The sequence below is a fragment of the Candoia aspera genome, chromosome 4, assembly GCF_035149785.1.
Source record: "Candoia aspera isolate rCanAsp1 chromosome 4, rCanAsp1.hap2, whole genome shotgun sequence".
Classification (NCBI taxonomy): Eukaryota; Metazoa; Chordata; class Lepidosauria; order Squamata; family Boidae; genus Candoia; species Candoia aspera.
This window is the reverse complement of record NC_086156.1, coordinates 26,235,031-26,306,299: the sequence shown is the minus strand read 5'-3', so window position 1 is coordinate 26,306,299 and position 71,269 is coordinate 26,235,031. Positions and strand designations below refer to the sequence as shown.

The 71,269-nt window shown below is 45.6% G+C and overlaps 2 protein-coding genes across 2 annotated transcripts; one reads left to right on the top strand and one right to left on the bottom strand.

Moving 5' to 3' along the window:
• The first annotated feature begins 13,930 nt into the window (after positions 1 to 13,930).
• On the top strand, positions 13,931 to 18,678 carry DLX5 (distal-less homeobox 5). The gene is made up of 3 exons (XM_063301929.1): positions 13,931 to 14,321; positions 16,223 to 16,407; positions 17,934 to 18,678. Exons 1-3 carry the CDS (start codon positions 13,958 to 13,960, stop codon positions 18,258 to 18,260), a joined length of 876 nt encoding a protein of 291 aa, XP_063157999.1. The 5' UTR covers positions 13,931 to 13,957; the 3' UTR covers positions 18,261 to 18,678.
• An 11,876-nt stretch (positions 18,679 to 30,554) lies between these two features.
• On the bottom strand, positions 30,555 to 35,821 carry DLX6 (distal-less homeobox 6). The gene is made up of 4 exons (XM_063301928.1): positions 35,666 to 35,821; positions 35,257 to 35,614; positions 32,992 to 33,185; positions 30,555 to 30,834 (listed from the first exon to the last, which is right to left on the bottom strand). Exons 1-4 carry the CDS (start codon positions 35,819 to 35,821, stop codon positions 30,583 to 30,585), a joined length of 960 nt encoding a protein of 319 aa, XP_063157998.1. The 3' UTR covers positions 30,555 to 30,582.
• Between the last annotated feature and the right edge of the window lie 35,448 nt (positions 35,822 to 71,269).

Genomic DNA, 71,269 nt, shown 5'->3' with positions numbered 1-71,269 from the left:
TCTGTATAACGACCAAGTAGCAACGGTAAGAACAGACCATGGAACAATGGACTGGTTTAAGATTGGGAAAGGAGTACGGCAGGGCTGTATACTCTCACCCTACCTATTCAACTTGTATGCAGAACACATCATGTGTCATGTTGGGCTTGAGGAATCCAAGGCTGTAAAATCGCTGGAAGAAACATTAACGATCTCAGATATGCAGATGATACCACTTTGATGGCTGAAAGCGAAGAGGAACTGAGGAGCCTTATGATCAAGGTGAAAGAAGAAAGTGCAAAAGCTGGCTTGCAGCTAAACCTCAAAAAAACCAAGATTATGGCAACCAGCTTGATTGATAACTGGCAAATAGAGGGAGAAAACATAGAGGCAGTGAAAGACTTTTTATTTCTAGGTGTGAAGGTTACCACAGATGCTGACTGCAGTCAGGAAATCAGAAGACATTTAATCCTTGGGAGAAGAGCAATGACAAATCTCGATAAAATAGTTAAGAGCAGAGACATCACACTGACAACGAAGGTCCGCATAGTTAAAGCAATGGTGTTCCCTGTAGTAACATATGGCTGTGAGAGCTGGACCATAAGGAAGGCTGAGCGAAGGAAGATCGATGCTTTTGAACTGTGGTGTTGGAGGAAAATTCTGAGAGTGTCTTGGACTGCAAGAAGATCAAACCAGTCCATCCTCCAGGAAACAAAGCCAGACTGCTCACTTGAGGGAATGATATTAAAGGCAAAACTGAAATACTTTGGCCACATAATGAGAAGACAGGACACCCTGGAGAAGATGCTGATGCTAGGGAGAGTGGAAGGCAAAAGGAAGAGGGGCCGACCAAGGGCAAGATGGATGGATGATATTCTAGAGGTGACGGACTCGTCCCTGGGGGAGCTGGGGGTGTTGACGACCGACAGGAAGCTCTGGCGTGGGCTGGTCCATGAAGTCACGAAGAGTCGGAAGCGACTAAACGAATAAACAACAAATTGTGGCAATCCACTTTCAGACTTTCCTCATTATTACTCAAGTTACCCACCACCAGAGAGTGAAGAGTAAAAATGTCTTCCAGCTATTCCAAAGAATTCCAAATTCCAAATAAGAAATCTTTCATAACAGCAATATTGAAATAACTTGTAGGTTCATTTGTTCTGGCTTTGACAAATTTCAAGCTGTTTTATTTAGACATCTTACAAATTATGTTGTGCAGATGTAATTTTGCAACTGTTTCTCTTGTTATAAATTGAATGGTGTGTACCCACACATTTGAATATTATTTTGACTAATAATTAAAGATTTCAAAATGGTCAGGGATATATCAACACAGATCAAAGTCTTTGTTTCTTTAACTGGTCCAGATGGCATTTCGATTGAACAGATTCATACGTATAATGACAGCCTTCCCCAACCAGGAGCCCTCCAAATGAGCCATGAGGGGGGAGGTCAGGACAATAAATTGGGTGGGAAAAAGACAAAAGGGGAATTTTATCTCGTTTAATTTAAATATAATTAGTTATGGCACAGCAGGTGACAGCACCTAAGAAAAGCGAAGGGAAGTGAAGGGAAGTGAAGTGAAGTGAAGACTTCCCAGATTTTAAGTTGGCCTCTGGGAGAGTAGAATGACTGCTGTACAGGGGCATCCATGGTTGTGTGGGTATGTGTCAAAAAAATCAAGATGGCAGCTGAAACTGCATAATTGAAGCCTCGCTCCTTTTTTATGTGTGTGGTATGTATGATGCATATAAAAAAGGAGCAGGGCTTTGATATCACAATTGTGGTGACCACCTTGACTTTTTTGACCTACCGCCTCATAAACATATCTGCTGCTGCGCTAGGCAGGCCTTCAGTCTGATCCAGCCCAATTCTTCCACTGTTCTTCCATCTGTGCTGGAATGCTATCTTCCCATTCATAAATCTGATCAATTTCCATTAGCAAAACAACTGCATCAACTGTAATCTTTGATCCAAACATAAGATGTGAGTCTATGTTTGCCTCTGTATGGTCTGTGTGAATCATGTATTTTGATCTAAATGTCAGCTTGATTTGGAAAATTGCTCCAATTCAGTTTGAATGTTAGAACTGAATTGGCTCTGTTTCATTTGGATTTCCAAACTGATTGGGAGAAAGTAATATCTGTGCAGGCACAATATTGTCTAAATTGATTTGGAGGCATCCTGTTGGATTCAACAATTCAAATGTTCCAATCATCTCACAGAATTTGATTCTGAGATCTGATTGAACTGCCTTTGACTCTAAATCGACTATTCATACAACCCTAATATACATTTCTACATGCATATCTATATCCACCATCACATACAAATACACTGGTTTGTAAATGGTGGAATGTTTAAAAGGAACACAGCGCTTACTCAGGTATGATTCCTTTAGAACAGGGGTATCCAATCTTTTGGCTTCCCTGGGCCACACTGAGTGAAAAGGAATTGTCTTGGGCTACACATAAAATATATAATATACATAGTTAATGTATGTAAGGAATAAAACTTCATTTATTTTTTATATTTTTATTATAAAATTTAAAAAAAGATGGCAACATAAAACTAGTGGGATATTTGACCTTGTTTTTGTGAAACGAATGCATCAATGGTTCGATGAAAGTGGTTGCAATTCTCAGTGAATTCTCAAGGTGCTTGTCAGACATTTTAATTCTAATTTTACTCTTCATGTGCTTCATCCTTGAAAATAGTTGCTCACAAATCACCAGAAAGAGATTTCATGAATAAGGCGTGATTGTGAAGCGAGGGATATTTTTCTCTGGGAAGATAGGTCTTACAAAAGTCCAGTAGAAAGACATGATCAAATTTTTCTTTGAGTTGAATGTCTGATTGCAACTCTATGCATTCCATTTGAAAATTCAGAGGTAATGTAGTTATGTCGACTGAAAATGGAATCGAAAATATACCAGAATATTGATGATTTTTCCAGAAATCTTGAAACCTGTTCTTAAATTCCTGTATCAAACCAAAAAGCAAGGCTACATATTTCTCACTGTTCACAGGACTGTGTTTAGCCAACGTGTTAAAATGTATAGAATTATTTTCCATAACTTGAGCTTGCCATACATTAAGTTTCATTTCAAACACTGTTATGGTTTGAAACATTGCAGTGATAAGTTGGTTTTCATCTTGAAGGTGCATGTTTAACTCATTTAAATGAGCTGTCAAATCCACCAAAAATGCTAAATCTGTGAGCCATTTTTCATCTTCAAGTTCTGGCACAAATTTTCTTTTTGATTCCATAAACGATTTGATTTCATTTTGCAAATCATAAAATCTTTTCAGCATTTTACCCTGACTTAGCCACCATACTTCAGAAAAGTAAATGATGTCCCCATCATCAGCATCCATACTTTTAAGGAACTCCTGGAACTGGCAATGATTCAATCCCTTGGCCCTTATGAAATTCACTGCTTTGATGACAAATCGCATGACATTATCCATTTTTAAAGCTTTCATGCATAAATTTTCTTGATGTAGAATGCAGTGATACTTCATCAAACGTGAGTTGCTGGCGGCACTTGCATCATCTTCTATCAATTTTGTTAAGTCCCTCACTTTTACCAACCATTGCCGGGGCGCCATCTGTAGATGTACCAGATATGTTGACAATGGTTAAAGAAAATCGCTTTAATGTCATTTTTACTGCTTCGTACAAATGAAGAGATTTAGTTATGTCTTTTAATGGCACCAAAGAAGCCATTTCTTCAGTAACATTATATTCGTTATCAATACCTCTAATAAAAATGGCAAGCTGAGCTGTATCTGTAGCATCAGTACTTTCATCCATCGCCAAAGGATAAAATTTGAAAATAGCAGCTTTACTCTTCAAACCTCTTTTGATAGATTTTCCTATTTCTTCAGTTCACCTGGCTATAGTCTGGTGAGACAAACTGATTTTTGAAAAATCACTTTTTTTATCAGGACAAATTATATCTGCCACGCTTTCCATACATTGCTTAATTAATTCATCATCGGTAAATGGTTTTGATTTTTTTGCAATCAGATTTGCTACCAAATAACTAGCTTTTATAAGAGTCCTTTTGAGTTGTGACTTTTTTTAAAAAATTGTTGAGACAACAGACTTTTTTTCAGTTCCACTGATTTGTCGTTATGACAAATTCCTTGATATGCTTCGAATTTGGCAGCATGTTTTTCTGTATAATGCCTTTTTAAATTGTAGCCTTTGAAAACTGACACATTTTGAAAACTACAAATTAAGCATAGTGCCTTAGTATTTGTCTCAACAAAAAAGTACTCATCTGTCCATTTTTCGTTTAATACTCTTCCTTCATCCACGATTTTTCTTCTTTTCTTTTCTTTTTTGGGTTCTGGTTTCTGTTGAAATGACATTGAAGCCACAATGGAATAAATTTATTAAGGAATAAATATATATTTTTAAGAAATAACACAACAAGCCCATGGTAAATTGTTAGGCAGGCAAATAAACAAAGCAAATTTTAATAATCAAATAAGAAAACTTACATGTCTACTTAATAATAATAACAATAAATGCCTGTCATCACAGAACCCGTGTAGGTACCGTAGGTTGAAATATTATATATAACGCCAAGTCACCACAAGCTGACGTGTGTAGCAGGCGGCTGCGGCATTAGCACTGCACTGCCCCCTCCCCTAGACAGTGTTCCATTGTTTCTACCTTCACAGTCCACGCTCAAGCACCACACGATCGAGTCACAAAAAAGATCGCAAAATAATTTGTTTACAATTTGGGAGGCCGCATTACTAGCTGTTCAGGGCCACATGCGGCCTGTGGGCCACAGGTTGGACACGCCTGCTTTAGAAAGAAGATGCTGAAGGCTTAAGGGATGTTATGATCTTAATCAGTTGATTAATTGATTGTTTATAAATACAAGGATTAAAAGAAATGGAGGCATGGTTTAAACATTCTAACAGCCAAATCTATTACCTCAGATCAGATACCCCAAAGGATCCAAACTAACAGAACCAAATACTGATTGCTTACACAAAGGCCCCCTGCAGACTCTGTGTTTCCCTTAAAAACTGCATTTCAATTACATCCAATTACATTGCCTTTAGTTAAGACTGGGGGGGCGGGGGGAGAGAGAGAAGGGTCATCTTTCAATCTTTGAGAAAACTTGAGGAAGACCCAGCTATTGTGAACATACTGCTGATCTCCCTGACAAAAAAGGTGCCTAGCAACGTAGTCACAACTATTAACATAATCTCCAGTTACACTTTATAAAACGTTGTAGGAGGAGAGCTGTGTTAGCCTATGATAGCCAAAAATCAGAATTTAGTCTGAAAAGGTACTACTAGACACCTTCTGATTTTGATATTTATTTATTTGATTCTGTCAATCTGAGCATCTATGTGACTAGCAATTAATAAAATGAAAATGCAGATTAAAATATAATATAATAAAACATAAATGAAAATCAATGAAAATATTAATTTAGCCGGTAAAAGAGATGCATGAGCTATGTTTCTAGTGGAAGAGTGAGGGAAGGACAGGTGCACCTCCCAAGAAAATGCATTCCACAGCCCAGTTCCTACAGGGTTGACATTTTTCCGCTTCTGATATATTTCAGTTGTGCAGCTCTTCAGATGTTATTCCTCAAAGGTGCTTTGGAGCATGCCAAACATCCACCTGTCTGCTGCTCTTTGTCAAGGTGCATGTTCCAGAGTCACGTTCTGAAAACAAATCTGAAGTGTTGCAGAAACCTAACATATGCCTGTGTGAGCACAGAGACATAAATTCTGATTTAATGTCAAATTACTGTATATGCGCTACTTCATTCTTTCCACAATAGTTGCTCCTGTACTTCATTCTGGAAGAGTATATTTTGCGATATGCAGTGACTGATTTTAACTGAAAAACCTCTGGATGATTATATTTGAAATGAAAGCCATATATAGGGAATCTTCCTTTTAATGGGCAGAGGGAGCTGACCGTTCACAAACGTCCATTAAATACAAAGGTGCATCCTTCTGGCACCGTATCTCTTTTGTGGAACGTCATCATGCAGATGATGTAAATGGCCTATTTGCATCCATTTATATCATTTGCATGATGACAGAAATGATATAATTGGCAACATTGTCCTCCTCCTCCTCATCATCATCGTCAGGATAGCATAGGGAGGATGTTCAGGGACTATTTTCCATGGCAACAGAAATAAGGGCCAGAAATAATAGGCATAAGTTGTGGTTCTCTAGGTTTGGTTTAAATATAAGGAAACCCTCTATGACAACAGGAATTGTACAACAGTGGAACCAGCTACCTATAGAAGTTGTGGGTTCTCTGTCCCTGAAGGTTTCTAAAAAGAGGCTGGACAGCCACTTCTCAAGGATGGTTTAATTGGTTTTCCTGCACATTCCAGAAGGGTGGACTAAATGCTACTTGTGGTCCCTTCCACCTCCACAGTTTTATGATTCTATAAAATCCAATGGAGGATGCTATTAAAAATCAGAAGTTCTGGCAGGATAAAAATACAGGTAGTCCTCGGTTAACAACCACTCATTTAGTTATCATTCAAAGTTACAATGGTGCTGAATGAGTGGTACTTATGACCAGTCCTCCAACTTGTGGCCATCCCAGCTCTCCTGCAGTCACATGATTACGATTCAGGTGCTTGGCTGTGTTCGTGTGATTGCCATTTGTGACCTTCCCTGACGGCTTCCCAAAAGCAAAGTCAATGGGGGAGCTGGCAGGGGAGGGTGCAAGCCACTCCAGTAAATCGCTCTTACTCCCACTGCTTTTTCTCCCAAGGAGCTCCCAGGTGGCAGGTCGAGTGTGGGCCCTGGGCAGGCAGGTAGCCACCCGTCCGGCCACACTCATGCTGCGCCAAACACACTCTGGCCTTGCCTCTCTTGCGCCGTGCCGCAGCACCCCCTTCTCCTGCCCAGCAGCACTCTGTACCACTCACAACCTGCTGGCCTGCTTGTGAGCCACCTATGGAAAGGTTGGTCCTGACTGGGACCTGTTACTTCCTGTCATCTTCCCAACTGACTTTGCTTGTTGGAAGCCGGCAGGAAGTTGCCATGATTGCTGCCACTAAGCGATGCGGTCACGTGACATTGTGCTTTATAATCACTTAGCAACAGAAATTCCAGTCCCAGTTGCCATCGTAAAATAAGGACTACCTGTAGCTTTCATTGATGTTGAAGAAGGCAGTGATGTCTGAAGTAAGCAAGTAAAAATCAGCCAGAATATGTTTTAAAAAATACAGTGGCTACTGAAAACAAGAAACCAGTTTTCAACTACAGACACATTTCCATGGGTCAAATTGAAACAGAGATTCCACTTTTCTCTTCTCAGGGGTGGGCTAAGAGCAACAATCTCAGGTGAGCTGGCCCCTAGGAGACATAGGTCAGCCCAGTAATCAAGATCAAAAAGCAAGCCAGGAGCAAGTCAGAAGCCAGACCAATGAAGGAAGAACTAAGAATGCAACAGCACAGCAGTATATACAATATGGTTTAATTGGTTTTCCTGTATGTTTTGTTTGCCACGCTGAGTTGTTGTCAAGATGGGTGGCTATATAAATTGGTTAAGTAAATAACTAATAAAAACAAATATTTTGCTGTGTAAGCAGTGTTCAGCTGGACTGAGGAACTGATATGTTCTCCTATCCAGGCAGATTCAAGGATTAATATAAGCAGTGGAGTCAAGATTTTCTCCGAAAATCTCCATAAAAGATTGTGCCCAGGATTGAACATCATACTCTAAGTGACATCTGACCAATATAACATCCCAAGATATAATTCTGCTGATAAAGACTAAAGTTATATTTGCCTGTTTGCTGACACATCATGCTGCTGACTCTTCCATCTTTCACTGTGAAATTGAGGAAACATGGGTTCTTTGAGCCAGTCTCTATCCTCTAGCCCAACCTACCTCATAGGGTGCTTGTTATGGAGGAAAAATAGGAAGATAAAGTACGTATATCATCTTGTGCTCTTGTAGGAAAGGTGAAATACAAGTCTAAGAAATAAGCTAATGAATAATGCTCTTGAAGATAAAAGAAAACAATTCTGATAGAATATGGGGAAAAAAATTCCTCACAGTGAGAGCAGTTGGAATTCACCTTGCTTGGCCAATCTTCTGTTCCAACTCCACCCAACAGATGTGGTGGGCTCCCCATCCCATGGGACTTCAAGCATGAGGCAGAGAACTGGACCCCTAAATGTCTCCAACCAAACTTTTAATTCTGTGATTAGTTGTGGTGGTTATGCTGATGGACAGTCTTTTTTAAAAACCTTTTTTGAGAAAGAGGTGTAATAGTGATGGCATTTTGTGACCTTCTGTATTATTTTGCACTAGATGCTATTACTTTACCATAGCATCAATACAGTAGATGTACATGCTGTCATCAGCTAGGACAGAAATGCCAACATTTCTTAAGGTTCTTTCTTCATTTGCAGTTTACATGAGTAAAGGGTTAAGTTTAGGGTATTATCTGGCATCTCAATGATCTCCCTGGATAGCAAGCCATTGGACTTATCCTGCTCCCTCATTAAACAGTTTTATGTCCATCCTTTCAATTCTGGAAAATAACCAGGTTTTGTTCCTGCTTAATCCATCACATAGCCAAAATGTATAAAGCTTATTCCAGTTCCTCCATTTGGGGAGAGGGATGTTCTTGTGACTAACCAGCCTCAATCAATCAATGGTAGATTTTGAGAGGGAGTGCTTAACTTGGGGGTGGAGAGAAAAGTAATACATGCTATTAGCTACAGGTAGTCCTCCCTTAACAACCCTAACTGGGACCGTCAATCCATTGCTAAGAGAAGCAGTCATTAAGTGAAACATCACGTGACCACCCTGCTTAGCGACAGAAGTTCTGGCAGTCCTGGTTGCAGTTGTTAAGCAAATCACCCATGGTTATTAAGTGAGACATCACTCTGACTGCAATTTGCGACCTCCTGCCAGCTTCTCCATTGACTTTGCTTGTCAGAAGCTGTCTGGGAAGATTGTAAATGGTGATCATGTGATCGCAGGACACTGTGATTGTCATAAATGTGCAATGGTTGCCAAGCACATGAATTGCGATCACATGACTGCAGGGATACTGTGATGGTCATAAGTGTGAGGACTGGTCATAAGTCACTTTTTTCAGCACCATCATAACTTTGAACTGTCACTAAATGAATGGTCATTAAGTGAGAACTACCTGTATTCATCAGCCAATTGGCTTCCTCAAGGTCTCTCCCCCTCCTGTTCCCCTATAAAGGAAAATATATTTTGTTAGCTAGGCAGCACTGCAAGCAAAGTCAAGTCAGCTATTCTGGCAAAATAGGAAGTCCATATGCCATATCAAAGGCTGTGGATCCCTAATATGCTCTGGATCCCTAATAAGGAAACCCTCTAACAAAGGACTTTGTTTACTCCGCACTTCCGGTGCTTCTCTGGAGCACGCACGAGCAGTTCACCGCTTGGCCACAAGATGGCACTCTTAGTAAAGACTTCAAAGTCCAGCTTTGGTGGTGCTGAAAAGAAAAAAGCGTGTTCCTTGAAAAAGGAGCCTGACTCCCATTTTTCCTACGTGTCACGCCGTTCGGATGGCACTGAGGTTCCTTCCCTGCCCCGAGCGAGCTCTTTCCTTGCGGAAAAGCGGCGGCGGCGGCGGCGGCTCGCTCCAGTAAGGCAAAGCACCGACTCAGCAGAACCCGAGCTGGGGTTGCCTTGAACGCTTTTCCAGCCCCGAGTGCCGTTGCCACAGGCTCCTGCCTTGACCACTTCAGCCAGCAGCCCCCGCCGCCGCCCCCGCCCAGGATCCCCGAGCCCTAAACAATGGGTGGATTGTGCAAGATCAACCCGGCCCTGGTTTTCTTGCTGAGAGCTCCCTGGACTCTCGGCTCCGGATGTGCCAAATATAAACCGCGTAGTAAAGCAAACGAAAGTCCAGAAACCGAGTTGGGGAGGGGAGGAGAGGGAAGATCGGCCGAGCAGGGCGAATTCCACGTATCAAATCTAAGCGGAGGATTGTTGCTGTGTCCTTTGAAAGGCACTCGTGCCTCCCCCCACCCCCCCAAAAAAGAGTTTTACAATAAAAAGCGGAGCAAAGGGTTCTCAACGTTGCACACAACCTCCTTCCCTCCAGGGCCCCTTCGGAGTCAAATTCTCCTCAAACGACGTCGACCACTTAAGTCGGGGTAGCTACCAACGGAACATCCAGATCTGACCCCCTTTTCCACCCCGCCCGGTCTCCTCTCGCGAATCCACGCCCGACCCATTCCGCGAAGCTAAGGCACCGCCGGGCTCGAAGCACGTGCCACGCCGACTCTGTCGCCGCTGCCCGGACGCCGTTCCTCTCTCCGAAATCTCCCCCCTCCCTAGAAGAAGCGCGTGGAGGGTCCAGTCTGAATCCAACCGTGTCCCACCAGGTAGCTTTGGGACTGCCGGGCAAAGCAGCCGTCTGTGCAAGCAGGGCACGCGTGAACCCCCTGAGCTCTGGCCCGGCTGCATCCGAGCGATTCGGACAGAGACGTCGTAGCCGGCCCTTGCGGAGAGTAAGGGAAATGCCCCGGGTGCCTTAGAAGGAACGACTGGACGGAAGCAGAGACCAGGAGTTCAAGCGCACACATCAGGGGTCTGTTTACAGCAGCTTTCCCCAATTTGGCGCCCTCCAAATGGGCTCGGGCGAGAAATCCCCAGGTGCCCATTCAGCAAGTGCCCTCCCATCTGGAGGGCGCCACGTTGGAGAAGGCTGATCGAGAATATCCGGGCAGGCCAAGGGAGAGTTCCTCTGCAGTTGTGCTCCGGATTTCTGTTGCCTGGCTGGCTTCTGTCCCTTCTTGCTTTCTTGTGTTGGTCGGTGCAAATTCTCTTCGCCAGGATTTATGAGTTTCGCGGTTTCCCTGGCTTCTCATCTGCTCCATCCCGCCATTAAAAGCCTTCCGCTCCGACTAAATGGGTGCGAAGTGGACATTTACATAAACGTCGCTGTCGTAAAGCAAAGCGGACTGACCGTCGATTGGTGGGTGGGTGCCTGTGCGTTTGGTAAAGTTATTTGCCATTTATTTAGATCAAGTGATTCCTATAATTAAACGATTAGGGACTGGCTTAATGTGATTTTATAAGGGCTGCGGCCATTTCCAAAGCAAACAAGGCGCTCAGGTCTCCTGCACACGCGGCAGACTCGCAAGAGCGCAGTTAACAGCCCTAACTCTAGAGAATAAACAGCTCGCAAAAGAATCTGTCGCTCCAGGCCACTGAAAACAACTCCGGATTTGTTTGCCTGATGTTGACTTTTTAAAAAAACATTAATTTCTTCCACCTTCATTTCCATCTCCTTCCTCAGCCCTCTTCCAAGAGATCCCACCAGTTACAAGGTATCTGAAGCGATGTCTGAATCGCTGCGCAAGCCTGATGCCCTCCCGGCCACAGATGATGGAGAACATCTATCACGAGCAGGTCATGAAGGCTACGATGGGGAAGTGATGGTCCTAAAGATGTGGCTGAATGAAGCTCCCTTTAGCCAGGAAGGTCAGTAGTGGGTGCTGAGAATTGTATTTAGTACATCTGGGGAGGGGGCATAGTCCCAGCCCCAATTCTTCAGGAATGATGGTTCCCATGCTAGGTTTTTTGTTACGCAATCTCATAGTAGGTAGGAAGTTTCAGACAGCCTTTTGTGCTTCTTTAGAGGTTGTTCCCTTAACTGCAAAGGGTCCCCACTGATCATGCATAGGATCACAATAAAAGCAGGGCACCTTGTTCTTGAAAAAATCCAGCTGTGAAAGGTCAACACATCTGGAGAGTATGAGGGTGGGGAAGGCTGCTGGCTGTGAAGAGGGTTATGGGAGTTGTAGTCCAATATGCATGGAGGGGCAGAGTGGAGAAAGCCATTTTGGAGAAGAAGAGGAATATAAGGGATGACGCTGGTGAGGTGGGAACCAGCAGAATTCAGCCCAGACAGAACAGTGCTGACAGCATACCTTTAGCTGCAGAAGGGCCTTGAAGGGAAATGGCAAAGGAGCCACTGACTTGGAGACTTGGGAGGAAAAAGCTTAAGATTGAAACCCAGGGAACTGATGGTGGCCAACTGCTGTAGGAAGGCCTCTTGTGGATGGGTATTTCTGTCTTGCCTGCAATAAAGCAACTAATCTTGGAAGCTACTTCTGTTACTGAATGCAGGGCTGAATTTCCAGAGAGTAAATTTTTCTTGCCATGTCTGGTGAAGACTGGCAAGGAGGACGAGGAAGAGGAGGAGGCAGAGAACCTCCTTGAAGTAGTGAAATTCAGGTTCTCCCCTTGTACACTTGAAGAACAGCCCACTTCCAGGTCTCTGGGCTAGATGGACCCCTCCTGAGCACATCAAGGACTGTCTTTGCAAGACCCATGGAACCACCAATAATTGGGCCATATCATAAATTAATCTCCTGGGTAGATAGGGTTTAAAGTGTCCTGAGGGAGCCCCCACCCCCAGTGCATACATTAAATAAATTCTGGTTACTGCTTTACAGTGAATATGAGTCAGTTTCCTCTACTTGATTCAAGAATAAATCTCATGTTCAAATGGAGAGACCTGCTGGCACCAACATTCAGCTCAAGATGAACAAACTATCTGGGAAAAAATGACTGTTATTTGGAGGGGCTGAAAATTTCACCATGCGAGGTGATTCTCTGTTAGAGGCCCACCCATGTGCTTTTCCGCTTTTCCTCGTGGTCACCCCACATCGAGGTGGGAAGGTTATGACCCCAGCTGACCTCAGCAAGCGAAGGCTGGTGATTCTGGGGATGGGAGTCTCTTTACACCAGAGTCACTGATGTCCCTCCTCAGAGGCATTTTCTGAAAGGAATACTGAGTAGTACCTTCGGACTCTTACAAGCTGATTTGATAAAAGCCTTTGCAGATCCACAGCTTCCAGAAAATAGAAAGCATCCCATGCCAACTGGATTTTTGCTCATATCAACTCCAAAATAAGACACAAATTATACTATAGCATCCATTGAGAATATGATCACCACCTTTGAAATGAAACTGGTTCATTTCACAGAAATTTCCCTGCCTTTAGAAATAATACTTGGGAATAAATTATTGTAATCCGGAGAAATTGTCCCAAAGACTCTGTGGAGTCCCTCGTTACAATATTTCTGCACCGAACCACTTCAGCCTTGATCTGTTACCCTCGCGATTAGCCCCATTTTGTGGATAGGAAAACTGACCATGAGAACCAGAGGCTTGTCCAATGCCATGCCTGTAAGAAAGAAAATCTTATTTCAGATGTGATTCCTTTCTACCTCCAGCCCACACATCCTGCTGTAGGCGTGTGTGCAGCTTGCATCTCTTTCCCTCCCTCCCTCTTTCAAGACCACTAATTTCACATTTGCCAGGAAGCACCCAAGGGAAGGGTGAAAGCTTCTGCTCGTTGCCCGAGAACTGACGTGCACCTCGTCCATCTCCTTTTCTTGGATCTGGGGCTGCACTCTGATATGGAAAGACGCGGACCAAGCGTTCACACGTGCGGGAGCGGGAGAGAGAAGCACTTAGCCCCCAAGGCGCTGTTTTCCTCCTTGTCTGTGAATTGCACAAACTTGACGGTCCCCTGCTTTTAAACGCCATTCCTGCCCCTCCCTGCCGACGGGCTGCAGGGCGCAGAACCCCGAGATAATGGTGACGTTCGAATGCCCCCCTCCTTTTTTTAAGGGAGCGTGAACGGAACTTTCAAAGCCAGCCAGCCAGCAGAGCGCTTTGTTGTGCTAAACTAGTTGGACGAGTTAGGGTGTCGCTGCTCCTGATTGCTCTGGCCAATGGAACCCGATCCACCCCGCTGTGCGTAAGAGCGCAATTAAGGATTTAACCAAGCCTCTACGCTCCCTGCTAGCAGTCTGCCAGAGCTATAACCAGCCCCAGAGAGCTCCCAGCCGCCGCCGCCTCCCTCCCTCCCTCCCTCCCCCCGCCATGGCTGCCTAGAAGACCCAGCCGCCCGCCCGCCCGCCGCTTGCCTGCTTGCCTGCCAACCAGCGATGACAGGGGTCTTTGACAGAAGAGTGCCCACCATCCGGTCCAGCGATTTCCAGGCCCCCTTTCCGAGCAGCGCGGCGGCCGCCACCATGCACCACCCGCCCCAGGAGTCGCCCACTTTACCCGAGTCCTCGGCCACGGACCCCGACTTCTACAGCTCGCCGGGAGGCGCCCCGCACGGCTACGCTTCGCCTTCCTCGGCGTCCTACGGCAAAGCGCTCCATCCTTACCAGTACCCCTATCAGGGCATGAACGGAACCGCCGCCAGCTACCCCGCCAAAGCCTACGCAGACTACAGCTACACCAGCCCCTACCACCAGTACGGCGGGGCTTACACGAGGGCGCCCAGCGCGGCCAGCCAGCCAGGTGAGAGGCGCCGCCGCCGGCAGGGGACGGGGGCTGGCGAGCAGTGCTCGGACAGGACGAGGGGCACGCCCGAAAGAGCTGGAGCTGCAGGTGGGGGACGCGCCGCTCCTCTCGGGCCGTCTGGGGTCTGCGCGGAGCCCTTCGGGGCTTGGGAGGGGACCGTCTTCCAGCCCTGCCCTGCGCCTTGCTCCGCTGGAGGATCCGGGGCTGGGAGAGGGCAGACGTGGCGGGGGGGGGGGGGGGTGGAGAGAAAGAGGCTTTCTTGATTGTCCCCCAAGTCCGGACCGAAAGGCAGCGAATTCGGGAAATGGAAAGTGGGGGATCGAAAGATTCCCACCCCCTCGTGGGGCTGCAGCGTTAACAAAAGAAAAAGAAAAAAAAGAATACGGCTGTGAAGAGTTAGACTCTTCGGTGGAGAGTGACCCCATTTCTACCCTCCTTCCCCACATTTGTATACGTAATTTTTATCGCAAAGGGACTGGAAAACTTTGCTGCGCCCACCTAAATTTCTGCAGAAAGACGGGCCGAGTCTGAGGGGAGAAAGCGAACAGGGGGAGATTCTCATCTGATCTTTTTTTTCCCTTCTTCCCCGCCTCCCTCCTGAGGGAGGAGGGGGAAGGGGGGGAAGGTCTCCTGAATAGCGCTAATACGAACTTCCAAATTCGTCCCGGGGTTTGCTCCCACATACGGAGAAGCGCGGTCGAAACGGTTTCCTTGTGGCTCCCCGGGAAAGAGACGCAAGGAAAATGAAGCGCTTCTCCCCGAGGCAGTTCGGTCTCCCTCCTCTCCACACCCCACACGCCGCCACCCCGGCCCAGTCGTTGGGAGACTGCGGCGTCGCCTTCTGCGAATCGAAAGCGAGGGAACTTTTGCGGCCGCCTGCAGGCCTTCGCCTCGCCTTCCCTGTTTTTTACGCGGAACCTATACATGTCTGTGTGTCTTTCTGTGTGTGCGTATATGTGTACACACACACACTTACACAGAGAGAGAGAGACAGACAGGCAGACGTGCACACACATTTCCTCCTTCTCCGTCCACCACCCCGGTACTTCTGACTGTGTATTTCTTGAGCTGGCCCACGCTCTCATCAAAATAGAGAAAAACTGCCAGTGGCGCGTTGAGGCTTCGTAAAAGGAACCAGACGCAACCGCGCCTCTCCTCTCCCCCTACCCCACCTCCGGCCGATCGGCGGCGAGATTATTCTGTATAATCGACTCTCTGTCTGGGCCGGATTTGGCTACTTCGGCTCAGATGGAGGGAAACGCTTTTTTTTTACCCTTGTGGTGGGGGCTTTGAACTCTGCAGACCTCAGAAGTTCTGGTCTCCGGTAGGGTTGAATTCATGGAGCTGCAGTCAAACGGGGAGAGGGAGAAAGAGGGCGAGGTGGGGAGGAAGCAGGATCTGGACTGAGAATACTGCAAACTTTGTTGTTGCCCTGTAATCAAAAGGCTGCTTTAAGACGACATTTTAAACGGCCACCTCTTCTCCCTAGCCCCAGGCGGGCACGGCACGCACACCCCTGCCACCAGCTTCCTATGCTCTCCTTTCACTAAAACGCTGAGCCAAATAAATACCATCCCGGGAGAGAATCTCTTTAGGCAGAGGAGACGCTGCTTAAAGGCGCTCTGTCTTCCGCCGGTGTGAAATTGGCAAGAGGTCTGGGCCGGCCCGTCCGTTTCCACCACCCTCCCGATCTTCCAGGGTCCCTGCAGACCAAACGCCTCGCGTTTGTTTGTAAACTTGGCTAGAGGCAAGTCCGGGTCAGCGGGATAACTGCTGGCCCAGCCGCCAGATTCGGGGGAGGGGGAGGGGCGTGGTGCCGAGTTTTCTCGCTCGTCTCCCTCCTCCTCTGCTTCCTAAGCCTGTTCTTTTCTTCCCTTCCCTGCACCCCGACTGTTTAGAGAAAGAGGTGGCTGAGCCCGAGGTGCGGATGGTGAACGGCAAACCAAAGAAAGTGCGAAAGCCAAGGACTATTTACTCCAGTTTTCAACTGGCGGCGTTACAACGGAGGTTCCAGAAAACCCAATACTTGGCCCTGCCCGAGAGAGCCGAGTTGGCCGCCTCTTTAGGCCTGACGCAGACTCAGGTAAGGACCAGCGGCCGCGGCCTGGGGCTCCTTCTTCCCTCCCTCGCGGCGGGCGAAACGCTCCGGGCAACCCGAATTTGGCGCGGCGATCCAAGGGCCTCGTTTCGCTTGCGGTGGTGCAGAGAAATCCGGGCTTTCTCCTCGAGGACAGCCCCTGGGTGCTTCTGGAGGCCGGAGGGCCCGAGAGAAGTAAGGGACGGGAGTGCGTGCGCGTGGAGGTGTGTTGGGTGTTTCGTTTAATCCTCCCCGCCCCCGCCCGAGCATGTCTCCGTGCGAGGTTGCTGGTGAATCCAACTTCCGCGCCAAACAGGCGCCTGATTCCACCGTCGGCGGCATCAGCCAGATCCCTTCGAGGGCGGGGAAGAGGATCTCAGGGCGAATTCAGAAAACAGCCTCGCCGAGTGGGAATTAATCGGGCTTCACTTCGGCACGGAACGCTGCGACTCGATCCCCAGGTGCTTTGTTTATAGCCCGCCGCATTGAGGGGTCTGCTTTTCAATAGCCACCGAGTTTTTCGGCCTTCTGGAACAAAAGAGGGGAGGGGGCAAAGTGGGAGGACCTTCTGCCTGTTCAGCTCAAGGGAGGCGGGAGACGGCTTGTTAGACAGCTACGGCGGACCGTGGTGGGGACTGCTGCAGAGGCTTGGATCACAAAATGAGTTACTCGTGCACCAGGTTTTGGCTCCTTTTCGTTTGGAGCGGTGTTCACCAGGCTCCCTTTTCGTTTATTTGTTTTTCCCCCTTTCTGTTTTCCTCCCCCACTCCATGTTTTCAAAACTATTTTGGGCAACTGCTCTATGGTTTAGTGGTCAGCCCCATGTCCAGAGACGCGGGAAAAGGAATGACACCCTATATTGTATCAAATTTTTATGTTACAAATACCATCACTTTAAGGCGATTAGCTTTTATTTTACATTTCTGCGTTCCGTGTCTGTTTACGTTCTCGTCTCTGATGCTTCGGCCCTTCCGGTGGCTGTTTTCGCCTGGCCAGGATCTCGATTCTGCCCGACAGAGGCAGGTTCGAGAGGGAGGAGAGGTTTTAAGTCTTATCCCCGCTGGGAAGGAGGACTGGTCTTCGGCGTCCTTAAAAGAGGCCTTTCGCGTCGTACCCGGCTGGGATCATTCGCAATTGGCCTTGAAGGCTACAGACCTAAGCCCACTCACGGCGCTCTTCATACCCGCGCGGTCTCTTTGCTGGCGTTGGTGCAGATCCGTGTGGAACTGTTGCCCGACTAGCCCCCACGTTCCTAACCCTTCCCACTTTCTCGGAAGTAAGCGCATTTCCCGCGGCCGGGCGTGGGGGCAAAGCTCGGGCCACTTGGGGATCCTAAGCCGGCTGCTTAGAGAGGGCGGCTGGCCATCTTCGGCAGGCGTCCTCGAGCGGCACCCGGCCGGTTAAGTCCAGGTCGGGGCAGAAGGCTTCCGGAGGAAGGGTCCGCCCGGCCTTTCCTTTGCCTTTGTGCTTGTCCGTTGGGATCCATCCGGCCCCTCCTCCCTGACTTCTGCCGCCTCTTTTTCTTCCTTAAGGTGAAAATCTGGTTCCAGAACAAAAGGTCCAAGATCAAGAAGATTATGAAAAATGGAGAGATGCCCCCGGAACACAGCCCCAGCGCCAGCGACCCGATGGCTTGTAACTCTCCACAGTCCCCCGCCGTGTGGGAACCGCAGGGCACGGCCAGATCTCTCAGCCACCATCCTCACGCTCACGGGGCAACCTCCAACCCGTCGCCGGCATCCACGTACCTGGAGAACTCCTCTTCCTGGTATTCCGGCGCAAACGCTCTGAGTGGCCACCTGCAGCCTCACGGCTCCCTTCAGCACTCCTTAGTGTTGGCTTCCGGGACAATCTACTAGAACAGGCCACCCTTTTTTAAACCATCGTTCCTTCCTCTCTCGTTTTGGACTCGATTGCTTTTGTCCGTGAAGGGAAATAATAATAATAATTAATAATAATAATTAATAATATGGGGGACTCTTCTCTTTAAGGGAACTATAACAGGATGAAATGTGTAAAGCTTGTGCATGTAATTTATTGCATTTCAAAGGAAACTCCTCCCGCCCCCCGCCCCCCCCTTTCCTTACGTTTTCTTTTATTTTTGAAGACGGACTTTGGATTTGCGTTGGTTCTCATCAGCCTGGACACTTTCAAAGGTGCCTTGAAATCTTATGACCTCAACTTTTTTCAAGAGACTTTTTTTCAATGTCATTTTAACCCTGTACATACGTGTAGATAGAGGAATTAAACTGTATATTCTGAATAAATAAAATTATTTCCACCGTAAGGACAAAAATAGGAGAGAGAGAGAAAGAGAGAGAGATAAAAGGATGACAGGTTACCCATTTTTTCCCCTTCCATTGATCGAAATGAAGTAGAGGGTACTGACGCTGAATCACTCCTCGCTCCTTCCTTCCTTCCTTCCTTCCTTCCTTCCTTCCTTCCTTCCTTCCTTCCTTCCTTCCTTCCTTCCACCCCCTTTTCCTCCTTTGTGATTCCTCCTTTGTTTCGAGGGCAGCCCTATGGCCAGTTATTAGAAGCAGCCCTTACCCCTTCCAGAGCCTACATTCGGAGCAGGCCTGTGTCTCGTCCAGGTTCCTTCTGGAGTGGGACCCGATTTTCCCCGAGGTAGGGAGGGAGGCGCCGAGGCTCCGAAAACCTGTCGGAATCTCGATCAGGGTCTTCAAACCTGCCCGAAAGTCTGGAAGGTTTGGGTGGGGGGCGGGTACTAAAGCAGAGACCGCAGCCTGCTCTTCTGAATGAGAGCAGCAAAGGCGAATCGTTTCCCAGGGAAAAACGGCCTGAAAAAGACGAGGGGGGTGGGTGGCCTTGGTGGAGTCTGTCCCTGAGTAGGAACACAGTATTTTTCCCTGGATTTCTGCTTCCTTGGGTTCTCTTGAATTTTCGGGAAGAAACCAGAAATAGCCGGTCAGCGCAACGCGGCGCATTTCCTTCCAAAGGCGCTCCGGAACTGGGCAGCTGCAGATCGAGGCGAAGCCACGGAGCCGCTGCGCCTCCGGACTGGAAGTAAAGGTGATCTGCGAATGGGGCCGGCTTTGAACGGGTCTTTGTCCCGTCTCTCCCTCTGCATCCCCATCTCTGCGCCACCAGTTCCGAAATTAAATCCTGAACCAGCCCCTGAAGGCAGTCGGATCCTGGGCAGGGTGGCTGGCGAGGGAGCGGGTTTGCTTCAGGCCTCTTGCGCCTCGCAAGCCAAGCGCGGCCAAGGCGGGGCAAGTGAACGGCGAAGGGGTCGAGGTGGGCATTTGGCGCTGCTTCTTCTTGCTTTGGGCGTCACCCCCACCCCTTCGTCTCCCTATCCAGCACCCACTTCCAAGAAGGGTAAGCTTTGGAAAGTAGCAGGGCAGCTTGGGTTTGGGAGTCATTTTTATTCTGGAAAGAAGTTTAAAACAGAAAGAAACCTCATAAAAATTACCTCCTGTCATCTGAGGAGTTCAGCAAGAGATGTTCCAGGACTTGGAGACAGAAACTTAGAAAGGCTCGCTTTGTAGCCCCAAGCAAATTTACTGATGTCTGTTTCCTTCCCCTTCCCCTTCCCCTTCCTTTTTCTCTTCCTTTCAAGTTTGGCTCCTATCAGTAGGAGAAGTAATATGATTGGAAATAAGTTCGTTTGTTTTGTAACGCATTTGAAGAACAGTATTTGACTTTCCTGTATGTAGGATGTCCCGCTCTTTTATCCTGATCCCTTTCCACAAAATATTGTTCACGTGCTCATCCCTGCAGTCTTCTTACGAGCGTTTTGTTCCGGGCATTAGTAGAGCTCACAGCATCTCAGGCCCATTTTTGCCCTCCGGATGACGTTCCACTATTGACTCTGCTGAGGGCCGAGGCAGCGAGCAATGCTGAGGGAGCTGTAGCCCCGCGGATGTTGGGGATGATGGGAATTGGCCTCCACCGCCATCTGGAGGGCGATTCAACTTGCCTTCTGTAGCTTTAGATTGGTTGAGCATTAGGGGTTGTGCAAGTTCGATTTTGGCCTACATCGTTGCTCACTGCCATCAAGGTGACCTTCCGAAGGGCTTGCACCTTTTTCTTCCTCCCTTCCTTTTCCTAGAAGATCCTATTAGAAGTACAGTATATTCTCCTCTCGCTCTTTGCTCAATAGAACTTTTTCGGCTGTGAGATAATCTTGTGGAGGCAGAGGTCTTTGTAAACATGTGCATAGCGGTGTACCGTTTTGATAGCGTAAGAAGATTCCCCCCCCCCCCCCACGTGTGTATTTGAGTCGGTCGGAGCCCTCTTTCCTTGAGGTTTGCTCGGCTTTTGTCCGGCGTGTTTTAGCGTCCGAGGCCAACGAGCGGCTCCTGCAGAGGGACCTCTTGCCCTTCAGTGTCTGTCGGTCCCAGTTTCACCGCCTTTTCCCCGGGGATTTTATTTTCACCTCGCCTTCCCCCCTCTCCTTGGAAAAAGGCGCTAGCCCTTAGGATCGCTCTCCGTTCTTTGGGGCGGCAGCGAGGGCCTCGTCTTTCCTAACTGCCCGGCCTTCCTCCCAGCACCAGCATGTGTGCGGGTAGGCAACTATGGCCAGAGAAGAGCGCTCCCTCCAGGGAGCCGCGAGGGAGACCAGACCTTGCGGGAGGAGGGCAGGATAGCAGGGAATAATGCCACCAAGCTGCTTCCCTAACAAAGATTATATATGCATATGCATATGTATAGATATACTGTATAAATAGACAGATAGACAGACAGACAGACAGACAGACAGACAGACAGACAGACAGTTAGATATAATCAACGGCGTTTTTAAGCTCCGTTCTTAAAAACAGTCCTCCCCCTCCTTTCCTCCCCTTCCAAGCCACACTGGGGCAGCCGCAGGAGGCGGGCGGAGAACCGGGAGAAGAGCATTCCTGTGGGTGCCGAATGGCTCCAGGGCTGCGCCACAAGGGCTGCCGAGAGAGACCCAGACCGGAGAGAGCGCGAGCCCGCAACCTCCGCCGGCCTTGATCTCGGGCCGGAGCTCCACCCAGGAAATCCCTCCCCCCATTCCCCTCCTCCCAGACACCCACAGGCGCATCCACCCAGCAGCTCGTCGCGCGCTCCTGGGACGAGGCAAGCGAGGTCACGCGCTCTCCCAACACGGCACGACCCGTCGGCAGCCGGGAGCGTTCTCCGTCGGGTCTGCTCGCCGCGCTGCCCGGGAACGTCGCGGCTGTAGCCTTGCACCTTCGGCGGGCGCGGGAATAGAACGGGCTGTCCACCTTCTTCCTTCTCCGCGCTCGCCTCGCCCTTCGTGGGACGCTCTCTGGCTTCCCTGGCGCATCTGCCTCGAATGGCTCGGAGCCCCTAGGCCACTCTGCCTTGGCGTTTGCAGACCCTTTGCCTTCCCTCCTTCGCCACAAAGGAGCGCCTTGCAGGCTTCCCGTTCACTGAAACCCCACTTGGAAGATCTTTTAATTATGAGAAAGGGGGCAAAGCGTTTCGCCCCCGCCTCCATACACATTGGGAAAACACAGGCCGTTGCAACGACGACAGATTTTAGGCAGATGGGGAACAAAGGCCGATTCCACGGGTACGCCTGAGTGGAATCTGCCAACTAGTCCGAGTTCACCCTCGGTGGGCGTTTTCCACCAGATTGTGGCCTCCTTCTTGCCCCAAAGTTCTGCAAAGTTAGAATGGGTTAGCTTTCCCCATCTAACTATGAGTGCTGGGTGGCAACTCCTATCGTTCCCAGCCACCATGGCCATGTCGGCTGCGGGCGATGAGGACTGTAGTTCCACCCAGTTGGAGGTCGCCCGTTTCGGGTTTATTTCGCCTGTTTGGAATAAAACAACCATCAAAGTCCACGAGCCTTAGGCCCGCACCTTCCGTTCTTGGCTGGGAAGCGGGACGAGGCAGGGCGGCTGTCGAGAAGTGGGCAGGTTTTATCACTTCGGAAAAGGCCCGGCGAGCGATAACGAAGGTGCGGGACTCCCTTCCCCCAGGCGGCTAAGCAGACGTTAATTCGGTTATCTGCTTCGTGGGTCAGCCCCGCGGATGGAGGTGTGGGCATGCGGGCACATGGGTGTGCGCACGCTGGGAAGCTGGTGGTGCAGTAGCAGGCGGAGGAGTCATCTTCCTCACCTTCCTCCTCCTCCTCCTCATAGTAATAATCGCCTGGCCGAGCTTAATATTAGTATAATCGTCTGCCAGAACTATCCTTCTGTCCTTGTGGGGCCCGATTCTCGCCCCAGACCGAATTTCATGAGCAAATAAACGCCAGCAGTGACGACCTTCAACCAAAGGAAAACACGCCTTCACGAGGCCGGAGACTTTCGCGCCTTCTCCAGGCCGGAGGGAGCTCCGTTTGGCAGAAGTCAAGGTTCGCGCTCTGCCAGGCGGTCCGCGGCGTTTTGGGGAAACCCTTCATTGGCGTAAACCTGACCGCAGGGCAGCAGAAGGTGGGAAGGAGGAGAAGCGACGGTGACAGAATCCGAAGACACCTCCGCCCCACCTCCCCTTCCGGCTGTGCTTGGCCGGCCTTCCATTCAGGGCCACCGCGCCCTTCCTGGGCGCCCTCCGGCAGTTCAGGGAGTCGTCTGTGCACCGGCGCTGCGGCCAGGACCCCTTCGGGCCTTTCTTGGGGCGCGCGCCTGCCCCCCACACCACCCCACTGCCGCTGACACGCTCTTCCTTTTTCCTCGAGGGTTGAGCTAGGAGGGCAGCTGCAAGGGGAGGGGTGTCCTCAAGGAAGGCAGGAAGCGGGGACCCCATTCGGAGCCGAATTTTGGAGCCCACCAGCAACAAAGAGACCAAAGGAGCTTACGCAAACGTCATCCCGTCCTTCGAGAGGATCCACTAGTCCTGGTTCAATGCGGCCACTAGAGCCCCACACGAAGTTCGAAACGGGGCGGGGGGCGGGGGGGCGGTTGTGCTGGAAATGAGAAAACGTCAGTTGCTTGATCCCAATGCAGATTCCTAAAACACAGGCCTTGGCTCAGCGCCGTACACCAGTTTCACTCAGAGGCGATTCACGCCTGCACCTAATTAGGCTCAAGTAAAGCTGACACGGCTTACGTGGGTTAGATAACTTCTCTGGGTCTCATTCTCTCTGGCTCCCCCGTAAGACTGACACCAGTCCTAAGGACCTGACCTGGCAACGTTCCCTTCCTAGCAACCTGCTTAGAAAAAAGGAAGGCAATGCTCTACCCTTAATGTTCTTTGTTAAATGTCCTTATTGTTATGCCCTTGATTTCACGGGAGCCGTTTGCAAGGCTAAGTGGATCAGGTTCGCGGTGTTGCGTGTGAAAATGTGCAAGTATGTAAACGTGGTGGTTAGATCAAGTACCTGCTTTTGATGGTTGGGAATAGTCTTTGCATTCCGCATTTACTCAGTACCCCAGACAATAGAAGAGAACTCTAACCTTCAGCAGGCTGCTTTGTTTAATTAATTGCAATTAAGACCTTGACCGGATAATTGCCCGTTGGGCTCCCGAGGGCTCGTCCAATGGGAGAATGTGCAGGAGGAAAACGGGTCTTTGGAACGTGGAGATAGAATCTCGAGGACATTCTTTCTAAGGATAATAACCTCGCCAAGGCGAACAATAGATGCCACTGTTCAATGCATGCATTTGCCTTAAATAAAACAGAATCCCTGGATTATCACGGTCTAATCCTAAAGGGTACTAGAGGATCAGACTGCGATCCTCTTAAATATGGAAATAAAGACCCTTCTTGAAATTATGGTTTATAGGTGCATCTGGTGAATGCAAGGACGGTTGGCCAAGAACCACTGGGATCTATGGCAGTCTACGGCAATCGGAATCTCGCATTTGGAAAATTTTCCGCTGGGCCAAGCAGCCGCGAGGAAGGGGTCAGTTGCTCTTCTGTCTTCAATGGGCGCTTCCCCGAGGTATCTGGCTGTCCGCGCTTGGAGGCAGGCTGCTGTACCCTGATCTAACCCAGCGGGGCTTTTATGCAGTGGTGCCATCAGAGCGGGACTGTGGGGCCAGAAGTCAAGGTCCTATCGGAGGAATGACGGGGGAGGGGAGACGCGCCGAGCAGGGCCGGGCTGACCTCCTTCGAGGGAAGAACCTTCGCTGCTGTTCTTAGTGTTGGGATCCAAGAAGGCTCCATTTGGAATCAATAGTATTGAGTTTGACTCAGTGGAAGCAAGATTATTTCGGCTCAGGCCCGGCGAGGAAAAGGACCCGAAGCCTGCAGAGACTTTCTCCCTCCCCCAACCGTTCACTCTCAAGGTATATCCGGAACGGAGCTCCGGTGGCGGATTTCACGCTCTCTGGCGCGGGCGCGCCTCCGGAAAGCCACTGCTGTCGTTGGCGATTCCACAACAAAGCACCAATCGCCCGCTCGCCCGCCCAGCCTTGCACCCCTGATTTGCTCGGTTTTTAACTCTCGCTCTTCTTCTTCTACCCTGTGTCAGCCCAGACTCCCCCCTTCTTTTAGCCCTCCACATTTTGATTTAATCGCTCCTGTTCGCATTTCACTTTTGTATTTTCCCCCTCTTCCTCTATCATTACACATTGAGTGCCCCGTGAAATTACAATTGTACATTTTCTGCTCAGCAACCCATTGGTAGCGGAGGGGGGAGAGAGGAGAGGGGGAAGAGGTCTAAATAATGGCCGAATTAGCCCTACTGGACAGTTTCAGATGCAACACTCTGTAATAATTATATTGCAGGCTGGATTAGGATGCTATTATCATAATCTGGACGTTTACAATTATCCGTAATTTGCAAAGATGCGCCAGGTCTTGATTACAGCGTTTTTTTTTTTATCAAGCTAACCATCACTAAACAGTGACAGTAATAACAGCTAATTTTGCTGGCAATATAAGAGGTGCTGGGGTGTGCAAACAATTTCACACCTGGATCTGCTCAGTCAACCAAGAATCTAGAGAAAGAGCTTCTGCCCTGAGACACAGAAAAAAAAAAATCCTCCACTGCTTCTCTTCTCTCTAGATTTCCTTAGACCCTCATCTCCGCTTAACAGGTTTGCATGGGGGTAAGTCGTTCGTCTGGGTTGGGTGAGGTTTCTTGGGATTTTAAATCTTCTGTCGACTTCCGCATATTCCTTCAGCTTTTACCCTTTATACTGAAATGATAGTTGCTTTTAAAAAAGAAAAAAGAAAGAAGGAAAAGAATAGTTATTTAGCCGCTCTATGGTTGCTCCCTTCTCCGGAGTAGACCTCACCGAATCAAGCGAGAACAAGGAGCGCTTGTCTGTGGTTTGTTTGCCCGCCTGTCTTCTCCCCTGATTGGGACTTTGGGAGATCAAGGTGGGTGCCTCCGGAAGGCAGCCTTCTGCCCGCCGCTCCGTTGACTCGACATCGCGATGCTCCACGATTCACGTGGCGTTCAGAAAGAGTGGCTGCGTTCCCACGACCCACTGAACCCCGAACCAGCCAACCACATTTGAGACTAGGGCCATGGGAATCCAGCCTACTGGTGAGTTGATGGTTCAGCGAGTCGTGCGAATCCAAACGGCTGGGTTAATTGACTAAATCCTGGTTCAGTCCTGCCAGCGCAGTCGGTATGGATTTGTGGGGGAGGGGAAGGGGAGTATTGGGGAGAGGAAGAAGGCGCCTCAAAACGGACAGGAGGAGGTCACAATGATTTCAATAGCAAGGGAGGGTCGTTTGCTCGGAAGTTGCCACGCCGGACCTTCACTTTCAGTTTTGTGAAGATTTATGTTCCCGGTCGGCATTTCGAGGTCCACTCCTGAGTAGCCCCATTGTAAAAGAGCGAATCCACCGTGAGCCGGTGCGTGTGTGGAGCATGTTTACAGCTTTCTTATAGCTTCAGTGCGCTAAGAATAAGAATATATAAGAATAAATCCTAGCTTTTTAAGCATCCTTAACATCTGGCTGTAAATGCCACTGGGCTTTTTCTCCCTGCTAAATGTGCTTAGGAACGGGGTGTTGAGAGAGGAGCGAGCTCATTCCGGATCCTCTTTTTTCTTCTTAAGTTCTCAGTTATAGGGTTCCCCAGCGCTCCCCGCCGCCCCACCCACTCAGATGCTTTGAAGCTGCTGAAATCTCGGTACTCTCTTCTTAAACTGCAGTTCCCTTGTACTCCTGGTTCGAGACTTTTGAATGAGAAATCATTGCCACTTATTTCAGCAGCCTTTCGGCTTGTGTTCTTCTCCTGCTCCAAGCCTTTTCTCAGCTGTTGGGGGAAAGTTAAAGGCCGCTTCTGATGGAGGTCATCAGGCCAGGTGGCAGAGCATCGGGTTGGTAAAACAAGTTCAACAGATTGCAGAAGTCTTTTTTTGTTTTGTTTTGTTGTCAGAAAGTTCGGTGACTCTGGCTTGGACAAATTCAGTGGGCCTGGCTCATCTTCCCCTCCCCGCTCTCCCGCCCCACGATTTCAGTGGAGATTTATTGAATGCTTTTGAGGAACAATTGCTACGCAAGAGCGAGCCGGATTCTCAAGGGCGTTTTGCCTTCGGTTTCAATGGAAGACCCACTTTGCTTCCCCGCTCTTAAGTCTGCAAGTTTCCCACTGAACCTTCCTTCACAGCGTTCTTTCTTGTTCAGAAGAATTCTGGCATTAGAAAGAGATGTCACTTGTCTGATTCCGCATTCATACCTGGCAACCGAGAGGGGCTTCACTGGACGGGGCGGGGGCTCGTGTGGGATATAAAGAGGCTGCTGATGGACAGCAGGAAAAACTCTCTTCTTGAGAAGTCTTACGCTCTAGTCGAATGGCAGGTTTGTCCTACTCCTGTCGGCAGATGCCTCTGTAGTGGAACCTGCGCCCTCCCTCAGAGACAGCCTGGGAATCCGTTTGGTGGGTAGAACCGGAACCTCAACAACCTCTTGCTGCTAAAGGCCCAATGCAGAATTCCCCCTATCCTCTCTTGCTGATCTAACAGCCCTTTTAAAAAAAGAAGCACATTAGATTTTCCACATCCCACTTCTAAACAGGTTTAGCCAGGTGGAGAGTGGAGACAGGTGAAAAGGTGCACATCTTTCTCCTTTATTTCCACTCCATTGAAAAAAAATTGGGGGCTTAAGACGGCTCCAGCGATTTAAATGAGCTAACCTGATAAGTTACCTAGAATAGCCTTCTGTTTTGGAGGAAATAGACTGCTTTTGACTGTGGAGTGGAGGGTGGGGAAGGGGGGCATTACTCGTGGCTGGATAGATCAAACAGCCCTCTCCAGAAACCGGTTGAGGTGAAAGAAACCAACAACATGGCATAAAACTGGTTAAAGGCTGAGGTGCAAAGCATGATCATTCCCGGCAGGGCGTCACGTCCTAATTTCAGTAGCATGGGAGCTGCGTCTTGTATCACCTCGATCCCAAAGATATAGTTGTCTAGCACTGAGGCCTATCCATCGCAGTGGAAGTATGCTGAGAAGCTGGGATCTTCCGCTCTCTTCCCCGGCTTGTGGCTTTGCTTCCCCATTTTCCTGTGGCTCCTCTGGTTTTAAGGATTATTCTTCCTCAGGAAAACTTTGGGGAAGGGATAGCTGGCTCATCCATGACAGGCGTGGATGCTCTTGGTAAATGTGCGGTAGCTTTTGCTCCCTAACACGAATCAGAACCAGTCAGTGAACCCCACAACCAGCTGTACCTCAGAATTCTCTTCCATTCTTCCTAGCATTATAATTTTGGTTAATTTTCAATTTTAGGTCCTATGTCTCTGCAATTTGTGTATGAATAACAGAATAATTTCCCTCTTTTGTTTCGCCTTTCCTGTTCCTGAATCTAAATAAAGATGGCTTTTTAGTATTAAAAGTGGAAGAAAATTACAGGTAATTATCTTTGACGGTAAAAACGCTGTAATCAGCAGGCTACATGAAAAATTACTCTAATTATGGCTGCATTTAAGAGAATGGGGGAAAAAAACCTTCTTATGGATAAAAACCTTAAATTGTCCCCAATGTCTGCTTCAAATTGGATGGCACTGCAGCTGGGGGCTTTGTTCACAATTGATCCTGGGGAGAGCTGAACCCAAAGTTTCACAGTAGGCATGGGGAGGGGGGAGCCAAAAAAGAAAAGAAAAACATTTTCCCCCCTCCAAATGTAACAATGCGAATGGTAGAAAATGACAAGACTTGATCGGTTTTAAGCCATTCTGAAGACTGACTGAGCGTGGAAGTTACTCAACAAAAAACCGGCGCTGGTATATTGGTAAGTAGTCTTGGCTTTTGTGTCTAATTATAGTGACTGTCCTTTTGCACAACTGTATGTAGCTGTCATTATATGCAGCACTCCGAAAATCTCCATTGACTTCTGATAAATGGCTCAGTGGTTTCAAGGTTCATAATTTGAAGGATGCCCAGGGCTGTAGCCATTAATTCTCGCAGTATGGGGCATCCTGCTTGTGTGACGAAAGGGGCTTTTCATGGTGGATGATTTCTCGCTTTGGCACCACCTCGCAAGGATATCATTCGCGGCGGACCCTGCTGGAGAAGCCGGGAGCGCTCTCCCAGCCCCGGGGAACAGGAGGCAACGCTGGCTGTCTGCCCGGGGAACGACCGGCCACAAGGCCACTCCCCTGCACACCAAGGCGGGCGACCATGGGGCGCGAGTGTGTGTGTGTGTGTGGGGGGGGGCAAAATCGGCCCCCGGTAGAAGAACTGCCGGAAGCCTTGAGGCGGGTGGCCCGAACGTCGAGAAGTGCGCGCGTACGCAGGTAGACCTGGGAAGATTGCCGTGCCAGGTGGCTTACAGGGAGAGAACCCACTCTAAAGCAAGGCTCCCCCGAAAGTTAGCCTGGGCTGGGCAGGATGGCGTCGCCTTGAATCCACCCTCGGTGGATCCAGAAATCCTTCCTATAGGAAATAATCTGGGCCGATAAGAGTGGGAAGGAAGGAAGGCGAGGTGGTCCCCAAAGAGACCCGACTTTATGACTGCTTTGTGCGCGGGTGTGCCTGTGGGTATCTGCCTCCCTACTGGCCGCCACCTGCTGCAGGGATGAACCCTCCAGGCAGACCTCCCCACCCCTTACCCTGGGCTCTTCTGGCGCTGCTCTGCTCCGGGAGAGCTCTGCGAAGCTTCCCTAGTCCGGCGCAGGCCAGCAAAGGCGGGCCACCGAGGATGCGGACTGAGAAGCGGCAGTCCTGGTTTGGCTACCCCGGAGGAGTCAAGCCCCAGCAGAAAGAGCCCTAAAGTATCCAACTACATTTAGGAAACGGGGGGAGCGGGGCGGGGGGGGGGCGTTGCAATCTTTTGTCCTCTGAAAAACCGGGGGAAAGGGAAGCCGAACGAGAAAGGATCTTGTCAACGCACAGAACCAAAGCAAGACTCTCACACATTTTGTGGCTTTTTACTCTATATATGAAAGCAGGAGACAAAACATACAAATATATATATATACAACTAAAATTCAACAATATTTACAACGTGACTGTTCGGCAGCTGAGAAATAACGCAGAAGTGTATGGGTAGCGGGGTTGTGGTCGGAATTTTAGCCTTTGGACTGGGCAGATTTTTGTTGCTTTCCCTGGACCTTCCCCCCTCCCCCCCAGGCGTAACCCATTGGAAAGGTTCCTTCTGGAAGCCCCCTCGAAATAAATAAAGGCGGCGCAAATGCGCGGCTCTAGTTGGTTGCAATGGGGCATGCGCAGGAGAACTTCTGGTCATTTTCAGATGCTTTAATTCGTTTCAAGTGGCTTATTGACTATCGGAAGAAAAGAAGGTGTGGGGGGGAGATTGGGAAAGGAAAGGCTCCTTTATAGCTAACAGTTCCGACCAAGATGCAAGATTGTGCTGTGTGTGTGTGTGTGTGTGTAAAATATTCTTATTAAACCAGATTTTCCCCCCTCCTCTCCCCCGCATGCTCGTCGCTTGGTGGTATTTTTTAATTCCTAAAGAAAAAAAATCTTCCCGCTGTCCAATTTATTTTGTTAATCTGGGTTTGGTGAATAAAAATAGGATAGCTTTGTTAGCTTCTTTTTCACTCGAAGGGATCTTTTTTAAGTTGCTGCGTGGTGGCCTGGTGCGGAAAGTCTGTAATTGTTCTTTGCTTTGACTTGTACTCCCAGTAAGGCTCGGTGCCTCTGAATCCCCGACAAAATATCCCATAGAGAAGCATCTGACGTGGGACTCTACGCAAATGGTCTCTTTCTGGTCAAGATCAATCGCTGAGGTTAAAGGCCAGGGAAGACAGAACAGAACCGCCCCAGCCTGTCTTCCTTGCCACGCGCTCCCGATTCACCCGGAGTCCCAGGAGCTGCCCCCCTCGGCCAAGCCCAGCGGTTGTTCTTGGACCGTTCACATCATTTGTGGTCTCTGCATTGTGTCTTGATGTGGAGAAGAGTACCAGTGAGAATAGCCGGGCATGTAGCTGTTGGGAGGCATGTTGACTCCTTTGGCCGAGGCTGAAACGTCCCAGACAGGAGGCAGACCTGGAGAACGGGGTGAGAGGGTAGCCGAGCCAGGCAGGGGGTCGTTCTCGTGGGGATTGCTGCCTTGCTTGAGCAATTTCTTAAACTTGGAGCGCTTATTCTGGAACCAGATTTTTACCTGCAACCAACAAGCGAAGAAGTCATAGAAAGGCCTATAGAGCCCCAGTTCAAGAGCAGCAGGGGAGGGAGGAGGACAAAGGGAAGTCCCTTTGAAATCTCCTTCCTTCCCTCTCTTCCTTGTGTTTGGAGCAATATGGCCCAGCTACCCTGAGCCATAAAGCCCAATATGCTACCCTCCGCACCACATCTTTCATTCTCATTGCTGCAGTTACCTGCAAAGAAGGAGGCTTAGGTAACTGAATTTTTCATTTTCATTTGTTTATTTTTAAGGGCCTTGTTCTTCTATAAGACCATTGCAACACACTCACTCATTCTGCTTGCTTATTTTGTATACGTCCATTGAGGGCATCTGCGCAGGTACATAAGTTACAGACGTGGATGGACTTGATATTCATCAATAGACTACACTGTATAATTAAAAACATGCAACAATCATTTTTATGAATGGGGAACGGATGGAATGCTCAGATTTTTTGTTATTTCAGGCAAAAGTGACTATCCACAATCTTGCTCCATATTGTAGTAGCTTCCCATCTCACACCCCATCCTTTGGTGCCTGGAACTGCCTTCTAGCAGACTTCTTTGCCTGAAGTGGTGCACCTCATCCTTCACTTTCAGTGGGATGAGCCTGCAATCCTGGAAACACATATTCAGCAGTTTCCCTGGTCAGCTGAATAAATCTGCTTAGGAAGGGGGTGCCACTTGGACTTGAAAGAGCTTTTAAGATCTGGCTCAAAATGACTCTGGCAGCTGGCTGGCTTCAGGGGGCCTAAATTGGTCTAAATCGCAAATACATCAGTTTGGTTGGGTGTCCAGCTTGGCTTATAAAAAAGTTATAGTTGAATCAAAAACAGCCCCTTTTCAGCAGGCCGTTTTGTGGTCAGCAGGAAAGGGCTGGAGAAATGAGGTTGATCTGCAGTTTAAGTGGAGATCACTGGCTTGATTTGAGCAATGTAAAACAAACAAACAAACAAAAAATCTAGGACCTGGGATGAGGGAGGAACTACAAATGTTACAGCAGACTTCAAAAGAAGAAAATAATAGATGGACAACAATGAGGCATGTGGCATTCAAATAGGGGTAACTGTTATTCTCAGGGGTAAAGCTGAGAATGTCCCTCTTTTCTCTGATAATGTTAATTTTCTAGTACATTTTAACCTGCTTGATAGAATACAAGTTCCTGTTTCTCCTGGCCACCAAGATCATGCTTATTACTTTAAAACATGGAATCTCAATTCTCTGTATTTATTCTTTGTTTGACTTAACATTCTTAACTGCAAGCGCTGGACACATATATGATTTATCCTCCTTCCCCCTTCCTGCCCAGAATGTAAATGCTGCCAGAACTTTAAAAAAAAAATCAAAAATTTTGTTGGCATTTATGAATCCAATTAACTGCTGTTATTTCTCTCTCCCAAGTCAATAGTACTTCATGTGTCATTCAGGCTTAGATTTGCAGAGAAACCAAGAACACATCAACCACATTTAACTGTAGCTTAACTTGTTCTAATTTTGTACACGCTTCCCTTTGATCGTCAGCCTCTATCACCACCTTTTGTACATTTAGCCTAAGGGCACCCACTGGATTCCAGTTACTCATCCAGGATAATTTACTATTGAATATCACTAAGGTAGGTGTGTTTTATTTGGGCCCAGAGGCTGTTCAGCATAGCCAGGACATTTCTACAGTATCAGACCAGGATGAAGACACTGTTCTACTCTTCCTACATCTAATACTTTACACATATATTTCTAAATGATCTTCTGAGCTTTCCATCTTAGTGATTATTCTATACTTGATATTTTGACTATAATAAAATAGATAAACAACCACATTCTGAGTTGGTTGATGTGCCCTTTTCTAAACACATCCTGGGAGGCTTCAGGTAGATCAGAGGCAAAGAAAAAGGAGGGAGATAGATAAACGAGATCTAGATTTCCAGATATCTCTATATACAGATAAGTGATATCTCATCAATGTATCTTAGATTATGTTTAAGTAGTCCACTGATCCTGATATGATCTTCTCCAGTTTATATTCTTAGCCCAAGGAGATTATGCATTTTAAATAATATCTTATTACTGCCGCTGCCGCCACCATCACCATGCTGGTCCTGACATTGGCTCCTCAGGGTGGCCAGGGCCTGGGAATTACCTGTGTCTGAGTAAGTCCCAAAGAAGCCGCCAACTCTGCTCTCTCCGGAAGTGCCAGGTACTGGGTCTGCTGGAAGCGGTGGTTTAATGCCTGCAGCTGCAGACTTGAGTAAATGGTTCGAGGCTTCCGGATCTTCTTCCCTTTCCCATTAAATCGGATCTCCCCATTTTCGATCACCGTGGTTTTTTGTTGATCTGCAATCAAAACGGAAAGTGCATTGGAAAGGAAAAAGGGCAGCCAAAGACATCCCACGCCTGCTGTTCATGTTGGGAGTGGGGTTAATAGCAGCTAGTGATAAAGCTGTCCCAAAATCATTGCTAAGCCTCTATGAGCAGTGGGGGGAGGGCAGGTAAATAAGGCAAACAGGCCACCAACATAGTCATCTACGCAACCCTTTTTAATGGTGAATTTGCTTTTACTTGCAAAATGACCTACTGGCTTTCCTGACATTTCTGCAGGCAAAAGCTTGTTATTAATTAATGATGCTCAGTAAACTGCACAGAGATGTTTCTTTCCCTCAAGTAAATAAATACTACTACTTGTGGGAACAATCCAGAGGTCTTCATTCCAGGACAAATTCAAGAATTGCAACAAGGAAATAATTTTAACGAAACACCCATTTCGAACTAGTTTATGGTTACTATGGTTATCTAAATACCACTCTAAACCACGTCTTTTTTTTTTCTGAACAGAAAGAAGCATACACTATCTGAACATTTCCTTTAATATTCACATTCTTTATGGAAACACAGGTTAATTTATACCCTGTCCATATTTCTCTCTCAGTAAATAAATGCAGAGAAATTGCGAGAACTGTTTGTTCAGACAGATGTCCACAGTCAAATATAGGAAGGAACCCTTTCACATTGACAATATTGTTGATTTGGTCACTGTGATTGGTTTCTTAAAATATTTATTACAGATTAGCTTAGTAGATAGATGGATAAACAATACATATATAAATTGAATTTTTACAAAGTATTTCCCATGGCTGGGGACACATCTTCCCTCTGCTGCAAGCCACCTGAGGTTATTTGTGTCTGACTCTCTCTAATCTTTCTTTCTTTCTTTCTTTCTTTCTTTCTTTCTTTCTTTCTTTCTTTCTTTCTTTCTTTCTTTCTTTCTTTCTTTCCCTTCCTTCCTTCCTTCCTTCCTTCCTTCCTTCCTTCCTTCCTCCCTCCCTCCCTTCCTTCCTTCCTTCCTTCCTTCCTTCCTTCCCTCTTGCCTCCCCTCCCCATCTCCCAGCAAAGGAGGAACTGCCGTGGCCCACCTGCCTTTGGCTGAGGAGAGATTCCTTTTCATAGGTAGCCTGTCACTTTTGCCCAAATCTGTTACAGTACCCACCACTACAGGAGAAGGCAGATGGCCCACTGCTCTTTCTAAAATAATTCTGCGGTGCAGGCCGCCGCAGGGAAAGGACATCCATGGGCTAAACAAACATTCATTAAAAAAAAAAACCAAACAAACAAACGAACTGTTATGGTTCTCCTGAACTGCGGAAGGTCACTCTGGTCCTAGCGAATGGTCTGTAGGAATACAAGCTGCTGCAATCCACCGTCCATTTGACAGCGTTCAAGTGCATGGCAGTGCCGAAACAAAACGCGCGCTTGAACATTCTCACGAGCACCGGGGTTCTGGCTCCCTTATAGGCACTCGTGTGGATCCGAGAGTGAAAGTCCGTGAGCTGACGATCCGGGACGTGCCGGTGCAGTAAAGGAAGTCAGGAAAGGGGGAGGGGGAGCTGCAAATGGCCAGCACACTTACTTAAAAGTAAGTCCCACTGAACTGCTTGCGATTCCCTTCCCGGAGAAGCAGACTCCGGATCGGGCAGAGGAGATGTCATTTCAGAGAGACCTGCTGCGCGAAAGCAGGGGTGAAAAAGCCGAGCATCTCCGTCCACAAACGAAGGAATTGGAAGCCAGGTCCTGCGGATTGCCTGGGCGCTCACTTGCCAGGAAGCGTGCATCGGAATGGGGAGGACGGGTGAGAAGAAAGCGGGGAAACAAAGTGGGAAAGGGAGAAGCGAGAAGAAACGCACTGCAGGCAAGGAAAAAGGTGCAGCAAGGAACGGGGAGTCAGAAAGAGGGAGGAACGGATAGAGAGCGAAAAGGGAAGGAAGGAAGGAAGGAAGGAAGGAAGGAAGGAAGGAAGGAAGGAAGGAAGGAAGGAAGGAAGGAAGGAAGGAAGGAAGACAGGCCATCGGGGCGGGCGGCGGAGGCGCGGGGGGCCTTGGCTGAGATCCGCGCGCGCGTCCGTGTCACCCACCTGCGTCGTCCGGCCGCGTCTGGCTGCCCGCGCTGCCGCCGCCGCTCCCGCCGCCGCTGCCGCCGCCGTGGTAGGACTGGAGGTAAGGGCTGTGCTGCGAGTGGCTCACGTAGGGGTAGGCGGCGGCGGCGGCGGCGGCGGCGGCGGCGAGCGAGCGGTGGCTATAGGAGTTGGCGCCGGCCGGGCCGGCCGGGTAGGGCGCGGCGTGGTGGTGGTGGTGGTGGTGGTGGTGGTGGTGCGGGTGCTGGTGGTGCGGATGCGAGTGCGAGGCCGGCGCCGCCGAGTGCAGGCAGTGGAGCGGGTAGTGGGCGCCCGCCATGGCCGCCGCCGGCGAGGTCTGCTGCTGCTGCTGCTGCTGCTGCTGCTGCTGCGCCGCCGAGTGTGAGGAGCCGCCGGGCGCCTGTGCCACTGGAGGCTGCGGCGGCGGCGGCGGCGGCGGCTGGGGAGGCTGCTGAGGCGCCGGCGGCTGCGGCGGCGGCGGCGGCTGCTGCCCGAACTCCATGAAGGCGGATTTGGACGAGTCCTGCGCTTCCAGCCCGTCAGCCATCGTAGTCATGGTCATCATCCAAGTTGGGCAGCCAGCGACGAGCGCCTCTGCCCGGCTCGGCGCCCCCTCGCGCTCCCGCCACCTTCGAGGGAGCTTATTAGCCTGCGCCGGGCGGGAATTAGCGCCGGGGCTCGCGCGCTATATTTTCCCCCCCTTTTCCCTCCTTTCCCCCCCCCTTTCTCCCCGCTTTTGGCGAGTGTGTGTATCTTTGGGGGGGTTGAGGTGGGAGAAAGGAGAGAGCGTGCGAGAGCAATAGGGGGAGAGGGGCCTTGTTAACTGAGGGAGGGGTGAAGGGGAGGCGTGTGCGAGGCGCTGGGGAGGGAGAGGAGAGAAGGAGAAGGAGAGGGAGAGGAAGGGAAGCAGGGAAGGAGGGGGCAGGAAGAGAGGGACGCGCTGCCGAGTCCTCTTTCCTGGAGCTTCTCCCCCCCTCTCCTGCCCTCCAGCCAGCAACTTGGGGGTTTCTCCCCTTCCCTCTCCCCCCTGGCCCTTGTTCTTTTCTGGGTTGGGGACTGTTTTGACGCCCTTGAGTCCGGGTGTCTCTACGCTTAAAGCTGGTGGAGTTTAAGACAGATATTTCTTGTCTTTTTCTTTTTTCTTTTTAAGGTGGATTTATTCTCTTAAAGTTGAGCTTCTGCTTTTAGGCTTCAGGCAAGAAAAGGAGGGGGGGGAACGGAATACAACACGCGCGCGCGCTTGAGCGCACACGCCCTCCAAATAAATAAATAAATAAACGCCCCAAGTCGACTGGTTTGTCTCCAAAGGGCAGCGGCTCCCCATTGGTCACTCAACCCCTGACGTCACCAAGCCCGGGCACTTCTACTGGCGTCTGCGCCAGCCCACCTCCTGCACAACTTCAAAGCTTGGAGCCAGCTAGAAGCAGCCCGCCAGCCAGCCAGTCAACCAACCGTGTGTGTGCGTGTGTGTGTGTATGTGACTGTTTCACCGCACCGTCACCGCAACAAAGCTGCGCTCTGAAACAGCACCCGCGCCTAGAAAACCAAGTACCTATTCAGTAAATATACCATGATTTGCCCATACATGTGTACGCCTGAGTGTTCTGTGTATAGGTACACATCCACTCTCCCATTCCATTATACCTCACCTTATGCGTGTGCGTTAGAACCCGCAGCAGCTTAAGACGTCTTCTTCAGAACCAAAGCACAATCGGCCTTGCCCGGTTAACGTGGCCATTGGATTATAGTAGCTCTAATTCTGCACAAAATTAACAAAGTTTTCTTTAGTGGGGTATTTCTAGACAGAGTCCTCATGGGAAGCATTCAATAAAAAGGACTGGAATGTTGGAGCATTCTCCTTCATCTGCACAACAGCGTTTACATTTAAGCATCTTGATCGGAAGGCGAATCCTTAGAGATCTGCCAGTAATACATTTTCCCCCTATTGAAAACAGAAGCTCCTGTAATACTTTCAAATATATGCAAATGAGACATGCGGTTAGTGGTTTGGCAAATCTTGATTGCAGTATAAACCACCCGAGGAAAAGTGCCTTCGCCCTAAGTTTGCCTTTCGATTACAATTCCAGTTGATTTTATTTTATTGTCAACATTGTTAATGATAAAAATAGAGTCACTTCGCAGTTATTTTTACTTTCCGAAAGGAGGCAATTAGACTTCTAATCAGGAATACACACACAAAAAAGAGGGGGAAAATCTCCCATGATTAACTGCACTACTTTGTTCAAATTGCAGCTATAAAATTCAGAACAATTTGCCTGTAATGATTATGGACTGGGTTTATTTTGGGAGGTGAAATAAAAGTGGATATAGCATAAATTATCCTCTAATTATACACCAGTGTCGCCTCAATTATCCTCTTATCAAAATGGTTGTCTAACTGCCGCATTTAGTTTCAATTCTCTCCCATTTTTTCTATAAAAAGAACTTCATACCTTGTTATTATTAATCCATTTATTATTTGCAAGGAGATTTATAGCTGAACAGCCAGGTGGTATTGCCACATCTCTCGCAAAGATGGACTGGGGAAAGACATGAACTGGGAACCGAGTCTGCGCTGGATCTCTGGCGATCTCTTTCGGGGCTGTTCCCTGACGTATTTTGTTCTCCTGTTTGGCTTTGTTTTAATCTGGCGTCCACCAAAGCAAAAAGAATTAGGATCTTTGGCGATTTACAGAGGAGCCAGGTAGGAAAATGGAGTATTGGAAAAAGCCAGAGAAAACCGAAGACTGAAGGAAACTGGGGCTCTCAATGTATAATATATCTGTAAAACGGCGGGGAGGAGGAAAACTATTCAGATCAAGAAAATGCGTGGCACCACTTTGTAGAGAGATTATTTTTTCTTCCCGATTTCGGATACCGCGTTAATAACGACAGATCTCTCTTTTCTCCCCTCTCTTTTTCTTTCCTGTGCTTACATCTCGCTGACCACCAAGCCTTAAAAGTACGCTCTAAAAGGGCTGTACTTTTGCACTCTGCGTTGTGTAAACAGGGGCTGATGTGCATTGTGGCTGGCAAAGCAGAGCCCTGACTCGGTTGCAGGGCACCTCGTCCGCGGGACAGTCGAAGCGGGGTGTCTTTTTCAGAGTGGATGGATTCCCCCCCCCCTTTTTTTTTTCCTCATCCCACTGGTTTTCTTTCTCGCCATTTAACTCCCGGAGCTTCTGGAGTCGGTTCAGTAACTCTGAATGCAGCAATGAGTGTCTTGCCTTGTCCTCGCCTTCTTTTAACAAGGCTTCCACTCTAAACACGGAGAAGGGTAACTCGAGCCATACATTTACCACTCTGCAACAACTTTTTAAAATGCTCCTACTTATACGGGGGAAAAGCGCGAACGTATGGAAGGGGGGCGGGTTGCGGCGTGTTCGGGGGAAAGACGTTAAATAAGGTGTCTCCAGCGTTCTTCTGCCAGTTTCCTAAGATGTTTTATTCCTAGGGTGTAACTAGCGTACAGGTAGATTTGGCGGGTTTATTGCTTTATACCCTGCAGCTGCTTGTTAACAAAGATCAGGAGAGCGGTGCTGTGCAGGTGCCGGGAACTGCTGCTTTCTCCTCGCTTTGCCTAAGAACGCCCGCACGGAGCCAAGGGGGAACCGGCGACCGGTTAAGGAATCGGTCTCTGGCTTCGCTCTCCTCTCCCTCCCCCGACTTCCAGCGCCGCTTCTGACGTTTTCGGGACTCTGATTCCTACGCCCTCTTTCCCGGGAGTAAATCTTACCGAACTCGGCGGCATTCCGTTCCGAGGAATCAGGCGTCGTTTTTAAATCACGGGTTGGATCTCTGAGAATGTATTGATAAGGGCGCTTTCACGGAAATAAATAGGAAAAATAATGTATATGTGTGGCGGGATGGGGCATGGGAAGAGTGTCACACAGGAGAACTGCCAGAGCCAGAAGCAGGAAAAATTAATTTGCCATTAAACCCTTCTGCTTCCTCACCCTCCTCCTCCTCCTCCTGCTCTTCCTCTCCTCCTCCCCTTTCTCCATGGAATTCCTATGGGAACTATTTGCTAGGTAGACTGGAATTTATATGAAATGTATCATTTCTATTATTCACTTTTATTTATTTATTTTTGCCCAGCTACACACACACACACACAAACACACACAGACTTAAAAACTGTCTTTGTTTTAAAGTGTAGCTCTCTCCTCTCTTTGCACATGTCCCTACACAATATCGACAAAGTGATTTCAACTATAGGCCCAAATGATTTTTGGTATAAACAGAAGCCAGCTTGCCAGCTACACAAGATTCAGTGGAGTGAACAGTTCTGTGTACCTAAAAAGCTTGTATAGATGGACATCTAATGAATAAAAGCATCCCATTTAATTTATAGATTTAATTCCCTGTACTTTGGAAGGGACAGCAAAGGTAGCACAAAGAAAAGCTCACAAATGCATATCATAGAAAAGGTTTTGTAGTGTGATTAGTATGAAGCTCTTATTGCTTCAGTTTCTTTTCTTAACAGCTACATAGAGTGATATCCAATATCACAGATCTGATCCAACAGCATCAATATGGAATTTTTTCATACCAAAATTTGTCTGTTGCAAGTTGAACCTTTATTTTCTGGATCTAAGTATAAAATAGGCCCCCTTTCTGTCTCTCTTTAAGACATTTTTCATGCTTAGGTCTCTCTCTTTTTTTAGCATCAAACCCAGTTGAACACCACAACTGTTGTACTGGCAATTTCCACCAGTTTAATTAGCCAAATCCATCAGATTGGGACTCTTCATTGGCTGGGGTTAATGACTCTTGAGCTGGAGAAGCCTCACTGTTGGGAGTAAATATTTATTGTGTTCAATTTTGTTGTGCAAGAATCCTTCTCTTCCCCCTCTTTCCCCCTCCTCCACTGATCGGTACTTCTGAGCTGAGCTTCTTCATTTCCCTCACAAACCTGGTGGTGTCATGGTGTCATCTGGTTCTGGACCTTCTGTCCATGCGATCCTGTTCCTACAAGGGGCCTCTCCCCAGTGAGGCCTATCCAGGAAGAAACCTCAACCCACTTGTTATTTCTATGGAGGTGAAGCTATTCTCATTCCTGCTAAAATGCAGGGCCCCAGACCTTTGGTATGGGTAGGTGAGACAGGAGAGAATATCTTTCAGGGAGAAGCCCCATTTCCCCTAAGGTCATCTCTTTTCATTCCCCTGCCTTTTGAAGAAATGCTGTTTCTTGTCCCTTTGTTCCCACCCTACCTTCATTTTGTGCTTTCATATCTAATAAATAGGATTGAAAGTAAGGCTGGTGGTGGATTTGTTGCAGCCATTTCTACACCAGTGATTTATAGTGTCTTTACAGTCCCCCCACCATCCTTGTGGTGATATAAAGCCTGTCTTCGGTATTACTAAATCATTATAGTGATGGCTGAACAATGCTATAAATCACAAGTAAGTTGTGCAGAGAATCTTTTAAGGTGAGGAGAATCATTCCTGCCTCACCATATTCTCAGCTCAGCAGTGATTTCCTCTGAAGTATGGAACTCCACTGGAAATTAAAACCCATGGAAATTAATTGTACTGATTTCCAAATACAACCAGAAATTCCTTGTGAAGGAGAAAGTCCCATCCAGCATTTTGTGACTCCCCTCAAAGGGTCTTAATTCCTTTGGACCAGGATGTTCTGTGTTTATGATGGGGTGTTTGGCAGAACTATATGAGCCTTCAATTCAGTTTGTAAGACTGGACTGTGGGGTTTTTGGTTTTCTTTTTTTAGTATTGTTATTATTTAAGTACTGGATTTAACAAGGTGTAATGGTAAAGAAGTAAACTACAAAGAATAAGTAAAAGTCAGTATTCCAAATCTTTCCCTCCTTCCTTCCTCTTTTGCACGTTGACTTTGGCCCCGCAGCACTTTTAGTTCAGCCATCCCACTCAATATTGCAAGAAAAGGTCTGAGTGGGAGGTTTAGTTGCTAAGATGAACTCAGTTGCAAGGCTGATTCTGATGGAAAAATACTGTATAAAGAGTATTTGAATCTGAAGGAATAACATATGCCCATTTTTAGATGATTTGATGATTTCAGATTTGATCAGATGATAAAAAAAATCACCTAATGTGCCCTCTGCAAGTTTCAGAATTTTTAGTGATTTTGAGAAGGCTGGAAAGAACTGAACATGACAATAACCCCCTCCTCCAGCTTGTATTGTTGTATCAGTAAGAACTGCAACATGGATGTGCCCATGTAACTATCAAGAATCCAGGTCTACTGGAGGAAAATGCTTACTTGCAGAAGCCTTATGTCTTTTGTAGAGTCCAAGATTTAAGAACTTGGAAATAAGTTATTTTATGACTAGAAGCATAGCAAGCGACCTTGTTACAAGCCAGAATAAAGCCTTACTTTGATCAGCCTGGACTAGCTTGGACCCCTCCCCAATACACTTTACAACTGAGGGAGGGGAAGGAAAATTTACATTTGTATGCTTAGATACTTCTATGTAACACGAATGTCTGAAAAGGGGATCCTAAGCCCAGGGTCTAAAACTATTTGACGAAAAGTCTGGAGCGGAGGGGGTGCTTTTTCAGCACTATCTGGAGAGACTGGGATTGTACACTTTGCTTGCAAAGCACTATTCCATCACTGATTTACAGTGCCTTCTTATTTGGATCAGGTGAGTATCAAATGAGTACACTGGGGTGTGCACGTGTGGACACAACTTCTATTTTAATGATGTGGCGAAGTTACTCCCATGGTTGGAGAGAAAATCCAGTTTAGTTTTCAGTCAAGTTCTGCTTCTTATCTTTGCCACTAGTCTATATTCCCTCCATGTACAGAATGATCGGCTCTTTCATTTCACAGCAATGGCCTCAACATTTCCAGTTTTTACTCCACCCTCCTTCAAATAAAATTCCTTTAGAATGAAGGTAATAAAGGTGGAAGAGGCAGCTTTCTACCTACAGTTGCAAACCACGGGCCCGGTTTCACTTTCTCAACTTCTCCTCTTAATGTGGCTGCTTCTGTCTGGGCGTCTTTGTGACAGCCAAATCTCCTCTCAAGGCCAAAACCGTGTTTGTTGAGTTAGAGCCACTAAATCTTTATTGCCGACAGGTCACCGCCGCTGACTCCATGGGGTTTCAAATATTGTCTAGTAGTCCATTAGGACTTAAGTAGGAATCTGGCAGAATTGGTTTAGGATTGCTGGGATCGCAGAGAAGTTTCCAGGCAGAGATCCATCACCATCACCTTGAACTTCGGATCAAAGTTGCCCAGTCGCCGGTGGCGCTTCTCCTGCCAGCAAAAAAGAGAAGGAACTAAAAAATAGGCTTCACCCGACGGGTAAAGTGTGAGACACAAAAACGGTACAGCAGATTTTACCCCTTTTCACCAAGAAGATTGTTGGGCATGCTCTACCCAAGGTGTACCTTTTTCTCTCTCACACGCTCCACCCCCACAAACCCCATCCTCTAGCATTTGCAAACAGGACCCTCAGCTCCGACGGAGCGCGAGGAGGCGGCGGCACCAACCGGGAGTTTTATTGGTTCCGTTGCCCTTGTTAGAGGCGCGCAGATCGACGCCACCGCCTCTATTTTCTCACAGAGCGGAGTATTTCTTGCTGAGCCTGAGATCATGCCCTCGGATCCTAATCTGGGGGTCAGAATTAGATTGAAGGGAGGAAACAGAGCCATAGAACTTGCAGAAAAGTGGGCTTCAGATGCATATGAATCTCCGGGTCTATAACGGGGTGAATCCCCCAAATTTCTGCTTTTGAAGAAAGTCGGCCTGGCAGCCGCCGGCCACCAACACACCATTTAATCTAAGGACTCCATTGATGCCAATGGAGGCAGCGTTTCGTTAGAAGACCTTCTCCAGTCCAGTTTGCTAGAACAAAGGAGGACCATCTTCCTCCCTCACACGCAACCCTTTTCCCGCACAGAGTGCAGCTTGCAGAGTCCGAAAATGGAATGCCCCTCTTCTCCTTGGTCTTCGCCCCCCGAGTTTTGCTAGCACCTTACATTCCGATAAGAGCACCATTTTTAGTGATACTTATGCGGAGTTGGTACAACTCAATCAGGCAGGCTTTCAAACTACCCGCTGTGGTTGCCCAGAAACACGTCTCATTACAAACGTGTTTTCATTTCCACAAGTAAAGCTGGTAGGTGCGAACTTGGCAGAAAAACCAGTTCGACCAGCCTTTCCCTATCTTTCTCCAACCTGGCGCCCTCCGGAGGAAGGGCTAGATTATAGCTCTGGTCGTCCCCATCCAACACCTCTGGAGGCTGAAGGTGAAGAAGTTGTTGGCGTTGGGGATACAATATTGGAAAATTCTTTTCGAAATTGAAAGATAGCAACATACGTACAGCCAGGCTGCATTTTAACAGATGCGTGCTTTTACCATCGCCTTTGTGTTATTCTTTGAATATTAACATTACAGCTAATACCCCAATGGAGAACAGCTCTTCCCAGGTTCGGTAGCATTACCTTTGTTTTTTAAACAACCCCCCTCGACTAATTACTAGAGGGATAGGAGTCTGAAAAAAATCCACGATACTTTATACCATCATAAACGTGTTCAGTTGCTAAGGAGTCCAAAAATCTTTTGAGATGGTTTTCAGTCTACATTTCCAAACAAACGTATGTATTCTGCTATTGCTTTCTATTAACTTCTTGATCTTTTTGGAAAGCCTAACTAAAAAAATAGAAATGAAGCAAATAAAGCGGGGAAGATCTGGTGGAAAGCTGCCTGCCAGTTCTCACGATCGAAACTGCTGCCAGAAACCTTAGGAAAGACTGGCGGACCTGCTTTAACAAGAAGCCATCCGTGAGAGGAAGCGCTATGGAGGTCAGTGAGGCTCAGGTATAACCGGGTATAAATTTGGACCTCGAGTCCTCCCTATCCATTTCTAGGACATCCTTTGTTTCAAGTGGTCTGTTCTGGGCTTCTTCTAAGCTCCGTGATCTCCCCCCCCCCCCCCCCCCCCATCAAGCCTCCCGCTGCTGCAGCAACGAATGAGAAAGGAAAGTAGTTTTTGAAGTTCTGAGCGTCTTCGCAACCAAGTTGTGTTTTCTCGGAAGACAAAACATTCATTGAAATTAGCCGTCCCCATCCGGTGCTGTCCAGATATGCTTGGGCTACAACTCCCTTCCTTAACCACCACGACCCATGAGTAAAAGTAAAGGATTTTGACCATACTAATTGGATGGATGAAGAGGCAGTGAGCTAATAAAAAGAGGGAGATATAAAGATAGTGCTAAAATGGGCTCAAAACGCTACGGTACAAATGTTCTTATGCCAAAATGCCTTTCTTTCCTTGTCTTAGTCTGAGTCCGTATGCTTGATATTATTACTAACTATGCGTGAAAAATTGGATTTATAGCATATCTAAGTTACAGCTTCCTTCGTATTTTCTTTGGACACAATTTCTTATTCTGAAAGGGATTTTTTTTATCATGGGGGGAGGGGAAGGAAGAGAGGTATGGGTATACTGTGTACCGTCTACAATGCCCATTTGCCCTCATATTCACAAGCCTCTGTTGGTATAACCTCAGGAATCCTGTGATTTATGTCATGCTCTCTCCCCAAATAAGTGGTATACAAATACAAGCAGCAGGTACGTGAGGGGTATGACTTATATACACTGTATGTAATTGATCAAATATGCAGACCACTTCTTTGGAGTAAGTTCTTCTCTTTCTTCTTGAGGCATTGCTCCTTCTGCCAAGGAAAGACAATTTCTAAAGATCCTGTATAGATTGGAATAATCTTTCTAAGTTCAGAGCAGTCCAGACGAGCTTTTTCAGAATAAATGGGAAGTGAAATGAAGGCAAGGTGTCGGCCTTCATTGTTAGCCACCATATTTATGCTGACCTTGTCCACATAAGCAGCTGGCTCTAGAGGAAAACGGAGTCTGCTAGGAAATTCCTTCCTTCCTTCCTTCCTCACCAAGATAGCCCGTTTGCTGTCGCTGTGCTGCCAGGAAGTCAAATTCCCATCTCTTGAACACCAAGCGAGGGGGAAGCCACAGAGATTAGCTCCTCCGTATGAAAGGAGCTCTCTTAAGGGAAAGTTCAACGCTGCCAGTCCAAGAAGGGAGAGAAGAAAGCAGGCACTCCCCCTCCCCCGATTCTGCCCCTCCCCCTCCCCCTCCCCCCTTTCTGGATAGAAACGGGAACAGACTGGGAGGCGTCAAGCGCTCTCTCGACTGCCAGTGTGAAGGAAGTGGTGAGCGGGGAGGGAGAGGAGCTGCAGATGGAGCACACCCGCAGCTTCGCCGTGCAGCCCTTTGGGCCGAATAATCGAAGGCAGAAGGGAAAGATCCGCAGAAACCCAGCCACTGTCTCATGTTCAGATTTGTCACGTAATTTAAACCGGATCCCCGGTTCAGATGAATTCAATGTGTGTTGCTGCGCAGGCTTTCTGGTTTTAACCCGGCAACTCTATATATATCAGAAGTGTGTATATGTGCGCGCCCGTGTGTTAGGAGCAACGGAGACTCCTTGACTGGGTCTAGTCATGGATTGGTCTAGGTGAGGTGGAGTAAACCTGAGACCAATCCAGCCACCCCCAAACCCTTGACCACTACTCAACCAGCATAGCTACTGGCCAAGACTGGTTCCGGGTCTTCCTTGGTGGAAAGAAGCGAGCAGCAGGAGATCCGGGACCCTGGAAAGAAACGGGATTCAACTTAGTTGTGCTTAACTCGAGCCCCATTGATTTCGATGCGGCTGTTTCAAAAAAGTGAAGAGATTAAGACCCATCGGTGTTGTCAATAATAACAGGGGCAGGAGGAGTGTTGGCTGACACAACGCAACCCTTTGGTGTATTCTGCTCCAATGAACCGTTCCGGTTCTTCCTTTTTGGTTCTGCTCGAGGGAGCTCCCCGGAACGGGATCGAGAAAGCCGTTCTCGGTGCAACGGAGCCCTCCGCGGAGTTCTGACCCTGCAGGCCCTGAAGTTCAGACCCTCCGCCCAGGCCACGAAGGGGTGCTTCTGCCTCTCCCGGATCCTGGTGCTTCTGAAAGGGCCGCTTCCCTTCGAGAGGCTGCTCTTTCATCCCGACTCGTTTTGCGTTGGCTTCTGTCGGAAACGCCAGGGAACCGTGAAATGCTGGAGGTCTCGCGGTTTTCTTCGTCTGGGACCCAGTCCGAGCAAACTGCTTCCATCGGGCTTTGATTAGTGATCGCTGGAAACCTCGCGGGACTCAGGTGACGCGATCTTTGATGTGCAAAGGAGAAGTCACGCTGAAAATAAGGGCGTGGGCTTCTCGAGATCGGGCGCAGATCCGGCGCAGTCACGCAGTGCCTCTCTTCTCTGGGCGCTGAGCGAAGGTCGTTCCTTGCTCGCCCTTTGCCGTATCCTCGGGGTTTGCCCTAATTCTGATTTCGCTGAGCCAGATTGAGCATCATTCTAAAGGCCTTGGCATCGGTTTTGATGCCATGCGCCCGAACGCTGGTTGACTTTGTCACCCGGCCCTGCTGTTTAATTAAAAGTAGGGATACAAAAGGAACCCACCAATCAACTAAAACCCTCATCTGGCTTAGTCATCGAGGATGCTAGCTTCTGTTTCAAACCTGCACTACCCAGCGTGGCTTCTTCCGTTCCGAGTTCACTACAACCTCGGGAGATAGTAAGCTCGGTTCAAATTCAGTTTGAGGGACTTCTGGCTATCCACAAACCCGCAGACATTTCGTCGTGATTGCGGGCAGTCCCCGCTCCTCTCTTTTACCGCGAGGGGCTGCGTCACCCCCCCCCCCTTCTCTCTTGCTTGACTTCCAGCTTTGTGGCCGAATGTGCTCCTGTGATCAGATGTTCCAGTGGATGCCCGCGGGTCCGCAAGTTTGCTTTAGCTTTGCAGACAGGACAAAGGAGAAGAGAGGGAGGGCGGAGGAGGAGGAGAGCCTTGTCCCTCCTTTCAGGATACGGCTGGACTTTACTTACGAGGAAACGGCTGCAGGGCTTGAGCTGCCCGCCTCCCAGTTCAAGCGCTCCCCTGCAGGTCAAGGGAGGATTGGGTTGCGCTGGAGCGCAAATCCCTCGGCTCGTCTGTTCGCCCCAGCGGCATCCTCACCACCCGGGCCCTCCAGAGATGCGCCGCTCTACCTCCCCAATCATTCCCAGTCCTCAGGGTCCTGCTGGCCGAGCAAGGCGAGGGAGCGCCCTGCGGGCGTCAATTCTTTCGGCCTCTCCCGAGCGAGCGGCTTCAGCGGTTACAGCTCCTCGGCCCTCGTTTTCCGGCGTCTCCTCCGACCAAGTTGCCACTTTCCCTCAGTCTTTCAGGCGCGGCAGCCAACTTCTCCCGGCTGCAAGGAACCAAGCCCCGCTGCTCTGCATTTCTGGACGAGGGAGTAGGAAGAGAAGCGGATCGCCCGGAAGAGCAGCCCGCAGCCGCTTTCCTTCCTGGCTTCGCCTGGCTGGGCTCCCCCGCGGCCTCCTTTCCTTTTCGCTTCTTTTAAGTGAACTGCGAATTCCTATTGTTTTCCCGGCTGAGCTCAAGACAGTTATTTACTCTTGCCTCCAAGGAAGCATTTTACTAAGCCTGCAATGAAGGAACATAAACAGGGTGGAAAAAGAAAGACAAAGTTTTCACTGGAGTTGATTTAATTAGCCAGAACAGACTTGGGGGCTGTTCTCCAGTGCTCTGCCTCCCTTGTTCCCCTCCCTTCTTCTTCTTTCTTTACCCAGAAGAATATTCTCATTATCTGACCACCCCAGGCAGAACTCTCTGGCTCTCAAACAAGTTTTTCTCTCCTCAGCTAGAGCTGTTCTCTCCCCCACCCCCATCTCAGCAGACCACAAAACAACCTGAGAATTAATTATATTGCAAGTGATCCATGGAGAGACATTATCAAACCACCCAGGGAAGGGAAGCAGAGTTTGTGTGTCAGAATGTGAATGCAGGTGTGAGAGAAATCTAAATATACTCACATAATTCCTAACCAATCTAATTAAAAAGTTACCAATAATAAGCAAGCCACATCTCAGTTTGACAAAAGTCTTGCTCTCAGTCAGGCCTATTCAGTCTAAAGACTTCTTACTCCTTTTACAGACAACATTCATACATAATGTTTATCTAGGGTTTTTTAGCCATGGTTTGTTGAACAACCTGATTCACATATAATGCTAAACCCCAGTGAGTGGTTTTTCATAACTGCTAAGCCAAAACCCACCAATCTGTATGATGGGTTAAAATTAAGGGTGAATCAGACCACATGTGTACTGGCTTATATGCATTGATTAAAGGCTTTTCCATTAGCGTATTTGACTTGATGGTTAGCATAATGTATCCCCAATACATCTCTCATTTCATTCATTCCCTCCATTCTTTGCTGGCAGGTAGACAGGAAAGGGAGGCCCAAAATGTATTAACATCTCCAATGCCTTGGGAGAACTGAGCTTGAGATCCAGATCTTTTAGAAATTACTTTGCTGCAACTTCTAGTAGTAACTTAATGTACCATCAAGTAAACTATGAATCTATTCTATGCAACAAGTTTATAATAAAGATTACATATCAGTAGCTAACCACATAGACAAAATATCACTCCCATACTGATTTGCTGTATGTATTACTGACTCCCTTAGACAGCAAATACATAGCTACATTGCTTACGAACTGCTGTTTTCTACTCAGGTGAACTGCAGTGATTTTAGAGTGATTTTTGTAAGTTTGCCTCTACTATGTGAAAGTTTATTTGGAGGACATTCCCTCACCCCACCCATTCAGCAAGGGGTTGTAAAGGGATGGCTGTATTTTCTGAATGGGTTCCATGTGAAACAATCATTTACATCCAGTCTAACCATAGATCTGTACAGTATTTTATCACCTTATGTCTAAGCTGTTAGACCTGTTGTCCTCCAGGTATTTACTGGGGGACATGTCCCTGTTACCCTCATCTTCAGCCAGATGCTCTGGAGTTGAGAGAAGCTGTCCTTCAGCAACATCTGGAGAGCCCCCCCCCCCCATTTCCTGCATTATATCCTCATTGTTAAGAAAGTACTTCCTCTACTCCGACCTATAGGCCTCATCCTGGAGTCATAGAACTAGGGTGTCAGAGACAATAGTTGCTGTGTGCATGTAATTAACATTGACCCTGGGCACTCCCTTCTCCAAATGCAAATAAGTATCCCCGTTTGCAAGATGCTCATGTTGTTCCTTGTGGTTTCATGCTAGGCTCCCTTTTGCAAATTGTTCTAAGCCATGAGGTAGGTAATTCAAGCCCTTCTTTAGCAAAGGGACCTTCAGTGCCAAGTTTACCACAGGCCATGGCTGCAACTCTGCCAGCCTTCTCTTCCTTCTGCAGCCATTATCTTTCTTCTCTTTCAAGACCCAATTTCCAGAGGGACTTGGGCTTAGGCCTGTTCCAGTGAAAGAAAAGCAGGATATATTGTTCTGTTTGGGAGAGGCGGCTAACTCATTTTGGACTCCAAGCTTCATGACCTTGCCCCTTCCTTCACATCAGATGACACAGGCTTTGTGAGATATGCCAAACTATGATGAACTGAGCTAGGGTTTACCCAATTAGCAACTTTTCTGGATTTCTGCCTAACCCTGAATCATAAACTCTTCTTCTTCCTAGCATTTTCTCATTATTGTGGGATCTGCTTTTTGGATCCTGAAATGCCACTTTGCCTGATCGTCTGCCTGAATCCGTACCCTGAATCATAAACTAACCATAGCAAAGTTGGTCACTTTATCAATGCCCTGGAAGCATAGTAAAGCAAGACATAATCTCTCTGATTATTAAGGGGAAAAGGTATATTTATATGGGCTTGGGAAGGTTAATGAAGCCTGGGCTTGGAAGCTAAATGGGGTCAGGTCCAATTAGTAGTTGGATGGGAGACTAACAGCTTACAGCATCTTCTAGAGCAGCATTTCTCAACCTTGGCAACTTTAAGATAGGTGGACTTCAACTGTGCTGGCTGGGAATTCTGGGAGTTGAAGTCCAACTATCTTAAAGTTGCCAAGGTTGAGAAATGCTGTTCTAGAGAAAGAAGTGAGGATAGGTTTTATATTGCTACAGCAATATTTTGTTGATGCTAAAGGGAGGTTAGATGTCAGCAGTATTGAAGTGCTGTTCATCCATCCTTGAACTAGCACAAAACAATGTCAGTACAAAGCTTATTTCCTGCATTGGCAACCCCTATCATGACTGTGTGGTGTCTGTGTCTCATCCAAATGCTTTTATCCTGATTTGTGATTGTGCCATTCATTAGCGACAAAGTGACTGGTTTTCTTTTCTGCCTTTGCTGTGGTCCACTTTCAACAGGTCACCAAGCAGGAGGAGAAACACCCACCAATCAGTGTGTTGCAGCAGGAACGGGGAGGGCCTGGCTTTTGTAGAGGACTTTGTTTGCCCCTCTTCCCACATTCCATTTGGGCACCTCTCAAAATCATGTGAAATCAAGAAACATGTGGCAAGACCCTAGAATCAAAACAGCCCAGAGAGGAAGAAGGCAAACTTTGCCAAGATTGTGCAACTGACTAGGTTCTACACTGGGAGAACTGAAACTGACTTTTCTCTGGGCATCCATTTTTCCAAGTTCAGGTGAGAAGGAATGGCTGAAGCTGACAATGATTGAAACTGACAAATAAACAATAAAAAACCCAGATCTGCATCCCTCATTATTTTCATGACATTGCATTAAGAAAAACTGGGGCTGCTGCATCTTACAGAATCTGTTAAAGCAGAATACTACAGACACACCTTCATTTTTCCCCCAGATGAAATAATGATGGTCTACTTTTCCTTGTTGGAAATGTGGAGAAAAGTTGGTGTTGAAAGTGTGTATGTCAGGAAATGATGAGTATAAAAGGAACTCTGGAAGCATAGGGCTAATAGCAAGAGCAAACACTGGAAGAGAAATAGTGACAGTGGAGGCTAGTTAATGACCAGAATATAGCACTCCCAAAACACATTTCTGATCATAGCCACAACAGGTCAGCTGATAATGGAGGACAAACCATTCCAGATTTTATACACCTTAAAAGTCTGGTGTTTTGGCTTAAAATAAAAATTCCACTTAAAAACAGGTACCTCTAACAACAACATAGAGCTGTTTTGCTACTGGGTTCAGAGATGAAAACCACATCAGAGGACCAAGGTAACCACTAATGATGTCCACCGGGTTCTAACATCACCCAGCCATTGTTGATGGGGCTTGACCTTGCTATTTTGGCACACTGTGAGTTGAATGACAGAGATGCTGTAGGTGGAGACAGTGCCTATCAGGGAATAAAAAACATCCCAGGAGAAGGCAACTACAAACCCACTTCAAAGCGGTTGCCAAGAAAATTGAATGGATGTAACCATAAGGCCACTAGAAGTTGAGCTCAACTTGGAGACTTTACCTCTTATTTCTAAAAATAAGTCACCATGGGCCCCTGCAAAAAATATCCAGGAGTTTGGTGCTTTCGATCTCTATCCTATAATTCAAGCCCTGATAAAAGGACCATCCTACATTGGTGCCCATCCTCAGTCAGCAATCTTAAGCCCCATTTATTTGGGAGCAGCAGGATCTGACTTGTCTAGAACTGGCCTGCAACACACAATGGGTAAGTAGGATGATGCATGATTAAGGTGAAAAATGTTGAAGAGCTACCACTGGAATGGAAGTTGCACTACTCCATTTCAAGCCATTCCCTCTACTACTTTTAAAGATTTCTTTAAGCTAAAAAAGAAATTTTCTATATAATTGTGCATCCAAATGGATCCAGCTTAACCCTCCACAACTGAGTACTGCCCTTCAGTCATGCTGGCTCTGGATTGTGGAAGTTGAAACTAAGCACAGCTGGAGGGCATGGGTTGTGAATGCTGCGTTAAGGATTTAATTTATATTGGTGGGAGTGGCTGGGAAAGCCCCATGAAAGCTCTCATCTAAGCCAAAGTTGCAAAACTCTCAATGATTTGAATTTAGCAGAAGCATCATAGGGAGTGTTCCTAGTATGTGTGTATCGTTGGGGAGTAAACACATCCAGAAGTATAGCTGCAATTGCAGTTAAGTGTTGGGAGCTAATAGAGAAGAAGGGCCTTTCTCTCAATTGCACAGATGTCACTTGGACTTTTCTCTCCTTCTTAGTAGATTCAATCAGGATTTATATGGAACACCCCTTAGGTACAAGCACTGTGTGGTTTCAAACAGGCTTGGCTGAACTTTGACACAGAAGAATCAAAGCTATGGCCAGGGTTTCTGGAGTGCAGGAGCAATGGGGGTAAATGCCTTGGACCCTACACATGGAAGTGCCCCTATCCAAAGTATGTATTACTATTTGGAATGATGTCTATACCATTAAGTCTTAAAGAAATTCAAATTCTGTTTACTAAGGCCATTATTCTGAAATCAGTTTGAACTATAAACTGTTAATCTTAATCCAACCTCATATATTATAGTAACCTGTGAGAAACTTTTCACACCCTCCCCATCCAGTCCATCATCTGATCCCCATCTGATGACAAAAAGAATTGTCTTTCAGGGTCTATAGGGACATGTATAATTTATCAGGTATCCATCTTTCTAATCAGAGTAATAAAAAAATATGATCTATTGTCTTCAAAGAGATGGGCACCAGATCTAATGTGTCAATTTAGAAGTAAATACCATGGATTTCAGATGGATTATTTCCAGGTAAGTATGATAGAACTAGAAGATTTCCATGTATTTGAGGATTCAGCCAAAATAGACCAAGCAGCTAAATAACTGGAGTTTATTAAGTTGGTAGAACTGTTACTGTGTTTAGCTGATGCTTTGTTAATTGTTTAATAGTTATACTTTAATTCTGTGTTTATATAAAATATTACCCATCCTTAGTTCTTGTAAAGATAAAGGAAATGATATGACCATATAGATGCATGGCATGTATTCCATGTTTTGGTTATGATTGCAGATCCTTTTACGGAGGTAACCCCAATTCAGCTGCTGAACCTACTGCTTTACTTTTAAAGAGATACGTAGAGAACTCAAACAGTTTGGAAAACGGTAATTTTTGAAAGTGTATGAACCATATTTTGCAATTCCATTCATTATCATGAAATTTCCATTATTAGGTGTTTTCAATTTTCAAAATCAAAATTTTAATTGCAACCAAATTTTCACTCCTACCCTAAAGAAGCATGAGAATCAAAACAAAACTCAATTGATTACTTCAGCCTAAATCAGGCGTGGAGAGCCTGGTGCCCTTCATGTTTTGTTTCTATTGTCCACAGTCCTTGCTATTGGCCATACTGCCTGGGATTGATAGATTAAAAGTCCCAGACAGCTGGAAGCCACCAGGTTCTTTAGTCCTAAACTCATATTAAGGTATTTTGATCAACTTCACTTGCACCATGTGGGCTAAGAGAGATCCATTTACATACATACATACATACATACATACATAAATCCTAATGAGGACCTTTTAACTTAGGGATGTTATTTACATTATTTATGTCATGAGTACTGATGGTGAGCAGGAGGGGGCCCCTATTCAGGGGGAAAATCACATGCGTAGTTTAGAGGCTTTGAACTTCCCTTCAAAGAAACTCAGAGCAGACCTGCCTTGAATTTTGGGTTTACCTGTGTGTGTTTCCCACGGTCTTTCAGTTTGGAAGGATTTTCTGTCTACTAGAGTAGGACAACAAACACTAGAGACTAAGATACCGTCTCAGCCTGGTTCTTCGCTCTAAGATAGGACAATTTACTAGAATTAAGAAACCAACTCCTTCCAATGGACAATAATCTCATTAGGCAGTATGGTTTCAAGAAATATAGCCCAGTGTCTCTGCAACAATCAACTTTGGACAAAATCTCTGCTGCTTTCTATAAAATGCAAACTTGCCATCTTAAGTGAACATAACAAAGTTGAAAAGACTGGAAGCATTCATACCTTGTGCTAAGCACTGAGTGGTTTGTTTGATTTTGGCTTGGTATGTTGCATGAATGTAACTGTTGCTTTTTCACCAAATGGTGGCTTAGCATATGGTGTGAACTCAGCCAATATGTTATTATTACTTGAGAATGGTCACTCTTCCTGTATAATGCTGAGCCTAACAAGAACAATAGGCCTTACCTCTTGTTCTCATTGCCACTAGGCACTGCTGTTTATATTTCCCCCTCTTTATCTCTCTGTGTGCATATGTTGCTTTTGTAGCAGTGGACCAAAAAATCCAAAAGCAACAAACAAAGCTCCAAAACCTGCTGCTACACAATAGTTGTCAATGGAAATCATTGTGTTTGAGTAACTCAGTTGGAGTACAATTCCAAATAATAAGTTGAGTATGTATGAAGCACCAGGAATTTCTTTTCCACTCCACCCAGTTTATTTCTATGGACAATGGTGTCTGCAAGGAGGTCAAAAAAGTCAAAGTGGCAGCTACAACCATGTGACTGAAGCCTTATCTCTTTTTGCATGCAATATATGGGAAAAGAGTAAGGTTTCAGTTGCATTGTTGTAGCTACCATCTTTATACACAAGCACCCTTTGTGAACTCCAATTAGGAAGGTAATCTTAATTGTCCTTCAGTGTGAGAGTCAAAGCAATAGACTAAACCTGTATTCACATAATACTTCCACCTGGGTCATGGGCAGGGCTAGGGGACAGGCAAATATCTAAAATCCATCAGGAGTGGGACTGGAAGAGGTTAGTTTTGGCCCCATATAGTCCTAAGCTCGTCTTGAGCTAAACTGATCTTCTGTCAGCCACCTTGATCAACCACTGAAAAGAGTCTAAATGGAGGATTAGATGCTGGTGGAGAGGTGAAGTTTTGCTAAAGAAGATCAGCAAAAACAGTATTTCTAGAGGAACTCTGCTTTTCTTCTCCATGTTACTTTCCAATTTCTTCAGCCATACTGGGGAGGGGCATAGTTGAACAAGATAAGCAAGGAGTGGGTATTTCTCCTAGTTTGGAGAATGGAGCTTAAATCAGGGACTAACATGCTGTGGCCTGTGCTTCTCAACAGAAAGCTAGGCAAAGGCCCCATATAGCTGTTCCATCTTAATTATTTTTTATGGAAATAAAATGAGAGTAGAATGGTAGGAAATGGTATGAAAGGTATGTTCCTGTCTGGAGACCTCTTAAAATGTAGTAGAGAAGGAAAGACAATTGTGCAATAAAGCTTTGTCTAGAAGCACTAGTTTGTATTCATCACATTGATCGCGGATATAAAGGTTTATTAATCACTTAATCCAGTTTTGATCAACCAAGCACCATCACATGAACTTGTCAACAGCTTCTATCAGATCTATTTCTAGTCCAAAATACATGGAGATTAGGGAAAGCAGCTCTCCATATAAAATAACAGAAGTTACACAGATTTTGGTGTAATGGCCGCTACAGGAAGCATAGTAGAAGAAATTGGCTATATTCCCATGACACATTTACCTCTGGTTAACTTACTATCATTTTCTCTGTTTTCTGGATTTGCACGACACACTGAACCATAGCCTAACCACTCATACTGGGTTTGGTACAGCATACTAGGCTGAAACATGATTCTCTACTTTTTGGTCCATTTTACAGGGAAATGCAGCCATCAATGAAGGGGGGGTTTACATTTTGATCTGGGTAGGCCAGTAGGGCCCACTTTGGATGGCACTAAAGTCTGAAATGCAGGGGCATAAAAAATAAATCACTTCCAGAATAAATAGTACAATATTTACCAGAGAGGAAGATAACTCTGAATTTGAGAGATCCTGTCTCTCAAAGGGAGATAGGAGAGAAAGGGAATCCCTCATCTGCCTTCATTATCAGATCCTTGGCAAATCTAAGAGAAGCCTCCCATTTGAAGGGGTGAGTGGAAAATTGACCCCAGTGGCCTCTTTCTTGGACATCCCAGACCTGCCTAGCCAGGAGGTCCAAGTTCCTCCTGCTGACTTTCTTGGACGTGGCTGGTTATTCGACTGGGGTTGAACATTCAGGCCCAGCACCTTCAGCAGCACTTCCAGGCTCCTTTCCTTGGGAGTAATGCCCCGTGGCTGTGGCTGTGTTTCTGTTTGCTCTCTCTTCAGCAACCTTCCCACTGCGCTCAACTCCAGCCCATCCTCTGCAGACGGCGTGGCCTTTCCCCTGCAGGTTAGGCCCGATGGAAGCCTTGATGCAATACCAGGATCGGAAGGAGCCAGATAGTGAACCTGCCCCAGCCACTGCATTTCAAGACCAGGGGCTGCCCTGGCGAGGCCTACTGTGTGAGGGATCGGAAGGGCCTATTTCTTCCTCCAAGACCCAGACAAGGGAGTTTTTCTTAGCCGCAGATTGCCGAGATCCTGCTTTGGCGGTGTTGTCCCAGGCCATTTAAGGACTTAATATCCAGGGATGCCATTCCCTGGGACACCCTCGTGTCTTTTAGAAGACCTGGAAGCACGAATGTTGCTGTTGCTGCCCTTGTTGTAAAGGGTCTCCTCCTTGCAACCTCATTTTGGGGGGGTTGCTTCTCTCACCCCATCCCCTTTCCTCCCCCTTCCAGGAATGGTATATTTAAAACCATCAGGTTATCTTTATATTGTTCCTCCTCTGCTGCCTTCCAGGATTGATTTTGTCACCTGCACAGGGAAGCCAAGTACGGACGGCTCCTCCTTTGGATGGGATAGTGAGAATAGGGAGCATCTTGTGTTTATTTCATTTGCAAGCCAGCCAAACAAAGATACATCTTTGCAATTTGGGTCCTTTCCTTTTTGAAAGGAGGTGGATAAGGATGGGGGAGGGAGGAGTTCGGTGTCATAAATGGGAACATTGTGCCTGGATGCTATTTCTCTCCTCCCCCCCCCCCGCACTTCACTTCTTTATTACAGAGACATTATTAGCTCTGACAGCATGCAGCTCAGGTTTGGAGGAGAGGGTTTTGTAATGGGATGACAGACAGGAAGGGCAGCAATCACGATCTTCTTGGGCTAAAGCCCCCCCTGCCACCACACACACACTTTTTTATCAGAATGTTCTGTTCGATGCCATTTATCCTTGATGATAGAAAATTGCTCTGTTGCCAGGACGCTGCTGCTGCTGCTGCTGCTGCTGCTGAAATAGAGGGCAGGAGCGACGCTTCCATTTTACAGCTTGAAAGCTATTCAAATGAATTCGCCGGGAATGGGGTGTGTGTGTGTGGGTGGGTGTCTGGCTGGGCTGGAAATCCGGAGATAAACAAATGAGCGGGGGAGAAAAAATCGCGCTCCCCTGGTCTTCCTTTCTGTTTTCCTACCTCTTTTTCTTCGCATACACAGGCAGAACCGTGCAGCAGTTTTATTCCCCCTTCCCCCCCCCCCCGCTTTGCTCACCCCCGCAGTTGTGCGGGTGTGTATCAGGAAATGGGAATGGAGTTCCATTATTTCACTTCTGTATGGAGGATTTTGGTCAGTTGTGTTGAAAACGCAGGCAGATGTGGCTATCTGTTAGGAAAGATGATGGAATTCTTTAAGGGGATGAGATTTCCAAACGGTTATGCTTCAAGCACATGCAACACACACATGAACCCAATTAGTGTGTATTTGTCTAGGCTCCCAATCAAATTCCCTTTCTTTCCCTATACACAGTTATTTGCCACATTCAGGCTATGATCTTTATGGTTCTTAGTTTAAACTTCACTCCTAGATAAACTAGTTCATCTTGAGTGGCTAAAGGGAAGGATATTTTAAAGGAGGGAATTTTGTTTTGTTTTTTAGCTGGTGTTCAAAATATTTTAACAGTGTGTTCTGGCTCTCACATGGTACTAAACCATGATTTGCTTCATTGAATAACAACCATAGAGGCGGAGTTCACATGTTACTCAAAAGAAATCACACGACAGCTTAAACACTGTCCTGTCTAAAAGTCTGATTCACAATCCAGTTACAACTAACAGAATGGCCTGAATTGCTTAGCACCCTAATCCTGCCAGGAACCTAAGATTGGTTTGCATCAGGCAGCAGCCTTAAGCACATTTATCAACCAGTAAATCCCATGGAAATCAGTAGTGACTTGTGGATCAGTGTAGAAAGCAACAAATATTTAGGGCCTCAGGATATCAGGTTGCTTGTGAGTGGGTTCACATAATACTTTAAACCATAATGGTTTGCTTGTTTGTGGCTCAGCATAGCATATGAATGCAGCCAGCTGTAGCTTGTTTGATAAATTATGGTTAAGCAAATTATGAGTGAGCAGACTACAATCCTGTACATATTTACCTGGCAGGAAGCTTTGCTGGAGCCACTCCTGTGACTTGAGCTCTGCATTTTTAAACTCAAATCAAAATAGGCAAATAGCCCCTTTCCCGTAACACCTAGCATCACACATGAGGAAATATTCTCCATTTGATATCTTTGTACCCAATTCCCCTGGATTAATACATTGTCTAGAGCAGTGTTTCTCAGCCTTGGCCACTTGAAGATGTATGGACATGGCTGGCTGGGGAATGCTGGGAGCTGAAGTGCACACATCTTCAAGTGGCCAAGCTTGAGAACACTGACCTAGAGCCTGAGGGTTCCTGGAGGATCATAGGAACTCAGTCTTTTGTGTTTGGATATCGTATCTCTAGATCTTCATGAGTAAGGTTTGGTAGCAGCAAACTGCCATCCAAGGTCAAGACTGGCTGTTGCTCTGTGTTTGAATATACTCTCAATGGCCAAACTGGGTTTGCTTTTGTTTAACATACAGAATGGTTGAGGCCACTTTTACAGCCTGATCCTGTGCATTGTGACTTGAAGGTAATCTTACTGGCCTCAGACTTGCACCCCTTTCCCCCCAGTCAGGACTACCTGGCTGCAAAAATCTGGATGACTGCTAGATGGTAGCAAAGAGGTATGTTGCCATCTAGTATTCATCTGACTTCTGCAGCTCAGGTATGGAGCCTTACCCTGGACTATGTGTTCCTTAGGATTGCACTTTGGCCCCTATTCTTTTTTGGGGAATCTCAAAGAGTAGTCTTCCAGTAGTAAAACTGTTCCAACCTTGCTTACAACTGGAGACTCCTCAATTCTTCTGAACAAAAAGAAAGCCTGGCTGAACTTCAAAATGAGACATCATGAATGGACACTCTCCCAGTCAGGGCTGCAACTAGGGTCTGTGTCACCTGGGGCAAACATGGATTCCACGCCCATTTTGGCACCCCACCAGCTCTCATTTTGGCACCCTACCAGTGCTTATTTTGGCGCCCCACCAGCGCAGCGCCCAGGGCACATGCCCCGGTTGCCCCCCCTAGTTGTGGCCCTGCTCCCAGTAATGGGGTTGGATGATTTGGGAGAGGCCCAGTGATGGCTTTTTGGGTACAGGAGACCCACTGACTTCTGTTGCTGGGGTGTTCTAGCAGCTCTTGTGCTGAAAAACTACACTTATTCCTCCATTGAAATAAAGAGGAAGAAACGGAAATGTTGAAGGAGAGGAGTGAAAAAAGGAGTTTCTGTTTGTTTAACATGTTTATATACCACACATTCCTAGCAAAGCCAGTCCATGGTGGCTTTCAACAAAATGCAATCAATAACAATAAATCCAAATGAAATATATCGAATTTCATAAAACATTATCAGCTTAAAGGAATAAATAGTAATTTTACTGTTATTGGTGGGGAGGCAGGAAAGAGAAGGAAGATGTGAAAAAAGAGAAGGGAATAAAAGAAAAGGTGATTTTTTTTAAATTCAAAAACAACCCCTTGCTATGCACCTATGTCTTTGTAGCAGCAATAAAAGAGGCAGAAATGTAGTCAGTTCAGCTCTTTGCAGCATGGCAATGCAGTTGGGGAAGGTCCTAAACTTGTCTGTATGAAGCAGCTACCAAGAGCACAGCTCCTTGTGAGGAGTAAAAAAAAAAGTTGGACTAGCAGTCATATTTAATGCTCAGGTGGGTTTTTCTTTTTCTTCTTTTTCATTTTCTTGGGCTGCAATGGCTTAACAGTAAATTCGATGACAGTTTGTGGGACTCAAGTCTGAGTAAATGGGCTTCAGCACTGGTGGGAGAGGATACCTCATTCAAACAGTAACAGATCTTAACAGTTCTCACTTCATTCAAACACAGTGATCTGCAACCTGAAGTTAGGACTGCATCTCCTGGAGCTCCTCAGCTCTTCTGGGTGGGAATTCTGTGAGTCACATCTCAACACACCTGAATGGCAAAAGATAATGGATGGCTGATCTTATCATTTTGCTGCCAGATTGCCTCCCACAGGCAACTTCAACATTCTTTGTCTCAATTTTATGGTCAAGTGTGTATCAACAGCCCTAATACACTTTCATATTCCTGGAGCTGTTGATTGGGGTGGATCAAACGACCATAAAAGTTTGAAAAGTATGATATGGTGGTCATAGAAGCCTTTGCCAACCTGGCGACCTCTAGGCGTGGTGGAATTATATTCCTAGAATTTGTAGTCTCAACAGATCTGGAGGGTTCCAAGTTTCCAAATGCTTATACACATTCTGTGTAAGTCATGTCAGACTCAGTGGGACTTGGTTTCAATGATGAACAGAAACAAGAAAGAGGAAATGGGCAAGAGTTAAGATGTTTCTAGGATGAAAAAGCCCCATCAATATGTTATATGTTGTAGTTTTAAGATGGCAAGAAGGGAAGGTTTGCTGCATGTTCCAGGATATACTTATTGGGAAGTAAGTCTCACTGTGTTTCATGGGGCTTGATTCTAGGTGAATATGCAGGGTTGAAAAAATATACTTGCTAAGTGCGTAATTGCAACCAAGCAGTGCAAGTATTTATTCAGAAGTGAGTCCCACTGTATTCAATTAGGCTTCCTCCTTAGCAAATGTGTGTAGGATCATCTACTTACATGCCTGTTTACTGTGTTAAATATAACTTACTCTGATATTGCTGTAGCCTTAATTAGGAAAGATGATGATGATGATGATGATGATAATAACTCTGCACCAAATACTACCTAGACACAGGGAAGGAACAGCTACTTTTCCTCTAAAAATAAAATCTTAACTTTAGCTATATCTTCAGTACTAATTAGCACCTTTGTTCCAAGTCAGAGAGCAAAAATGAAAAAAAAACACTGGACTTTATAATTGCAATGCTAGAAATCTTGCTATTGTCATCAAACTGGGTAATGTTTGGGATGCAAGGACATTGTTTTAGATGAATAAAGCAAATACATTTACATATATTTCTAAACACTGGTAGTAATTATTTGTCTTATCAGCTGCATAGAAATATATACAACAAATAACAATAAATCCAAATAAAGTATATCAAACATCATAAAATGCCTCACAACAAGCATTCATCTGTATGCAGTGATGGTCTTCAGTTAGAGTTTTCTCTGCACTACTAAAATGCTGGTCATTTTCAATATATCCCTAGAGGCTAGTGATGTGCCAGGCAAACACTACAAATAATAATGAAAAAATCTTAATCCTTCTTTTATTTATAAAGGTTGATCAAAGCAGTAATCAGGTGATCACACAATGGGGAAAAAGCTTTTGGCAAAATACCATCCCTCCATTTCATAGGACCTCCATTGCCCTATGCTAGAGAGTTATCAGTATAAGGAAATAATTGGACATTTAAGATGAGAGATTAAGGGTACTGCAGTCAAAGCATCGACAATTCACTTAGAAGAGTAGAACACTGTGACGGCACCCCGCTCTCACCCAACATGAAACAGATGTTCTTGTTCATGCTGCCTGTGTGTTTATATAGCCAAAATAAGTTAACATACATGTTAAATGATATATTAACTTACCCTAAATTTATGTGTGTGTTTTTAAAGATAAGGTAACGATTCTCTCAAGTCAAGCTTGACTCCTGTTCTTGGCAGCCCTACAGAAGTGGTTTGCCATTTCCTCTTTCCATGAAATTTTTTCGACTTCCCAGTTTAGCCTTCCAGCCCAAGGTTTTCCTGGTGGTTTCCCATCCAACCACTAATCAGGTCCACCCTACTTAGCTTTGTTTAGATCAGCCATGGCTGAGTTGGTATGTCTGCCTGCTTAATCTCACTCCCCTGCGCACACACACAGACCACATTATATAGATATAAATGTTTGGGTCTCAAAGACTAATTGGATACGTAGTGTGTATGTGTATGGTACTTTCTAATATAGAAAATGCTACAACTTGGGATGTATACCAGCTGCATTCAGATGTAACACTATGATAGACCCTGATTTTGGAGGAAAAAGTGCATAGTCCTCCAGAACATAACCATCAGCCTTTTAATTCTTTCCCAACCCTGATGGGAAAGAATTCCATTGCTCTTCCATTGCTCTTAAAGGGAGAAATAATAGTAAACCTTTCTTATAAACATCAGTCTCTCTTCACTTCTTCCTGCAGGTTTGTCATTGCTAGAATATATGACAGTGGTAACATATCTTCCCATTTTTCTGCATTGATCAGACCCCACCTTGGGTCCTCTGTCTAGTTGTGGGCACCACACTTTAAGAAGGATTCAGACAACTGAAAGAGTTTCAGATAAGAGCAGTGAGGATGATCAGGGGACCATGAAGTGAGATTGAAGGAATTGGGAATGTTTAACCTGGAGGAGAGATGGTTGAGTGGTGGTAAAGTAGTACTCTTCAATTACCTGAAAGAATGTCAAACTGAAAATGGTCAAGATCTGTGGTGTAGCACTTGTAATAATGGATGTAAGTTATAGGAAGGCAGATTCCAATTGAATGTTAGGAAAAAAAAAACCACCTAACTCCCAAGAGCAGCTCAACAGTGGTACCAATTACCCAGAGATGGTGGACTTTTTTTTACACAAAGTGTCTTCAGGTAAAGGCTAGACAGTCAATTGCTGTGGAGGCTTCAATTTAGATTCCTGAACTGAGCCTAAACGGACCTCAGTGATTCTAGGAAACCTCTAAGTCTCCAACTTCAAAGTAATCTAAGATTAGATGAATTGGCTTGCCCATCATAGTTTGGCATCGTGAGCCTAATTTGGCAGTTACACATTCCTGCCTCTTTCCTTGACATACCTGTCAGAAAGTGATTAGAATTGGAAACTAATCCACTTTTGTTTAATTATAACTGTAGCATCTTGTTCAAATTATGAAGTGGGTTAATCCCCACCACTGGGAGTGAAAACATGCCAGCTCCATAAAGTGTGATTTGCAATCAGCATCTTTCTGGTAATTGCAGTGTGAATAGGTTGGGATAACGTAGCAAGCTATGGGAATCTAAAATGGAAGCTGAAACTTCCAAACTCCAGTTTGTGTTTTTCCCAAGATGTAAGAAGTTTCAAGGGCCATGACACCAAGTGGCTACATATACAGTAACTAAAGAGATTCTGGTCGGCCTCTAGAATTTAAATTGTAGGGGCCTTAAATTAAAAAAAAAAAGGTTTAATCAGTCTTTCTTGTACTCTGCAAATGTGTTGGACCACAACTCCCAGAATTCCCAGACTGACACATGTACAAAAACTATGGTCTTTTAGCTGTTTGGTCAAAGGTATAACTTCCCAGAATTCATTTTCTAAGAGCTTTTGTTTGTTTGTTTGTATACTGCAATAAAAGCACCTACAGGGTATAAAATTTACAGTTTTATTTTAGCCAAGATACCTGAGGTAAGAGCAACTTGACAGAGACCAAGATTTAATCAGAATGACAAAACATGCATTGTAATATCACAATGCAAGTTTTCTCCCCTTACGTACTTGTGTGTAATGTTGTGATGCATGTACAGAAGAGGCAGAGTTTGCATCACAATGTTGCAGTGCCCATTTCATTATATGCCCCCCACCAGAGACACCCATGAAAACTTGAGGAAAGCTAGGGAGATTTTAAATATCTCTCTAACATTAAAGAGCGGGTGGGGTAGATTTGCTTTAAGCAGGCTTTTAAACATTTGAATCTGTACTCTCAGAATATTTTCTTACCACATTCTTTTAGCTAATTGTAAAATCAAATGTAAGGGGCTTCAATGGAAATATTTTTTTAATTTACATTTTACGCATTTCACTCTTTCTCCAAAGGCATATCAGGCAATGTATTAACTGGTAGGGTTGTGCAAATGTTTGATCTGGAGATTAGATTCAAAGCTGACTATTCCTAATCAGTCTGGAAAAAGATCAAATCAACTTCAGTTTATCAATCATTTCAGATCAATGGCCCAAACCATTAATTAGAATTGGGTTGGAGACAATTCTCACACCTGTACCAAATCATTATCAAATGATATCAGAGCAAATCTTTACTTATATTTGGGGAAATAAAGATATCTGGCTTCATTTTGCAGGTCTGTTATATTATTAAAATATTCTATTAATGGTAAAATAGGCAAAAAGTAAAAAAAACAACCCTAAGCTGAAATGCAGTTCCCATAATTCTTACATCATATGCGCCTATTCTTCTTTGGGGTGGGGGAATTCCTTAAATTTGGACAAAAACTGATAGGGGGTTTCTGCTTCTTATTCCAGTTCTACAGATACTAACCTTTAGCAAATTCACTATTATCTATAGCATATGTATAAATAAAGAAGGCATGTTAATGTTATAGTGCTATGAATGTGACCCATTCAGCTGACTTGTTCATAAGACAGGTGTTAATGTGACATTCTTCCCCAGTCTGTGCAACATCTAGACATATGTACATCTCTGGATGAATTCCGGAGATATTTTATATTGTAAATCGCTCAGAGTCCCTCCGGTCAGAGGAGATGGGCGGTGACAAATTTGATAAATAAATAAATGAATAAATGCAGGTCCATCCAGAATTATCTGCAAGAGGCATGGTGGGGGATTCTAAGAACGTATATCCACTGATGGTAACTAGGTTGAGAGGTTGAGATAGGATGATAAAACCTTTCAGCGCCATCGCATGCAGTGGCATTGCCCTATTATTGCCACGCTGTGTTTCTCCAACTGCAGCCCAGGCCTGCATATGGCCATAAAACCTTTCCCAAAGTTGTTGCTGAATTGTAAGAATGGGAAAGTATCAAACACACAGGGAGTGATCCATTAAGGTCACATAATTAGTGGAATCTAATATTTGGTTATTTTAAGTCCAATTTAGTTCTGTCTTTGTTTCACCCAATTTTTGTACTGGCATCTTTACTTTCCAAGCATGGCTTCCAACATACCCCTCAAAAGCCACAAGTAGTCCTTGGCCAAAAAAGGCAATGCACCCCTGCTTTATGGAGATACTGCTCTTGATCAGCTGAGGTTCTCATTCCCACAGAGACAGCTCTATGTGTGTAGAAAGGGCCTACCTCATATTGATAATTTGGAATCTTCTAGATTACCACGCATTTGCATGAATGGAGGCATTTACAGGGTGGTGGGAGCTGCATGTTATGCCCCAGTGAATGGTAATAATGGAAGAAGCAGGGATGAGTTTTGGGCACAATTGTGCAAAATTCTGAATGAACATGATCCAGAGAAAAATGATGTAAGACAATACAGCAAAAGTGTTTGGCCATTTGGAGACCAAAGAATGAGTGAGGAAAGTGATTATTTTATGATTATCTGTTAAAAAGGTATGTTTTAAATATGTGTGTTGTGAATGTATATTCTCTCAACTCTGATATTCATAGCTGAATAACCTCATGCCATATTGTCAATCTACATCTATGAAAGATGCATGGATCATGGTCATGTACAGAATCAACTTTCTTCAGCCTTTCCCTCTACTAAGTCAAGTATAATTCTTTCTTTTAAATTTCTCTGTACAAATTATATAAACATAGAAAATGCAGAGCAGTTCTGATGGGAATAAATCATTTTGCAAGTAGGTGAAAATGTCTAAACCAGGAGTCTTTAGCAGAGGGAGTGGAATTTAAAAAATAAAATTAATGGAATTATTTGGAATGAAACTAAAGTGAATGAATGCTGGAAGAAGCATTTAAGAGCTTTGCATGGGAGAAATAGTGATATACTGAAGAGCAGAATTGAAATGAATGCTATAAATGCTAGGGCCCAAGAAAAAAATGGTGAAAAGAAAGTCCATAAAATGCTGTGAGAATATTGAGAAAGGGTAAGGCTGCAGGTGTAGATGGTGTAACTGGAGAAATGTTAAAACATGGGTATGGTTTGCTTATGGAGTGTCTGGATGACTTAACATTTGTGTGAAGACTCCTTCTGTGTCTGATGATTAGAAGAATGCTGTTGTTCCCCTATGCAAAGGGATAGATGCAGAAATTAATCCCAGGTGGATTAGTTTGTTAAGTGTGTCTGGAAAAGTGCTTGGCAAAATTCTAATCCAAAAAATACAAAATGAAAAAAGTAAGAACATTTGTTGAATGCAATGTAGCTTTACACCAGGTCAGGGTGTTCAGACCAGATCTTAGCATTTTATATAATTCCCTAAAGTATGTGTATATTTTCTACAGATGCTTTCTAGATGACACCATTTAAGTTCAGCAAGGTTATAACAATAGCTCCATTAATAGTTTTTTTGGGTGTGGGAGTATATTTTAAGTATGTCTGGCCAGAATTAAAACAGTGTGAGATTTTGTGGGAAATTAATTAAAGCACAGGATAAGAGATGACAGTATATGGAATATCTCATCTAACGTTGCACAGACTTGAACTAAGTCTGAACAGCCATGTTTTATCTTGAAAGATCCAAAGACATTTCAGTTATGGGTGTATTTTTCAAGATAATGATGTAACTTATAGCAACTTTTCTCAACTATTCCCTCTCCAGATTGATGGACTATAACTCTCGCCACCCTAAACCAGAATAGCAATATTAATTTAGGATGGTGGGAATTGTAATCCAACACATCTGGCAGATGCCAAGTTGGAGAAGGCTGTCATAAAGACTACTTTGATTTATCATAGGTTCTTACAGAGTTATGTATTTGGCTCACGGCAATTCTCTGGAACTCATCAGCTGTCTTTCAGTCACACCAGTTCTCTTTAGAGACTTTTCTATGAAGTCTAAATCAAAGCTTTAAAGCTGGCTTGAACAGGATATTTATTCCTAGTTCATCCATTTCCCTGTCTTTTGGAGAAAGGAATGAATCCCACCTTATCCTTTGCAAGGTAAATGGAAAACTGTATAAAAAGGAAGCAGAAAGTTATATGTGTACATGTTGGGAAAAGATTCAAGAAGACTTAGAATAGGACCACCACCAAGCTGCCACCATAGTAAAGTAACAGTATCTACTTCTGGCTTAGGACATGTTGTACTACTTACAATTTCTGCAGCTTGAACCAATATTTGGATCTTTTTATTGAAAATATCCATCTGAAGATTTTGGACTTTTATCTGGAATCCCATCCAGGGCTATATTATTTTTTCTGATTAGTTTGCTTAAACATTTGTGTAGCAGTAGCTATCTGATGCATGACAAAGTTTCCATTTCTTTAGGTGGATCCTATTGAACACGTATGGCAGATTAGGTTCACATTACTCAGCCTTCTTCTAATGTGCAAATAATAAACGAATGAGTTGAGAACAGAGAGAAACAAATATCCAGTCCACTTCTAATCTGCCCCACGGTTGACATACAGTGATGATTCATTCCATACTTGCTTCCCACATGTCTATACTTGTTGATATGGTAACGAGTGGGTTGAACTGAACCCCTGCAAGCATATGCAGTATATGTGGCAGGAGGTGAATAACAGTAAATATTTACCTTCATTTAAAGCAGGTTATTTTACTGGATCCTTGCCCTTTTAGTGTAGCGGGATCTGTACATGGTTAGAATGTTATTTATTAATAACAAACATTCTCTCTAGCAGTGTTTCTCAACCTTGGCAGCCTGAATGTCATATGGGGGTTATCCATCATTCTTAATGTATCATGACCTTCAGCTTGGATTGTAATGGGATAGTTAATATTCTTAGGCCTTTTTTTGTGAACTTCCGTAGGCATCACAGATTGAGTACTGTAGGAAACAGGACAGTGGACCAGAAAGTCCTAATTCAAAGGAGTTCTTCTTTCAGTGTTTTTTTCCCCCAGTACATGAAATTTTAGCAAAACATCAATTTTTCAATAGATTCCCAAATCTACAAATTCCTCAGGGTTCAGTGAGTCTTCAAGACTACATTATGGACATCTCTGAGATGATACAGAAATTATGTGTTTCTGTGGGTGAAATGCAAGCCATAGAGCATCTGCCCAAGTTTCTTATGGCTGTTTTCTAAAGCCATGAGACATGGCACAGGAAATGGGATCCCAGAACATATCTATTAGGGATAATCAGTATTTAAAGAAAAGATGTATTCAATCCAGTCATCTGACCTCTGGAAATCCAAGTCCATAGAAGATCAACCAGGTGTTTGAAATATACTGTCTGGAGATTTCACAGCTTTTTCAAAGAAAAAGAAGAAAACTATGAAATCTCCAGACAATATTGGTCCTTTCCCTAGTTCAGTGTTTCTTAAAGGGTGGTTCTAGGACCCAGTGAGGGTCCCCCAAGATCCCCTCAGGGGTCCTTTAGATCAAAATTATTTGCCAGCCTATGCTGAAAAATAATACAATATTAAAATGCCATCAAATAATCAAACAATTTGCTGTGATAGCAGCAGCAAATGCATCAATTTTAATTTTTAATATGGTAAATATCGATAAATATAACCCATACAAACAAAAGCTTTTTGGGGGTCCTTCATAATTTTTAAAAGTGGGGAGGGGTCCTGAGAGAAAGAAGTTTAAGAAACATTGCCCTAGTTGTTTCTAACCACAGCACAAACATATCCTAGTGCATCTTTTTTCTCTTGTGACCCATCTCTTTTCCAGTCCATGGATGAGACAGACCTGTCAATCATAGCTATAGTGTTATTAAAGTAGTACTTCCCTCCCCATTCCTTATTCTAATACTATTACAGAGTAGTCTTGGGGAGAGGGGGATCTATTAGGCTTTGTCACCCATAATGTTGGAGAGAAGTCAGATGCCTGGCAGCGAGTGGGAACTCAAAGAGGCAGTAGAAGGTGGATAAGGATTGCCCACAGGAACAACAAATGTTATGCCTGCCTAGTTTTCTGCTGACTCAGAAACAGCACTATAATTCAGCAGTGATGAAAGGCCTATAGTCTTAGAAGAAATGTGCTTGTATTCTCCCTTTCTCCAAAATGGGAAGATTTACACAAAAATAATATTCATTTAACATTTCATTGTCAAAATCACAATCATAGTTATTGTTCATGCATCAAGACAACTTTTTCTTGCATGGGACTTTATTCAGGAAGATCAGCAAACTGAAATGATGTGCGAAAAGCATGGAGATGTTTGAAATCTCATGCCATGAAGCTTGTACTCATTGAATGTCCAAAGAATTAGGTAATCATACAGTTCTGTGGCTGCACGTTGGACAGAGAGTATACAGGTTTAATATACATGAAGTATTTAATCAACAAAGCCTAGGGGAATACAAGGATTAAGGTCATGGTAGCTCAGGAAGAAGACCAACAATTAATATTTTAATTCACTATTTCAAAATACATTGTCATATGTGATCCTAAAATAATCTGAACCTAAAGAGAAACAGTTCTGGACTATAACTGGTTTAATCCTACCTAGAGTATTTCTATTGCAATGAGAACTTTGCTCTTAATCTTTGCTGCTGAGAGAACAGTGGGTAAATCTTATTGTGTTGAGCCAGAAATTTCTTCTGCATTTTTTTTAAGCATTCTCATTTAAAGAACAGAATAGCAATTGATAATTCAGGCTAGATAATATCTAAATCTTTTGTAGAGCATATAGCCTTTTGTAGAAGAAATATTCATTGACAAAAAATTTGGGGGGTGAGACATAACAGTCAGCAGGTATTTAGGTACAGCAGCATCTGCAAGGTCTTCTGAATGACAAAAGCAGTATTGCAGCGTCATGCCACAAGCTCCACCCCTTTTATACATATATGCAACATTGCAATGCATGTGTGAAAGCAGCAGGGCTGGTGTCATGATGCCAAGATGCTGCTTCTGTCAGTCTGATCCCTCTTGTCCTCCCTGCAGACCTCACTGTTTAGATACAAGCGGTCAAAGGTATCTGTGTGCATTCAATTTTTCATTACAATCTATCTTGCAATCTGCTGAAACTTTATCCTTCAATTAAATCCAAGGAGGAAATTTTTTCCATTATCTTTTATTTTTCTAGATCAAATAAACAGCCATCTTACAACCATAAAGTAAACTGAAAAATATCCTCTTCCCCAGTGTAAAGAAAGCTGAACATATCTTGAGAATGAAATAGAAAAACAGAATCCAATGCATTTTGCCATTACCTTTTCATGATTGTAGGACTACAAAAGATTTAGATATTATCTAGGTTGAATTATCTACAATATTGATATTGTTCTTTCAGTGGAGTGGGGGCATTAGCATTTTGGGGTAACTATTGTTACTCTTAGTTTTTAAAGTTATCTGTCATAATATGTATGTTACCTGCAGCTGGAACATCTACAGTGCCAGTCTATTCATCTTTTCCTGTTCAGTTAGGTCATCCCTTTTGGGTCAGGAAAGAGTAAAAAGAGAAATTATAGTATCAGAAATAACAGAAATCATTGTGTCATCTTTTATTCCACAAAACTTTTTAATAACAATTCTTACCTGTAACAATACATCTAACAAAGTTAGTTCCAGCTGTGTATTCTGGAATGCTCATTCTGTTGTTAGAAAGACTCAGTTTCTATTAGATTACTTATTGAAAAATGTGTTTTATTTGCAGCCATTATGGAAACATAGATAAGTACAGATGGTACCATGAATATATCAACATTTGTTCATTGAGATTATCAACTATTATAATCTCTGAAGACCAAGAGGGAAGACCTTCATCCTCTGTAGCTATTACTCTAATGAAGACTATTAATTCATTTGAGTTTTTGGACTTAACCAGCCATTTAATACTAATAATCAATTTGTTGAAGAAATTATCTTTTGGTTGTCAAGAATGACTGGCCTAGATCTTCCACTGGTGATTTTGGACATTTTGACATCCCAAATAAATAATCTATCTTTGCTAAAGAAATATATTCTCTGTTTCTTTCCATGACTTAATATTCTTCTCACTTCTACTCATTGTCAAGGTAACATCCTGGACTCAGTCTGGACTAAGAACATGTGCACGATTTTTAGTGATATTTTTATAGAAATATAGGTCTTACCACTACCACTATATTTTCAATTTTATTCTTCGAGGTACACTTAGTCCTCAAAGGACTTCCCAAAAAGTTAAAACAAGGCCAATTTATAAGATATCCACTTCATTATTTGAAATTATTACTATTTT

Excerpts from the sequence above, each read along its gene's own strand:
- DLX5 (XM_063301929.1), top strand. The coding sequence starts at position 13,958 with ATGACAGGGGTCTTTGACAGAAGAGTGCCCACCATCCGGTCCAGCGAT. Across the intron at positions 14,322-16,222 it reads CAGCGCGGCCAGCCAGCCAG|AGAAAGAGGTGGCTGAGCCC; the intron begins GTGAGAGGCGCC and ends CCGACTGTTTAG. Across the intron at positions 16,408-17,933 it reads TAGGCCTGACGCAGACTCAG|GTGAAAATCTGGTTCCAGAA; the intron begins GTAAGGACCAGC and ends TTCTTCCTTAAG.
- DLX6 (XM_063301928.1), bottom strand. The coding sequence starts at position 35,821 with ATGATGACCATGACTACGATGGCTGACGGGCTGGAAGCGCAGGACTCG. Across the intron at positions 35,615-35,665 it reads CGCCGCCGCCGCAGCCTCCA|CAGCAGCAGCAGCAGCAGCA; the intron begins GTGGCACAGGCG and ends CAGCAGCAGCAG. Across the intron at positions 33,186-35,256 it reads GACGCGGCCGGACGACGCAG|ATCAACAAAAAACCACGGTG; the intron begins GTGGGTGACACG and ends TTTTGATTGCAG.